Here is a 71,652-nt window from a genome sequence, read left to right as displayed (position 1 = left end):
AGGGAATTATAAGGGTGTTCCAGTATGCCAATGTGAATTGGTGAAATTGGTCACTAGCCTGTTAGTGACAATTTGGAAAGCAGAGAGAGCATAACCACTGAGGTTCTGGTTAGAAAAGCCTCAGTGAGACAGTTAGTCATCACACAGGGAACACATACAGGGGTGGCAGGGTCCCAGTGACACATACACCAAAACAACATATATACAGTGAAATATGGGGGTAACATGCCAGGCAAGATGGTACTTTCCTACAGTGTGGTCGAGCAGTAGGCTTATCAGAGGGTAGTGTTAAGCATTTGTTGTACACACACAGGCAATAAATGAGGAACACACACTCAAAGACAATTCCAGGCCAATAGGTTTTTATATAGAAACATTTAGGTGGTCATTCTGACCCTGGCGGTCTTTGACCGCCAGGGCGGAGGACCGCGGGAGCACCGCCGACAGGCCGGCGGTGCTCCAATGGGGATTCCGACCGCGGCGGTAAAGCCGCGGTCGGACCGGCACCACTGGCGGGCTCCCGCCAGTGTACCGCCGCCCCATTGAATCCTCCACGGCGGCGCAGCTTGCTGCACCGCCGCGGGGATTCCGACCCCCCCTACCGCCATCCAGATCCTGGCGGTCGGACCGCCGGGATCCGGATGGCGGTAGGGGGGGTCGCGGGGCCCCTGGGGGCCCCTGCAGTGCCCATGCCACTGGCATGGGCATTGCAGGGGCCCCTGTAAGAGGGCCCCTACATGTATTTCACTGTCTGCTGCGCAGACAGTGAAATACGCGACGGGTGCAACTGCACCCGTCGCACAGCTTCCACTCCGCCGGCTCGATTCCGAGCCGGCTTCATCGTGGAAGCCTCTTTCCCGCTGGGCTGGCGGGCGGTCTGAAGGCGACCGCCCGCCAGCCCAGCGGGAAAGTCAGAATTACCGCCGCGGTCTTTCGACCGCGGAACGGTAATCTGACGGCGGGACTTTGGCGGGCGGCCTCCGCCGCCCGCTAAGGTCAGAATGAGGGCCTTATTTTCTTAGTTTATTTTAAGAACCACAGGTTTATGATTTACAAACAATACTTTAAATGAAAGGTATTTCACTTAGGAACTTTAGGAACTTTGAATTAGCAAAATAGCATATACAGTTTTCACACAAATGGCAATAAGCTATTTTAAAACTGGACACTGCAATTTTCAACAGTTCCTGGGGGAGGTAAGTGGTGGTTAGTTTTGCAGGTAAGTAAACCACCTACAGGGTTCAAAGTTGGGTCCAAGGTAGCCCACCGTTGGGGGTTCAGGGCAACCCCAAAGTTACCACACCAGCAGTTCAGGGCCGGTCAGGTGCAGAGGTCAAAGTGGTGCCCAAAACACATAGGCTTCAATGGAGAAAGGGGTGCCCCGGTTCCAGTCTGCCAGCAGGTAAGTACCCACGCCTTTGGAGGGTAGACCAGGGGGGTTTTGTAGGGCACCGGGGGGGACACAAGTCAGCACAAAAAGTACACCCTCAGCGGCACAGGGGAGGCCGGGTGCAGAGTGCAAACAGGTATCGGGTTTGCAATGGAGTTCAATGGGAGACCCAGGGATCTCTTCAGCGAAGCAGGCAGGCAAGGGGGGGGTTCCTCGGGGTAGCCACCGCCTGGGCAAGGGAGAGGGCAACCTGGGGGTCGCTTCTGCACTGGAGGTCGGATCCTTCAGGTCCTGGGGGCTGCGGGTGCAGGGTCTTTACCAGGCGTCTGGTTCTTAGAAGCAGGCAGTTGCGTTCAGGGGGAGCCTCTGGATTCCCTCTGCAGGCGTCGCTGGGGGGGCTCAGGGGGGTCAACTCTGGCTACTCACGGGCTCGCAGTCACCGGGGAGTCCTCCCTGTAGTGTTGTTTCTCCACAAGTCAAGCCGGGGGCGTCGGGTGCAGAGTGCAAAGTCTCACGCTTTCGGTGGGAAACGTGTTGTCTTTAAAAGTTGCTTCTTTTTTGCAAAGATGTTCCTTCTTTGGAGCAGAGCCGCTGTCCTCTGGAGTTCTTGGTCCTTTTAGATGCAGGGTAGCCCTCTGAGGCTTCAGAGGTCGCTGGACCCTGTGGAACGCATCACTGTTGCAGTTTTTCTTGAAGTGGGGAGACAGGCCTGTAGAGCTGGGGCCAAAGCAGTTGGTGTCTCCGTCTTCTCTGCAGGGCTTTCAGGTCAGCAGTCCTTCTTTGTCTTAGGTTGCAGGAATCTATTTTCCTAGGTTCTGGGGTCCCCTAAATACTCAATTTAGGGGGGTGTTTAGGTCTGGGGGTTAGTAGCCAATGGCTACTAGCCCTAAGGGTGGCTACACCCTCTTTGTGCCTCCTCCCTGAGGGTAGGGGGCACATGCCTAATCCTATTGGGGGAATCCTCCATCTGCAAACTTCCTACTCTCTTTGTCAGGCGGTGGAGCGTCTCCTGACGATTGAGAGTTTGCCCTCTTACTTGCTGCTCCTACAACCACTGAGTCTGGTGTAAGTTGCTGTGTTATAAACACAGGTTCCGTTGGGGGAGGCTTGTATTTTTTCTCCACCCTAGGCGTAATAGCCCTTCCTTTAACTGGTTCTTGGAATACATGTTTTGCGTGCTTGAGCATGCCCAGGAGCATTGGCAGACTCTGGTAGGCAGTGTGGGTGGATGCCAAGGTGTTGAACAGGAAATCATCCTCTATTGGCTCTGAGTGCATTGCTACATTGTGGAACGTAGCTGCCCTTGATAGTACCTGCATATATGCAGTACTATCCTCTGGAGGTGACGGCCTTGTTGGGTAACAATCTGGGCTGTTGTCTGAAACTGGAGCATCATATAAGTCCCACGCATCCGGATCATCCTGGGTCATCCCTGTATGCGTAGGTGACTGCATTGGAGGTGTTGTTACCGGGGGACAGCTGTGGTGAGTGTAATGGGGAAGGTTGTAGTGAAAACCTTGATGGTGGGGTTTTATCTCTGGCCACCTTCGCCTTCGGCTGCATTTCTGACCCATGAAATGCCAGCTTTTGTTTGGTTGTGATTGGAGGAAGAGTTTGTATTTTTCCAGTCTCTTTCTGGATATGCAACCTCCTTTGCGTATGGTCTGGTTCCCCCATACTTATTTCCTGCTCAAATCTGTGTTTTTCATGCATTTGGCTGGAAAGTCCTTGCTCTTCTGTGTAAGAGCTTCTTTTCGGCTCCAAAGCCGATTTTTTTCGGTACCGATGCTTCTGATAAAGTCTTTTTCGGTTCCGACATTACTTTTCTCACCTTGGGTGAGTCGAACTCTCAGTGTCGAGATCGTTCGGTGCCTGAATTTCGACCGGAGTCGGATGTCTTTGGCAATTCTTTGGCCTTTTTCGGTGCCGATGTTTGGTCACCTTCTTTTCGATGGGTTAAGCCATGGCCTGCTGGCGGTGGCATCCCCTTGGCCTTAACGATCTTTGTGTGAGTTTTTGACGGGGCAGTTTTACTCACTGTTTTCTGCATCGTCGTGGGTCGCTCACTTTCGGATTCGTCAGAGTCCGTCCCCTGGATGGAAATTCTTTCCTCCTCTTCGACGTCGAGTTGTTCTCTCGGTGTCGATGCCATTTGAAGTCTTCTCCTCTTCAATCACGTAGGGTCTTTTTTTATCGAAACGCCCGACAGGCCTCACAAGTATCCTCCCTGTGTTCTGGTGATAAACACAGATTACAGACCAAGTGTTGGTCTGTATAAGGATACTTCAAGTGGCACTTCGGACAGAAGCGGAAGGGGGTCCGGTCCATTAGTTTCGTCGATGGATGCGGTTGGGCCCACCAGGCCCTGCTGAAGAGCGGAAGCCCCGTAGGGCCGCCAGAGCACTTCTACTATCGGTGTCGATACGCTAACACTAAACCGGTACCGAGCGCGAACAATACCGGCAAATTTTCGATATTTAGCTAACTTTCCCAATTCGAAATACGGAGCGAAGAGGAACACGCCTGAACCCGATGGCGCAAAGAAAACAATCTAAGATGGAGTCGACGCCCATGCGCAATGGAGCCGAAAGGGAGGAGTCCCTCGGTCTCGTGACTCAAAAAGACTTCTTCGAAGAAAAACAACTTGTAACACTCCGAGCTCAACACTAGATGGCAGGATAATGCACAGCATGTGTATCTGCAGCTACACATGCCACCGAACATATGGAAAATGTCACTTACCCAGTGTACATCTGTTCGGGGCATGAGACGCTGCAGATCCACATGCTTTGCACATCCCGCCATCTAGTGTTGGGCTCGGAGTGTTACAAGTTGTTTTTCTTCAAAGAAGTCTTTTCGAGTCACGAGATCGAGGGACTCCTCCCCTTTCGGCTCCATTGCGCATGGGCGTCGACTCCATCTTAGATTGTTTTCCCCACAGAGGGTGAGGTAGGAGTTATGTATTATAGTAATAGTGCCCATGCAATGCAGTAAATATGTATGTACATAATGTGGTTTAAAGTGATATATTTACAAATTTACAAATGTTCAAGATCAACTTCGAAACGGCTACAGGCTCCCGGGGAGGCGGGTGGGCGCATGTGACTCTGCAGCATCTCATGCCACGAACAGATGTACACTGGGTAAGTGACATTTTCCGTTTGGTGGCATGTGTAGCTGCAGATACACATGCTTTGCATAGACTAGTAAGCAGTTATCTCCCCCAAAAGCGGTGGCTCAGCCTGTAGGAGTTGAAGTTGTTTGAAATAAAGTTTGTAGTACTGCTTGTCCTACTGTGGCTTGTTGTGTTGTTAACACATCCACGCAGTAATGTTTGGTGAATGTATGAGGCGTAGACCATGTGGCTGCCTTACATATTTCAGTCATTGGAATGTTTCCTAGAAAAGCCATAGTAGCACCTTTCTTCCTAGTTGAATGTGCCTTTGGTGTTATAGGCAGTTCTCTTTTTCCTTTGAGATAACAGGTTTGAATACATTTGACTATCCATCTGACAATGCCTTGTTTGGATATTGGATTCCCTGTATGAGGTTTTTGAAAAGCAACGAACAGTTGTTTTGTTTTCCGTATTTGTTTTGTTCTATCAATATAGTACATTAAAGCTCTTTTGATGTCTAATGTATGTAGTGCTCCTTCAGCTACAGAATCTGGTTCTGGAAAGAACACTGGTAGTTCTACTGTTTGATTTAAGTGAAACGGTGATATTACTTTTGGTAAGAACTTTGGGTTAGTTTGTATAACTACTTTATGCTTGTGTATCTGAATAAAGGGTTCTTGTATGGTAAATGCTTGTATTTTACTTACTCGTCTTAGAGATGTGATGGCAATGAGAAACGCTACTTTCCATGTTAAATATTGCATCTCACATGAGTGCATGGGTTCAAAAGGTGGACCCATGAGTCGTGTTAAGACAATGTTAAGGTTCCACGAAGGAACTGGTGGCGTTCTTGGTGGAATAATTCTTTTTAGGCCCTCCATAAATGCTTTTATGACTGGGATCCTAAATAATGAAGTTGAGTGCGTAATTTGCAGATAAGCTGAAATAGCGGTAAGATGTATTTTAATGGATGAAAAAGCTAGCTTTGACTTTTGTAAATGCAGTAAGTAGCTTACGATGTCTTTAGCAGATGCGTGTAATGGCTGAATTTAATTATTATGGAAATAATACACAAATCTTTTCCACTTATTTGCATAGCAATGTCTTGTGGTTGGCTTCCTTTCTTGTTTTATGACCTCCATACATTCCTGTGTAAGGTCTAGATGTCCGAATTCTAAGACTTCAGGAGCCAAATTGCTAGATTCAGTGATGCTGGATTTGGATGCCTGATCTGTTGTTTGTGTTGAGTTAACAGATCTGGTCTGTTTGGAAGCTTGATATGAGGCACTACTGAGAGGTCTAGTAGTGTTGTGTACCAAGGTTGTCTTGCCCAGGTTGGTGCTATTAGTATGAGTTTGAGTTTGATTTGACTCAATTTGTTTACTAGATACGGAAGGAGTGGGAGAGGGGGAAAAGCGTATGCAAATATCCCTGACCAGCTCATCCATAACGCATTGCCCTGAGATTGATCTTGTGGGTACCTGGATGCGAAGTTTTGGCATTTTGCGTTTTCTTTTGTTGCAAATAGGTCTATTTGTGGTGTTCCCCATCTTTGGAAGTAAGTGTTTAGTATTTGGGGGTGAATCTCCCATTCGTGGATCTGTTGGTGATCCCGAGAGAGATTGTCTGCTAACTGATTCTGAATCCCTGGAATAAACTGTGCTATTAGGCGAATGTGGTTGTGAATCGCCCAATGCCATATTCTCTGTGCCAGGAGACACAACTGTGTCGAGTGTGTTCCTCCCTGTTTGTTCAGATAATACATCGTTGTCATGTTTTGACAAGAATGTGTTTGTGGCTTATTATGGGTTGAAATGCCTTCCACACTAGAAATACTGCCAGTAGTTCTAAGTGATTTGTGTGAAACTGTCTCTGCTGAGTGTCCCATTGTCCTTGGATGCTGTGTTGATTGAGGTGTGCTCCCCACCCTATCATGGAGGCATCTGTCGTTACTACGTATTGAGGCACTGGGTCTTGAAAAGGCCACCCTTGGTTTAAATTTATATTGTTCCACCATTGAAGCGAGGTGTATGTTTGGCGGTCTATCAACACTAGATCTAGAAGTTGACCCTGTGCCTGACACCATTGTGATACTAGGCACTGTTGTAAGGGCCACATGTGCAATCTTGCGTTTGGGACAATAGCTATGCATGAGGACATCATGCCTAGTAGTTTCATCACCATCTTGACTTGTATCTTTTGTTTTGGATACATGGCCTGTATTACATTGTGAAATGCATGTACCCTTTGTGGACTTGGAGTGGCAATCCCTTTTGTTGTGTTGATTGTCGCCCCTAAGTATTGCTGTGTTTGACACGGCTGAAGGTGTGACTTTGTGTAGTTGAGTGAGAAACCTAGTTTGTGGAGGGTTTCTATGACGTACTTTGTGTGTTGTGAACACCGTTCTTGCGTGTTGGTTTTGATTAACCAATCGTCTAGGTACGGGAACACATGTATCTGCTGCCTCCTGATATGTGCAGCCACTACTGCCAGGCATTTTGTAAAAACTCTTGGCGCAGTTGTTATCCCGAATGGCAACACTTTGAATTGGTAATGTACCCCTTGGAATACAAACCTTAAGTACTTTCTGTGTGAAGGATGTATCGGTATATGGAAGTATGCATCCTTTAGGTCTAGTGTTGTCATGTAGTCTTGTTGTTTGAGCAATGCGATTACGTCCTGTAATGTCACCATGTGAAAGTGATCTGATTTGATGTAGGTATTTAATGTTCTGAGATCTAATATAGGTCTTAGAGTTTTGTCCTTTTTGGGTATGAGAAAATACAGCGAGTAAACTCCTCTTCCTCTCTGATGAATTGGTACCAGTTCTATTGCATCTTTTTATAACAACGCTTGGACCTCTAGTTCTAGAAGATCCCTGTGTTGTTTTGACATATTGTGTGTTTTCGGTGGGACATTTGGAGGGAATTTGAGAAATTCTATGCAATAACCATGCTGGATAATTGCTAGGACCCAAGTGTCTGTTGTTATTTCCTCCCAATGTTTGTAGAACTTGGTTAGTCTCCCCCCCACAGGTGTTATGTGTTGGGGATTTGTGACGTCGAAGTCACTGCTTGTTTTGAGGAGTTTTGGGACTTTGGAACTTCCCTCTACTCTTTTGGAATTGGCCCCCTCTATATTGTACCCGAAAACTTCCCCGCTGATATTGGCTCTGATAAGTGGGCCTTGTTTGTGAGGTTGTGGGTTTTGTGCTTTGTCCTCAAAACCCCCCTCGAAACTGTGTTTTACGAAATGTGCCTCTGCTCTGTGGGGAGTAGAGTGCGCCCATGGCTTTGGCCGTATCAGTGTCCTTTTTAAGTTTTTCGATAGCAGTGTCCACCTCCGGCCCAAACAACTGCTGTTCGTTAAATGGCATATTCAGCACGGCTTGTTGTATTTCCTGCTTGAATCCTGATGTACGGAGCCATGCGTGTCTCCTTATGGTCACTGCTGTATTTACTGTCCTAGCAGCTGTATCTGATTGTTCGAGATACTCTGTCCTTCCTCCACCAACTGTTGTGCCCTTTTTTTGGAACTCTTTGGGCAAGTGTTCAATGAAATGTTGCATTTCGTCCCAATGAGCCCTATCATATCTCGCCAGCAATGCCTGTGAGTTGGCAATGCGCCATTGGTTGGCCGCTTGTGCTGCAACCCTTTTCCCCGCAGCATCGAACTTGCGACTCTCTTTGTCTGGAGGTGGTGCGTCTCCTGAGGTGTGTGAGTTCGCTCTCTTGCAAGCTGCCCCTACTACCACAGAGTCTGGTGTTAATTGCTGCATGATGTATACAGGGTCTGTTGGCGGTGGCTTGTATTTCTTCTCCACCCTTGGAGTTATGGCCCTGCCCTTCACAGGCTCCTGAAACACCTGTTTGGAGTGTTTTAGCATTCCAGGTAGCATAGGGAGACTTTGGTATTGGCTATGTGTGGAGGATAGTGTGTTAAATAAAAAGTCATCCTCAATAGGCTCTGCATGCAGGGTGACATTATGAAACGCCGCTGCTCTTGACACCACCTGTGTGTAGTGTCCTCAGGTGGCGATGGTCTCGCTGGATAACAGTCTGGGCTGTTATCTGTTATTGGCGCATCATAAAGATCCCATGCGTCGGGATCATCCTGACTCATTCCAGTATGAGTTGGGGACTGCATCAGTGGTGGAGTGACTAACGGTGATGTGTGCGTTGAGCGTGGTGGAGATGGTGGCGGTGTTACTTGTCTTGCCACCTTTGCCTGTGGCTGCTTGTCTTTTTCTTGAAAGGCAAGTCTTCTTTTCATCCTAATTGGGGGAAGAGTACTTATCTTCCGTGTCCTTTTGGATGTGGAGCCTTCTCTGAGTGTAGTCTGGCTCCATTGACTCTAGTTCTTGTCCGAACCTATGTCCTTGCATTTGTGATGACAGTCCCTGTTCCTCTGTGTGGGAACTTGTGTTCGGTTCAGAGGCCGGATGTTTCGGAATGGAAACTTTTTCTGCAGTCTTTTTCGGCTCCGACAACACTTTTTTAATTTTCGGCGTTCCGGTCTCTCGGTGCCGACTCGTTTCGGTGCCACCCTCTCTGTGCCGAACTTGCTCTGACCTGCTGTCTCGGGGTCGAGTCTGCTCTGTGCCTGTATCTCGACCGGAGTCGGATGTCTTTGACACATGCGTGCCCTTTTTCGGTGCCAATGATCGGTCACCTATTTTTCGGGTTAAGCCATGGCTTGCTGGCGTCCCCTGGGCTTTAGCGGTCTTTCCGTGAGTTTTGGGTGTCGACGTCTTACTCACGGTTTTCGGCGTCTGTTCGGGATCGACCTCGTCCGACTCCTCGATGGAGAAGGTTTCTTCTTCCTCCTCCAAGTGTTTTTGTCCTGTCGGCGCCGACGCCATCTGTAGTCTTCTCGCTCTTCGGTCTCTTAATGTCTTCCTCGTCCGAAACGCTCGACAGGCTTCACAAGTATCTTCTTTGTGTTCTGGAGACAAACACAAGTTGCAGACCAGATGCTGATCTGTATAAGGATACTTTGTTGTGACATTTGGGGCAGAAGCGGAATGGGGTCCGTTCCATTAGCCTTGAAGAGACACGTGGTCGGGCCAACCAGGCCCCAACGGGGGATCGGAAACCCCGGAGGGCCATCGGAGCTCTTCAAAATTCGGTGTCGACCTGTTGTAACTAACCCGATACCGAACGCAAACAATACCGTCGAATTTTCCGAGATTCTAACTATCTTTCCGAACCGAAACGCAGAGCGAAAAGGAACAGGTCCGAAACCGATGGCGGAAAGAAAACAATCTAAGATGGAATCGATGCCTATGCACAATGGAGCCGAAAGGGGAGGAGTCCCTCGATCTCGTGACTCGAAAAGACTTCTTTGAAGAAAAACAACTTGTAACACTCCGAGCCCAACACTAGATGGCAGGATGTGCAAAGCATGTGTATCTGCAGCTACATATGCCATCGAACATATATATATATATATTTATTTTAACACATAGATAGGCTAGAACAGTGACTGTCCATTGCCATTAAGGCCTAAGGTAGTTCATCTACTGCTATGTTAAAACATACCATGGGACTCCAACTTCAACCAGGGGGATGATTCAAGCATGTGAAACTATGAAAGATCCAATACTAGAGAACAGTCAAATATCCTTACTCACCCTGCTTATTGTCCCATTGCTCAAAGACTGCCAGAGGCAGCATGGTTGGGACCCCAACTTAATTCCACCCTCTAGTTTTTATTTTGTCCTTTGGATTCTCAGCACTGGTCTAGTATCCTTTCTTATTACAGCCCTCTCGAGATAAGTGAAACATCCAGCTGTATGCCTCTTAAGGGCCCATGTAAATTTGGCACACAGCCCACCAAGCTGAATGGCGGATTCCCAAATATTAAGGGCCATGCCTGAGCACCTATGTAGGAAAGTACCCTCTTTTTAGCATGGCATTTCACAATTTTTGCCTGCTGTCAATGTGTTTGGACTGTTCACTGGGATCCTGCTAACCAGGACCCCAGTGATTGTGCGCTCTCTTCCTCTAATTTGGTTACTTAGGACTTTGCACACCCCACAATTAGCATACTGGTGCCCCCATATAAGTCCCTTGTCTATGGTACCAAAGTACCCAAGGCATTGGGGCACCAGAAGTTCCCCATGGGCTGCAGTATGTATTGTACCACCCATGGGAGCCCATGCAAAATGTTCCCGCAGGCCTGTCATTGCAGCTTGCGTGAAAAGGAGCATGCACCCTTTCACTACAGGTCACTGTAAGTCACCCCTATCGTAGGCTCTCCTAGTCCAGAGTGCAGGGAAATGTATTTGAAGGTACTAACCCCCCCCTACCCCCGCATGAGCAGAGGTGCCCCTACAAACTCCAGCTCCTTTACACTGGACTTAAGTTCAGGGAAGCAATTTTACCTGTGTACTGGACACAGGTCATTCAGTGTGTCAAGCTACATGGTAACTTCGAACCTGGGCACGTTTGGTATCAAACTAGTCAGAATCATACCCCCAATACTGTTGTCAGTATTGGTTGTATGATTTCATGCACTCGAACTCTGGGGGCTCCTTAGAGGACCACCCCCCAGCATTGCTCCTAACTGTATTCTGGGGTGTTTTCGGACAGCCTGCACTGCTGCCACCCGTCAGACCAGTTTCTGCCCTCCTGCTGCTTGACCAGCTCAAGCAGAGTAAAGGAGTTTCTGTGGGAGAGGAAGGTAATACCCTTCTCCCTTGGAAATAGGCGTTACGTAGCTTGAGAGGGGTAGCCTCCCCAGGCCACCAGTATGCTTTGAAGGGCACATTTGGTGCCCTCCCTGCATAAATCGGTTTGCACCAGCCGGGGGACCCCATGTCCCTGCTCTGGTGCAAAACTAGACAAAGGAAAAGGGAGTGACCACGCCTCTCTCCATCACCCTAGGGGTGGCACCCAGAGCTCCTCAAGGTGGCCACTTGATTCTGCCATCTTGAATCCAAGGTGGGCAGTGGCGCTGCTTTCTGATGTGTTGGTATGTATCTGGGATTTTAACAACGCCCATCACTACCACTCGCTCGTAGGATTGTCCTTCAAAAATCCTCTGATGACATTGGTAAATGGTTTACGTTTGTCCCTCCTTGGGGAGGTTTTGTTACCACCTTGGCCATCGCCCGCTATATGGCTAATTGCACTTTTGCCAATAAGTTTGACAGCAAGAAAAGAAAATTAGTTACTTACCTGTAACTGCAGTTCTCCAGTATTGGTATCTTTCATAGATTCACATGCTTGAATCATCCCCGTCGTCGAGGTGGGAGCCTCACGGTAAATTTAAATACATAAAGCAGTAAGTCAGTAAAAGTAAAACCAGTAGGCCTCATAGGGTATTTTACAGTCTATCCACTTTGTTTTGTGAAAAGACCCAAACTTCCGTATCAACCAATCAGGATTCAGCCCCTCCCAAACACTCCCAACAGAGGCTGAATTCCCTCAGATTTTCTAGTAGGAGTGTGAAGTTTAATATCTGTATAATAGGGGAGCCTCTGAGGGGAGGTGGGTGGGTCGCATGTGAATCTATGAAAGATACCAATAGTGGAGAACTGCAGTTACAGGTAAGTAACTAATTTTCTTCTCCAGTATTGGATCTTTCATAGATTCACATGCTTGAATCAGAATAACGAGCAGTAATGTCTTCTTAATTAGTAAATTACATTGACTGTAATTTTATAAGTGATGTGACTCACATTAGTTCAGCTTTATACATCCACGTATATATCTATATATAAACATATATATATATACACATATCTATATATATCCATAGTTATCTGAATAGAAGAGCAATAAAAAGCTGTGTGGCAGAAAGTCCTGACACAATCTGTTTTGTTATTATTTTGAAGTCTTACGACATGTTAACACAATATAACAAAGCGAATAATCTGAAGCACATAATTAGAGTAAAACACACTGTGATATAAAATTAGATATTAACGAGACTAAGAAACCAATATCAAACATACCTCAAGTGTGATGGTGGGATGTGTAAGAGGCTCACCTTAACGAAATAGATGCCTCAGCACTGCCTGTCCCACTGCTGTATCGACATTGTTAGTTTCCTCGAGACAGTAATACCTCGTAAATGTATGCTGGCTGGACCATGTTGCTGCTCTACAGATGCTAAGTAGTGGTACACCTGCAAAGAGTGCAGCTGAAGTGGCTACCGATCTTGTAGAGTGGGCTCTCACCTTGGTGTGGAGCGGTTTTCCTGCTTTTGAATGGCAGAATTGAATTGCCGGGCCAATCCATCTTGCTATAGTCTGTTTGGACATCGCATGCCCCTTTCTTGTTCCGCCAAATGCTACAAATAATTGATCAGATTGGCGGATGGCTTGAGTTTTCTGTAGATAAAACTTTAAACATCTTTTAATATCAAGGAAATGTAATGTTTTTTCGGCTATTGTTTGTGGATTTGGAAAAAAGGTTTTTAAGATGACTGGTTCATTCAAGTGAAACGTTGAGGGAACTTTCGGGATGAATTTAGGATTTGTTCGCAGGATCACACCTGAGTTTGTGAATTGGAGGAAAGGCTGTTTGACAGTGAAAGCCTGAATGTCGCAGACTCTTTTGGCTGAAGTAAGAGCTAGCAGTAACGCTGTTTTCCATGAAATGAATTTTAGATCAGCTTTGTAGATCGGCTTAAAAGGAGCTTTCATGAGCTGCATCAACACAACATTCAGGGACCATAGTGGTGGAGGTTTTCTAACTGGCGGGAAGACCCAAAAAAGGCCCTTCATGAATTGCTTGACAATTCTTGTGGAACACAATGAGACTCTGTCTGGTGATCTGCGGTATCTGGAGATTGCTGCCAGATGTACCCGAATGGAGGAATATGCAAGTCCTGATTTTGCCAGGAGCAGGAGATATGGAAGTATCTGTTCTGGAGTAGAGGACAAAGGATGTATATCTTCTGCTGCACACCATATACAAAAAACTTTCCATTTAAGTTTATAGGTTTTGTTGGTAGTGTCAGCTCTAGCTTTTGCCAAGATGTCTCTACACTCCGGGGAAATGTTGAGATTCAAGTATTCATTGTATTCAGGAGCCAAGCCGACAAATGAAGAGACAACGGATCTGGGTGTCTGACTTGTCCCTGGTGCATCGTTAAAAGAGTCGGACTCTGAGTCGTAGATGTGGCCGTTCGGAGAGCATGAGGAGCTCCGTGTACCAGACTTGTCTGGGCCATCTGGGAGCTATGAGCAGAATGCGACACCCCTCCGACTTCAGTTTGTTGATGACTCTCGGAATGAGCGGGATCGGAGGAAAAGCGTAGGCATAAACTCCAGACCATCTCATCAAAAACGCATTCCCCCACAAATATTTTTGGGGAAGCCAACTTGCGTAGAACTGGCATTTCTTGTTCTCGAGAGTGGCAAATAGGTCTAGGTTCGGTTTGCCCCATAATAGAAAAAGGCTGTTGAAAGTTTTTTGGTCTAGCTCCCACTCGTGATAAGGAATCACTGTCCTGCTCAGGGTGTCTGCTAGAACATTGGTTTGTCCTGGCACATGCTCCGCTTTGAGTGAAATATTGTGCTTGATGGCCCATGTCCAAATTTGCTGTGCTAGCTGCGAGAGTTGTAGGGATCTCATGCCTCCTTGCTTGTTTAGATAAAACATGCTGGTTGTGTGGTCTGTCCTGATTAAGACGCTTGAATTTTGTATCTTTGGCAAGAAGGCTTTTAGAGCTAAGTGTATTGCCTTGAGTTCTAGATAATTGATGTGGATCTGACCCTCTTTCGCATTCCAGGTTCCGCTGATTTGCAGGTCCTGGCAGTGTGCACCCCATCCTTCGAGAGAGGCATCTGTTGTTACTATGTAACTTGGTGTTTGAAGAAGAAATGACAGTCCGTTTGACAAATTGGTTAGAGTCGCCCACCACCTCATGGTGTTCTTCATTAGAGGCGTTATGCGAATCTTGTCTTCGAAGGAACAGTTGACCTGGGTCCATTGTATGTCCAATTGCTCTTGCAGGGGTCGCATATGGAACCTGCAATCTGGGACTGCCGGAATGCATGATGATATCATCCCGAGCAATGATTTGTAGATGCGGAATGAAACAAACTTTTTTCTGGAGAGCCTGTCTGCCAAGGAGGTTAACTTTTGTTTCCTCTCGTGAGATGGGTACGCTTTGTTGCGGACTGTGTCTAGTATTGCTCCCAAGAAACTTAATACCTGTTTGGGGTGGAGCTGAGATTTCTGGTAGTGGACTACAAACCGCAGGCTGTGTAACAATTGAAGGCAATAGGAGATTTGACCTGTTACTTGCGACATTGAGGGTGCCTTTATAAGCCAGTCGTCCAGGTAAGGGAAGACCTGGATACCTGACTGGCGGAGATGTGCTGCCACCGGAGCCAACATTTTTGTGAAGATTCTGGGGGCTGATTTGAGACCGAATGGGAGAACCCGGAATTGGAGATGCATACTTCCCACTCTGAACCTTAGGAATTTGCAATGGTTGCGATATATGGGGATATGAAAATAAGGATCCTGGAGGTCTAGGGATGCCATCCGATCTCCGGTATTTAACAGACGCAGAACATCTTGCAGTGTTACCATCCTGAACGACTGTTTCTTTAGAAACTTGTTTAGTGCTCTCAAGTCCAGGATGGGGCGCCAGTCTCCTGAGGGTTTCTTTACAAGGAAAAAACAGGAGTAGAATCCTCTGTTCTTTTTGAGATAAAGGGACTGGTTCTACTGCTTCTTTTCTCAGCATCACTCTTACTTCCCTGAGGAGTTGGTTCAACCTCGGAGGCAGTGGGCCCGATGGAGGAACAATTGGTTGTGCTTGTGTGAATTCCAGAGTATGACCTCTGGCCACTACATCGAGTACCCATCTGTCTGATGTTATAGCCTTCCATTGGGGGAAATAGGAAGTGATGCGACCTCCGACCCTTGATGTTGGTTGGTGGGGAAGCGTTGAGATGATCGGCGGGTCATTGTTTTCTGCCTGTATCTCTTCCTCGGGCAGCTCCTCTTCCTCTAGCTGGATGTTTGTAAGCTGCGGCCGGTGGTAATCTATAATGCTGCTGTTGCTGGTGGTACTGATGTCGTGATCCTGTGGAGGAAGACTGATATTGGGATCTGTATTGTTGGTATCTACCTCGAAATGAGTAATTACCTCTACCCCTTGCACCACGAAAAGGTTGTTTTTTATATTGCAGGGTACCTAAGGATTTTGCCGTATCGGTATCCGTCTTGATAGCCTGCAACATGTCGTCAACATGTTTACCAAACAAACTTTCTCCATCAAAAGGCATGTCGAGAACACGACTCTGGACTTCTGGTCTGAATGAAGTAGCCTTAAGCCATCCTTGCCTGCGCAGGACTGCTGCACCAGCTAATTGTCTGAAGCCAGTGAGAGAAATGTCTATTGCGCTGTCTATAATCTCCGCGGAGACCCTTTCTCCCTCCTGCAAGACCTTTTTTGCTTCCACTTTGACGTCTTCTGGCAGTAGATCTAAAAAGGCAGACATGCCTGCCCACATCTGGCAATCGTACCTTCCCAGGATGGCGAGGGAGTTAGCCGCCTTAACTGTGACTGCTGCAACAGAGGAGAATTTCTTGCCGATATTGTCTAATCTCCTTCCTTCCTTGTCTGGGGGAGACGCTATAGGTGCAGAGGGGTTTTTGGAACGTCGCTGAGCCGCCTGTGATATAACAGTCAGGTTTCGGCTGTGAGACTAGACAGGCCAGAGAATCATCTGGGGCCTTGTACTTTTTCTCCAGTCTTGGCATTTGTGAAGGCACTGTTGCCGGATTTTTCTTTGCCTTCAAACCCTCCTGCCATAAGAAATCTACAATGGGTATGGCTCTTACAGATCTCTTTGATGGCTCTTTGAAGTCGTACAAAAAACATTCGGTTTCATGAGAAACAATTGCAAGGCCAAAACGTTTTGCCGCTCTCTCTATTAAATTATGGAAACCTCCTATGTCCTCTGGAGGAGAATCTACCGGACCTGCTGGCGGTGGAGATGGTGTGGGGACAAGATAATCATCCCATTCACTAGCCGCAGAATCTCTTAGCTCAACCTCTTCCCTTTCGTCGTCTGACGAGGGGTGAGCTTCCTGAGTTTGGCTAGTTACCGGTATGCTAGCCTGTGGTGTTTCCGAAAGATTAGTAGTCGGAGTTTGCCGAGGTGTCTGGTAGCTCTCAGGTCTAGGTGGCGTGGACGGAGTTGATGGTGGGAACCTTTTATAGTAGTCATTCAACATATATTGTAGACCTGCTACTAGTGTGCTAGGCATAGCAAGGGGCGATGGTTGTTTTGCCTGTGGATAAGATGTTGAGGCATAACTAGGCTGGTAATACTGATCCTCCTCCTCATCAAACTCTTGGCATTTGACATGGAGTTGGGACGGGCTACTAGCTGCCCCAAACATTCCGTCGTTTTGAGAGTATGCATCATCGTCATCATCATCTAAAAGATGTTGTGGTGGATATGGCAACACTTTACTTGGTGAGGTATGCATTGGCAGAATATTAGACGCCTTGTCCCCCATGTTAATAAGTGAAAGGGGTAAGAATCTGGTGGAGTCGTCCTGATGATATGAGGAATGGTGCGGCGAAGTATCCAGGTAGGTGGATGGCTTGTACACTGTTAGTGCTGTGGCCGATATGACCGTTGACGGTTCCCTCATCGACGGATCTCTCGTCGATGACTCCCTCGTCGACGGTTCCGTCATTGACGGCGTCTTCGCTAACGGGTCTTTCGTCGACGGGTCCTTCGTCAATGGTCCCTTCGTCGACGGGCCCTTTATAGACGACAGTCGTTTCGCCGACGTATGTTCTGTAGGTGCCGTCGTCGGCAGTGCCTTTTTAAACCTCATTGATGTGCTTCGAAGATGGGAGTGTCCTGGTTGATTGGTGAACCCAGGAGGCCTCCGCCGTCGACGAAGGGGATTGCCGATGAAGCTTTCTTAAAAATGTTTGCCATAATTATCGTCGTCGACGATAATGGCGACAACGTGATAATCATCGGTGAGACCGGTGTTGTGAACGTTGACGATACTGTAGTAGCTGTTACCGTCGACACCGTCGTCGATGGGGTGGTCGTCGACGGTTGTTTTTTCCCCAGAGACTTTTTCTGGCTCTTTTTGGGGTGACAGAGACAGGGATGCCTTTTTTGAGGTGCTTTTTCAATGCAAAGGGGTAGTAGGTTCTGAATGAACCTTTTTTGGCAAATGTTTCAATGTCTCGGAGTGGGAAACATCCTTTTTTGCCTCGGTAGAGACTTGTTTTGTCTTTTTGGGCACCTTCCTTGGTGGTTCATCAGACCCTCTACTTCTCTCACCTGTTCTTTTCTGAGGCCGAGAAGTCTGTGATGACGCTTCGCTGTCGTCTGAGGAAGGATGTTCTATGGCTTTCTGTTTTTGCAGCCATAAGAGAAGTCTACCCTCACGGTCTTTGAGGGTTTTTTGACTAAAGGTGCGACAGATTTTGCAGTCTCTCACTTTGTGGTCTGGATGGAGGCAGTAGATACACTTCTAGTAGGGGGTCATCAACATGGTCTCTTCTTCCCACAATTGTCACAGTCTCTGAACAGACCCTTCTTTGTCTTTTCAGACATGGTAAAGCTGTGGAGCTAGTTTCCTGAGAGAAAACAATCTTCAGTCAGAAATAAGGAAAAAAACTGAGCAGAGCTCAGGGAGACTCCCTTCACACGACGTGCGGTAGAAAATCTGAGGGAATTCAGCCTCTGTTGGGAGTGTTTGGGAGGGGCTGAATCCTGATTGGTTGATACGGAAGTTTGGGTCTTTTCACAAAACAAAGTGGATAGACTGTAAAATACCCTATGAGGCCTACTGGTTTTACTTTTACTGACTTACTGCTTTATGTATTTAAATTTACCAAGAGGCTCCCACCTCGACGACGGGGATGATTCAAGCATGTGAATCTATGGAAGATCCAATACTGGAGAACTTCTTTTAACTTTTGTGTGTCTCTTTACGCTGATCCCCATGGCGGCTGTGGCACTGTGAATCAACTCGCTTATGTGAAACTTTTACTTTTAATTTTCAGTTTATGTGGCAAGAAAAGTCTGGTTAGGAGTTTACAAACGCTAATAGCTCTAACTCAAGCAAATGCAAGACCCATTGCATTGTAAATGCTTGCTTAGTATATGGTTTGGCCCTCCCCTAGGTCCTTCATTAGTTGCTATTGCTTTTACCAATGCTTATTGCTTTCTATGCTATTTACTGATTGCTAATGTGTATGTAATAGTGTGTTTATTTACCTCCAGTTTGGGTGGTGGGGAACTGCCTATTCATTATTCATGGTATTAGAATAAAGTACCTTTATTTTTGTAACAATGTATGGTTGTTTCATGTGTGCAAGTGCTGTGTGACTATATTAGTATTACATAAGCTTTACATGCCTCCTACATAAGTCCTGGCTGTTCATCAACAGCTACCTCAAGAGAGCTTGGCTTCGTAGACACTGCCTACAATTCACTTAAGAGGAGATACCTGGTGTAGGGTCATAACACCATAGGTGCTCACCACACACCAAGCCAGCTCCCTACAATACGCACGTTCACTTACTACTTCTCCCTGCTGCCGCCACAAGCACATCCACGTCCCTTACCAAAGTCCTATTTGTGTAGTATATCAAATATGAGCAGTTTTAACACTTCCTGACCAGCCTCCTCAGGTCTCCTTGCTGACCTCTTGCTTTTACTGGTTTCCACCCCATCCTCCCTTAATGAGGTTGGCAGCCACAGGGGCACACAGGCCACAAAAACCAGCAAGGGTGCCTTATTATGCCGAGAGGTCCCTCCTTTTCCCCCCCACCACCCAGCATGTAGCAGAGGGGGAGGGGGGTGCAATTCTTTTCTCTACCATGTCCAATGTTTGAGTGGCTCTCCGACACTGCGCTCGACTGATGAAGTCTGGCCTGTAGGCAGGCACGAGCACTGCATCGCCCTGATCAGAGGGGCATCAGAAGAGAGCCAAAGTTTCAGGTAAGCCATGGGAGATGCATGGCTTACAGCCCGTCTGTTTCTCCCACTCAAGCTGGTAAGGCCACTGGGTATTCTTAGAAGGGAATTCATGACAACCTATCAATCCCTTCGGGCAGAGAAAACGAGTATTTGGCAGGTTTACTTTGTGCTCTTTTGGGGTTGGATTCATTTCTCTGCTCTTCTGTTTTGGACCACGATGTGCAACAAGTGTTACTGAGGAAAGATATTCAATATTTACATTTTGATCATATTTTCTGTCCTTTGATGTTGGGAAAATAGCTGGTGGCAAAAAAAGGCATCACAAACACATTTGCAATAAAAACACCCAATCAGCCTATTTTAAATCTGAAGCAAGCGACTAATAAGAACTCCAACATCACTAGTGAGCACATAACAGGCAGCTTCTTTGAGCCTAGGACTGCTCTCGCTACTATAGATTTACTTGGATTTTCACCACTTTTATTAAGATACAAAATATACAAACGAAAATGGAAGATACGTTGCAGTTTCAAACTGTGTCCCTGTCGAGACAGATAAAAAAAATAACAAGTTTTCACAGAAAACAACTTTACAACTTGCGCACTCCATATGTAATCCACAGGTGTTCACACAATACTGTCGGCCAGAGAGAATGAATACGTAAACTAGGTGGTATGTTGACAACATAAACAGCAGCTCCAGGCTCCGACCACCAATTTATGCTTTTCCATTACCTGAAAACACTGTTAATAGGCGCAGAGTGCAGCTAGTTATAAATACAACAGAGTGAAATCTGTTCAAAAATACCACTTCCCACCTGAGCCCTCAAGCAACTGCCGTACCCTAGGTCAATACCGAGGCAGTTCTTGTGACTCGAGCTGCAGCCACAAGGCATAATACTTGTGTGAATGAATACTTAGTGTTTAGGGGACCAGCCGCCAGCAAGGCCTCCTCTTGTTTCAGTCCAGTGGGAGGTTGCCAAGCCCTTACCTGGCTGACTCAGGTACCAGGCGTACACAGGATTCAAGGAGCAGTTACATTAGATCGCCAGCTGGCAGCAGTCATCTAGTACCTACACTGTGGGCTTCTATCCCCAAAACTCAAGATGGGACCAATTTAAGTCACCCACCCTCCTCCAATTATGTTGTGTCCACCTATTCCCTTTGTTTAATTGTTTGTTTGTTTTTTAGGATACGAGCATTGGATAGTTTGACAAAACACATGGCTCCTAAAGTGGGCCTGGGAATGTACACATGTGCAGCTGCTTCCCTCCAGTAGTGAGGGCACCGTGCTAGAGAAGAGAGCAGGCTTCCCAACCAGTAGAAAACACAGACAGTGCTGCTGGGAGGGCACCGAGGTGGAGGACGCAGCAGCTGAAGGAATGCAGGTCACTGTCTTTGGTTCCTCGAAAGACCCACAGGAAGGTAACAGGCTGTGACAACTGTTCTCTTCGAGCACATGTGTAGAAACTATACTTCTGCACCTCTTTCAGTTCTGAAATAATAATAATAAAAAACACAAAGATGCTTCAGTAGTCCTCAAGAAGACCTTTTCTTCCATTGGCCTTGTGCCCAAGTACAACATAAGCAGTCAGTAGTTCCCTCCCTGAAATACCCCACTAGGAGCAGCGCCTTCTATGCGCACAGGGAGCTCCAGAGGACAGATCTGAAACATGATTCCAAAGCAAAACACCCGTTCCAGGGCCCAAAACACAGTACATTCCTCCGGCTCCGGAGGATTTCTGTTTGTTCACCCGGCTATGAAGAGCAGTGCCTGAGATCACCCAGGCCAGGATGCGCTCCGAAGGTGGCCACGGATCCCCCACCAGTGACAGCTACGGGCAGTCAGTGCTCATCCAGAAGCAGCGCTCAGTTTTAGTTTCTTATTTAAAACAAACAAGGCCTCACAGAAGCCAGGACGCTGAGTCTCCCCCGGTGCACTGGACACCGTCCCCTCCAACAGCGCCTTCTTCGCGCTCTCCATCACTTGGCCACCCCTTGTGGGGCGAGATGCACCAGCGCCCCCGAGCAGAGGGCTGTGGGGGTCCACCCGCTAGGGGAGCGGGGGCCCGTTCACTCCAGGGTGGTAGAAGGCGCACTTGTGCTCGTAGCGGCAGTTCCCCTTCAACATGAAGTGGCGGCACACAGCCCGCCTGGACATATCTGTGGGGAGCAAGGAACATGGTCAGTGCGGGCGGGAGCAGAGCCGCCCACAGCCCAGCAGGGCGGGGTCCCTCAGCTTCTGCATGCAATAATCAAGTGCAAGCCCCCCCCCCCCCCCCCCCCTCAGAGCCAGGCTCTCAAGTGCAAGCCCCCCCCCCCCCCCCCCCTCAGAGCCAGGCTCTCAAGTGCACGCCCCCCCCCCCCTCAGAGCCAGGCTCTCAAGTGCACGCCCCCCCCCCCCCCCCCCCCTCAGAGCCAGGCTCTCAAGTGCACGCCCCCCCCCCCCCCCCCTCAGAGCCAGGCTCTCAAGTGCACGCCCCCCTCCCAAGGCTCTCAAGTGCACGTCCCACGCCCCCCTCCTCAGATCCCCACGCCCCCCCTCCCCAGAACCAGGCTCTCAAGTGCACGCCCCTCTCCCAGAGCCAGGCTCTCAAGTGCACGCCCCCCCCCCCCCCCCCCCCCCAAGCTCTCAAGTACACACCCCTCCCTAGAGCCAGGCTAACCTGGGATGACAGGTCAGGGGCTGTGACTAGACCCACCCAAGAGTCCACAAGCACCTCAACAACTAATGTGTCAATGAGGCCGAGCTCAGTGAATGGATCCTTACGGCACATGCACAAGCTTTAGAGGGAATGGAGTCAGACAGCCAAGGGTAGCGGCTCAGAGGAAACGCAGCCCCCTCAAGAATCCCACCAAGCAGTACAGTAGCATTTAAAATCAAGGTGCTCACCTCCATGGCCCTTTCCGTGGCCTCGGCCCCGCTCGTGGCCTCCATCGTAGCCTCGGTCATGGCCTCCATCGTAACCACCGTCAAAGCCTCGATCATGCCCACCGTCAAAGCCCCGATCGTGCCCACCGTCAAAGCCCCGATCGTGCCCACCGTCAAAGCCCCGATCGTGCCCACCGTCAAAGCCCCGATCGTGCCCACCCCGACCTCTATCATGGCCACCACGACCCCGCTCGTGGCCTCTGTCATGTCCCCGGTCATGGCCTCTGTTGTGTCCTCGCTCGTGGCCTCCTCTTCCTGAATTGTGCGGTCCACCATGTCCTCTACCACGGTAATTTGGCTCTCCACCCTGCCCTCTTCCTCTGTGGAAATGTGGTCCGCCCCTCATGCCTCCATGAGGCCCACCTCTCATATTCTCATTCGGCTGCTCCCAGAAGCCATCATGCGGCGGAGGAGGTGGCGGCGGCGGCATTGGAAGCGGAGGGCCCATCATACGAGGGCCTGGGGGACCACCTGGACCGAGGGGCCCAACAGGACCGCCTGGGCCCACAGGACCTCCAGGGCCAATAGGTCCACCAGGGCCAACGGGACCCCCAGGGACCACTGGGCCTCCGGGACCAACCATGGCTCCTGGGCCCATATGTGGGGGTCCTGAAACAAAACAAGGCAGAAAACTAGGATGAGCTATGTAGCACAGACTGCAAAAGGTTTGTTTTTTTATCCCCATTTTCTCTTTTTTTGGGAAGGAAGCAAACAAAACGTACCTTGAAACGGAGGCACTGGCCCACCTGGTGGAAAATGTGGCATGTTTTTGGGCCCTGGTCCCTGGTGGAAAGCCATTCACAAGCAGAGGAGGTCCCAGCAAACCTTGCCCACCTACAAAGGAAGCAAGTCCTCTTGTAAATGTAATAAAAGACTGACTCCGCAAACATTTTGTATGCAAGACCCAACATCTTTCCCCGTGTGGAGTCGGGCAGGCCTTCAGCTAGTAAGCAAACCCTCACATTAAATCCCAGGTGACTAAGAAGGGATGGCCTTCAAGAAATGCCCGAATCAAATTAGCTTCATATGGGAGGCCACCTCAATCTTCTGAAGCACCGCACAAAAGCGTGGCCGCCTTGTCAACTAGCTTCATGTGTTTGCCAGAAGCTCATAAGTATTTCAGTACAAACTAAAGCGTTATTGGTAGCTGCTGAGAAGAAATCATTACAGGAGAGCTTTACTTCTCAATAGAAGGATTGCTTCAGAAAACTACAGGACATTACACAGACTGAAGCACCTCCAGACCTGTGGGCCTGGAGTCAGTAAAGAGCGCGAGCATGCCAGGACACAGCAGTCTGCCACCCCAGCTCCCAGACCAAGCAGCATGGGAGCATGCCAGGACACAGCAATCTGCCACCCCAGACCAAGCAGCACGCCAGGACACAGCAATCTGCCACCCCAGCGCCCAGACCAAGCAGCAAGGGAGCATGCCAGGACACAGCAGTCTGCCACCCCAGCTCCCAGACCACGCGAGCATGCCAGACCAAGCAGCACAGGAGCATGCCAGGACACAGCAATCTGCCACCCCAGACCAAGCAGCATGGGAGCATGCCAGGACACAGCAATCTGCCACCCCAGCTCCCAGACCAAGCAGCACGCCCCGCTACCCACCTGCAGGAGGGGCAGGAGGCGCAGTCTGGAGGTTACCCAGGAGTTGCTTTATCTTATCGGAGAAGTCCGGCTGCTTCAGGAGGTCTTCCGGCTTCTGGTTACCCTGAGCCCCCTGTTAAAATGAGGGGAAAAACAGACGGATATTGAGTAAGACGTGAGTGTAAGAAAGGTCTATTGGCTGCACACTGCCACTAGATGCCATTCATGAGGCGAAAGCATCTCCAAGCGTACAGCATTCACTCTGAGCCTCTCTGCGCACTCGCCCTGGGGGTGCGGGACACCCTCCGTTTGTATCTCGCTGGCCTGTACCTGCCGGCTCACAGCGCCACTCACCATGATGGAGGTCAGGATCTCTTGCACATTGATGGCGTTGATGGCCGATGCAGCCCCGGGCGCTGGCTGGCCCTTGGCTGCCACCATGCTGCCCATGAGGTTGGCCAGGACGGGGGGCAGCTTGGCCCCTGCAGCGCCGTCGGGAGATGGCGATGTAGCCGAGTGATCCATGGGATCCTGGAAGACGGTGCTATCGACGGAGGACTCCTGGAGGAGGGAACACAGGAAGAGACTCAGCGCTCAGACACTCACTCCCAAAACAAGATGAACCTCTTAAAACAAGCAGAGCTATCCGGGGCAGGAGGAACTAACTTATCGGAAGAGTTCACTGGTCTAAGTGACTCCCACCCCGCCAGGAACGCAATCTTCTCCACAAGCAAGGAAGGTGCGAGACCCTGAGGGACACCCACGGCAAGGGAGTAGGACCCCGGGCGGCGCAGGTGCCCTCTCCTTGTGGACCACACCATGGCCATTAGTTACTGGGTCCGGTACCCCCCCACAGCGTGCTGCAGCTAGCTCTGAGGGTACCGGCATCACTGGTGGGGGGACCCCGGGGGTGAGAACAGGTGCTTACGTCATCGAGCGGGATGAGCTTCGGGGGGACGGGCTCGTAGGACTCCAGGTCCGGCTCGTGTGGACTGTCTGGAACTCTGCGAAGAAAAATGGAAAGATTAGCCCGGTCCAGCGGGACTACATCAGAAGCAGAGGACTGAAGCTCCGAGGCTGGGACATCCTTGCGCAACCCCCTCCCCAGGAGCACCACTGACACCGGCCCCCGCACCTTTCTTTGGTCAGGAAGATCTCCTGGAGGATCAGCTTCTCCCGCTCCGCCTGCGTGAACTTCTCCCGGCTGGCACTGCCCCAGTGCACAAGCGTGGGGATCATCTCGATGGCCTTGGGGTAGGTCCAGGGGATGGTCTCCTCCATGGCATCGTGGCTGAGGCGCCGCGCCGTCTCGAAGGCTTCCCGGTCCTTCATCTTCTCCCGCTTGGCAGCTTCTCCGAAGTCCTTGATCTTGTTGACGTTCACTGGAGGAGGGAAGGAAACAGAAGATCAGGGTCTAAATGTCTACAAGTGGCCCAGAGACACTGGAGAACCACTGCGCGAACCAGCAGCCACTGGACGAGCGGGTGAAAGGGACACCAAGAGAAAGCACTTCCCAACACTAACCGAGCGCCACCTGCTCATGCGGGGCATCAGGGCATCTTTGAGGACTGTCTGCAGGGGAGAGTGAGAGACGGGCGTATGTCCTAGAGCGTGAAACACAAACCGCATTCTCACTGCAGAAGTGCCAGCACGGAGTAAAATACCACAAGGACAAGACGCCTATTAAAAGGCCTCATCTTTTATAGTCAGCCTAGCAGACGTGTCCAAGTGGCACCAGATTGTGGACATCATCTCAGGCAGACCTTATTGAGCCAATTAAACTTGCAGACTTCTCCACGAAGGAAAGCTGCCAGGGAAACAGGACATGCTGCCCAGTAGAGCGCAGCGGACAGGTGAGTGCTGAGGATCAGTGGCTGGGAGAGTGCGGGAGACTGACAGCGCCACAGTGGAGGCGCCAGGGTCGGCAACCATCCGTCAGACCATCTGCCGAGCTCTGGCAAGCTCCACCTCAAACACCAGAGATGCAAGGACGAGCCAGGAGATCCGTCAGCAAAGCTCGTACAACTCCACTTCAAAGACATCAACTCACAACGTTGACGATTTTTCTACAACTATTTAGTAAACGAGCGTCAACGTGTTAAATTGTGTGCCATCACTTGTAAATGAGAGTGTGTGTGTGTGTGGGGGGGGGGGGGGGGGGGTGATACACCTGTGAGTGGGGGGGGGGGGGGGGTTTAGATACACCTGGGAGTTGGGGGGGGGTTTAGATACACCTGGGAGTGGGGGGGGGGGGGGGGCTAGATACATCTGTGAGTGGGGGGGGGGGGGGGGTTAGATACACCTGTGAGGGGGGGGGGGGGGGTGTTTAGATACACCTGTGAGTGGGGGGGGGGGGTTTAGATACACCTGTGAGTGGGGGGGGGGGGGGGTTAGATACACCTGGGAGTGTGGGGGGGGGGGGGGTTTAGATACACCTGGGAGTGGGGGGGGGAGGTTTAGATACACCTGGGAGTGGGGGGGGGGGGGGGTTAGATACATCTGTGAGTGGGGGGGGTTAGATACACCTGTGAGTGGGGGGGGGGGGGTTAGATACACCTGGGAGTGGGGGGGGGGGGGTTTAGATACACCTGGGAGTGGGGGGGGGGTTTAGATACACCTGGGAGTGGGGGGGGGGTTTAGATACATCTGGGAGTGGGGGGGGGGGGGGGGGGTTTAGATACACCTGTGAGTGGGGGGGGGGGGTGTTTAGATACATCTGTGAGTGGGGGGGGGGGTTTAGATACACCTGTGAGGGGGGGGGTTTAGATACACCTGGGAGTGTGGGGGGGGGGGGGGGTTTAGATACACCTGGGAGTGGGGGGGGGGGGGTTAGATACACCTGGGAGTGGGGGGGGGTTTAGATACACCTGTGAGTGGGGGGGGGGGGGGGGTTTAGATACACCTGGGAGTGTGGGGGGGGGGGTTTAGATACATCTGGGAGTGGGGGGGGGGTTAGATACACCTGTGAGTGGGGGGGGGGGGGTGTTTAGATACACCTGTGAGTGGGGGGGGGGGGGGTGTTTAGATACACCTGGGAGTGTGGGGGGCGGGTTAGATACACCTGTGAGTGGGGGGGGGGGGGGGGTTAGATACACCTGTGAGTGGGGGGGGGGGGGGTTTAGATACACCTGGGAGTGGGGGGGGGGGGGTTAGATACACCTGTGAGTGGGGGGGGGGGGTTAGATACACCTGTGAGTGGGGGGGGGGGGGGTGTTTAGATACACCTGTGAGTGGGGGGGGGGGGTTAGATACACCTGTGAGTGGGGGGGGGGGGGGTTTAGATACACCTGTGAGTGGGGGGGGGGGGGTTTAGATACACCTGGGAGTGGGGGGGGGGGGGGTTAGATACACCTGTGAGTGGGGGGGGGGGGTGTTTAGATACACCTGGGAGTGTGGGGGGGGGGGGGGTTTAGATACACCTGTGAGTGGGGGGGGGGGGGGTTTAGATACACCTGTGAGTGGGGGGGGGGGGGTTTAGATACACCTGTGAGTGGGGGGGGGGGGGTTTAGATACACCTGTGAGTGGGGGGGGGGTTTAGATACACCTGTGAGGGGGGGGGGGGGTTTAGATACATCTGTGAGGGGGGGGGTTAGATACATCTGTGAGGGGGGGGGTTAGATACATCTGTGAGTTGGGGGGGTTAGATACATCTGTGAGTGGGGGGGGGGTTAGATACATCTGTGAGGGGGGGGGGGTTAGATACATCTGTGAGGGGGGGGGGGGGGGTTACCGCACCCTCACCCCACTGTACACCAGGGAGAGGACAGTCCGCCCAGACCTACCCCGCTCTGTCTCGTCCAGCTCGAAGTAGAAGTACTGGCGCAGTTTACTCTCCTCACACCAGGTCACCGTCTTCTTCCGCCGGCCCTTCTTGGTCAGCAGCTGGACCTCCATGGGGACCTCCGCGGGCTTGGCCTCTACAGGAACCGCAGGCACCGGAGCTACGATGCAAGTTGGAGAGATGTTAGCCTGGCCCAGGAGGGACCCACAGCCCACAGTGCTCCGAAGCCACAGACCCAGACACTCACCGATCTCCATGGGCTCGGGGACCTCCTCCGCTGGCACCGGTGTGCTCGGCCGCTCCACCTCCATGGCCTCGGCTGCTGGCACAGGCTCCGGGGAGGGGGGCTTTGGCTCACTCGCCTCAGGAGTGCCTTTCATCTCAAAGGGCCCGGGCTGCAGAAGACAAGAGATGGCGAGAGGCCAATTCAAACACCAGACGATTCCTGAAACTCATTGTACATCCAGGGCTGCGAGTACTAGAGCAACCATCTAATTAATGTTTAAACAGACCCCTCTTCAAAAGGGCAAGAAGCAAGAAAGAAAAAGAAAAAAAGTGTTTTATGTTAAAAATCTAGTACTGCTCAACAATCCTGCTGAGAGAAGACAAAATGCGAGACAAAAACCCTTCCTAAAACTAACTAAGCACCATAAGAAATATACAAGTGACTTCAAATCCAAGAAGTAGTATAGAAAGAGCGTAGACTGAGCAGGTTACAGCGAGAGAAAGGACAAACATAGCAAAGATGACACCCCCCCACAGGAAGCATCATGGCGAGGCTGCCAGGGAGAGGAGCATCCGTCGAGCCAGATGGACCTTAGTGGGGCTCACCTTGTTGGAAGTTGGCGATGTGGGTTTCTTCTTCTTCCGGATCTTCACTCCAGGGATCGGGGCAGAGTTCAGAGCGTCCAGGAAGCCCAAACTCTCCATCGCTGTAAGAGAGCGGATTACAGGTCAGTGGGGAGGGGGGGGCGGCAGAGCGGATTACAGGTCGAGGGGTTGGGGGGAGGGGCAGAGCAGTCAGCAGAGGAGGGGGGGGGGTTGCAGAGCAGCCAGCGGAGGAGGGGGGGGGGGGGGCAGAGCCCGGCAGGTCAGCAGGGGAACAGCAGCCAGCGGAGGAGGAGGAGGAGAGAGGCAGAGCCCAGCAGGTCAGCAGGGGAGCAGCAGTCAGCGGAGGAGGGGGGCAGAGCCCAGAAGGTCAGAAGGGGACCAGCAGCCAGTGGAGGAGGAGGATGGGGGCAGAGCCCAGAAGGTCAGCAGGGGAACAGCAGCCAGAGGAGGAGGAGGAGAGGGGCAGAGCCCAGCAGGGGAGCAGCAGCCAGCGGAGGAGGAGGGCAGAGCCCGGAAGGTCAGAAGGGGAACAGCAGCCAGAGGAGGAGGAGGATGGGGGCAGAGCCCAGAAGGTCAGCAGGGGAACAGCAGCCAGTGGAGGAGGAGGAGGATGGGGGCAGAGCCCAGAAGGTCAGCAGGGGAACAGCAGCCAGCGGAGGAGGAGGAGAGGGGCAGAGCCTGGCAGGTCAGCAGGGGAACAGCAGCCAGTGGAGGAGGAGGATGGGGGCAGAGCCCAGAAGGTCAGCAGGGGAACAGCAGCCAGTGGAGGAGGAGGAGGAGGAGGAGGAGGAGGAGGAAAGGGGGGGGGCTAGAGCCCGGCAGGTCAGCAGGGGAACAGCAGCCAGTGGAGGAGGAAGGAAAGGGGGGGGGGGGGGGGAGAGAGAGCCTGGCAGGTCAGCAGGGGAACAGCAGCCAGTGGAGGAGGAGGAGGAAGGAAGGGTTGGGGGGCAGAGCCCGGCAGGTCAGCAGGGGAACAGCAGCCAGCGGAGGAGGAGGAAGGAAGGGGGGAGCCCGGCAGGTCAGCAGGGGAGCAGCAGCCCGCGGAGGAGGAAGGAAAGGGGGGGGGGGGGGGGGGGGAAAGAGCCTGGCAGGTGGAAGGAAGGGGTTCAGAGTCCAGCAGGGGCAGAGCAGCCAGGAGGGGGGGGGGAAATGGGGCAGAGCCCGGCATGTCAGCAGGGGCAGATCAGCCAGCGGAGGAAAAAAAAAAAAAAGGGGGGGGGGGGGCAGAGCCCAGCAATGAGGCCAATGAAAGACCCACTTACGTTGTGCAGGAATGATCTTCACTTTGATCTCTTTGGCCGCATTGGGGGTGGTGTTCAGAGGTTTGTATTTTTTCTCAGCAGGTGGGGGCTCAGATGGGCTGGAAACAGAGCTGCAAACAGAACGAGGCTTGCAGTTTACAAAACGCTCAGGGAGAAAGACATGAAGGGACCACTCCATGCAGAGAGGGCCAGAACAGCTGAAGTGGACAGGAGCTTCCTTAAAATACTTGTGACTTCCCAGTGAAGATTGAACACCACCCCAACAACTCAGTTAATCAAATACTAACTGCCCACCCTTCACGACAGGAGCAAGGGTGACCATGTAATAAAGTAGCAACCACACAAACACACAATTGCTCAGGAACCAACCCGCTCTACCTCTAAAATGAAGTTCGTTTTTTCAATGCATCATTCCAAGTTTTTAACAAGCTTGTGTGATCAAAAACATTACTTTGGATCATAAAAGAACTACCTCTTCAACACTCAGCCTGCAATTCACAACAATGTGCGTACATTCAAAAGCCTTGCTTTATCCCACTTCATACATGGAATAGTGTAAAATACACTCGTACCCACTCTCCCCCACACACCCTCCCTCTGGCAGCCTCACCAATGCTGCTGAACTGTACTCACCTCTGCCTCTTCAGTGGTGCAACCTTGATGTTGTATTTCTCCGAAATAACAACGGCATTGATGTTCTTCTTCGCAGGCCCTTGGGCAGGGGCTGGAGGTTCCAGTTCAAGACCTAGGAGAGGTATAAGTGACACGTCACACCTGCACTGAGGCTTCTTTCAGAGCCCAGAGGTCAGCTCACGAGCAGCGACCCTCCGCGCAACAGAGCCACTAATGTACCAGGCTTCCTTCAGAGCCCACCTGCCACCAAGCAACCGTTGCAGCTTTACTCACCTGTAGACCTGAACTTGGCATGGCTGGGGGCCGTCGTCCTCTGGGTCTTAGGCTTCTCCTTTCTTTTCTCATCCTCCTCCTTCATCTCAACTTTCACCTCCGGTTTTGCAGCCTGCTGCTTCTCATGGACGGGGGAACGGCTTTTGCCATCTTCGCGTTTCTTCTTCTTCTCCTTTTCTGGAGGAGGAAGCAGCAGCACTATTAGGACAAATTGACATCTTAACTCTGGCAAAGGAGATTCTCCAGCCAAGTAAGGCTAGACACAAACCTTACCTGCAGGCTGAGCGCTGCTCTGAGATCGGATAATGCCCATCCATTCATCAACCAAAATGGCTGCCAGTCTGCGCACCTCTGAAAATAAAAACTTCGGTTAGATGTGCTGCATGTTAGAACTCCAGTCCTGCCACTAGGATAAAGCAACTTCTGCTCCTCAACCCATCCTCCTTCCACAACCCAAAGTCTCCAACTAACCCCCTGCCACCGCCCTCCCTCCAAATCCCCCTCTATGTTAAGCAGGAATTCCACAGACCATGGATAGTCTCCGAGACTAACCAGAAAACTTAACTGTGTCCTGGCCACAAACCTACCAAGAAGGGATGCCATTGTAGGCATACAGAGCCCCACTTAGAAGAGCTCACAGAGCTGACAATCTGCAACCAGCACTCCTGGCAGCTAAGGAAAGCCCAGCACATACAGCCCTGGCTTCCATAGCGGGGGCAGTCTGCACTCAAGAAGGCTCACTGAACATGGCAGAGCACATGAAGCGAGACAGCCTGCTCTAGGGAAACCCAACGCACAGGGCTTCAGCTCACCTTCATCCTCACTGGACTTGCTCAATTGCTTTACAAGCTTTGCGGTGTTGTTCTGAAAGCAGAAATAAAAACATGAAACGGTTAAGTGCTAATGTTACATAAAATCAGATTATGCACAAGGTTGATTGATGATTTTTTTATTTGTATAAAGCACTACTGTCACTCAAATGAGCATCCTGGTGCTATGCTGAGAACTACCTAAAACACTTCCTAAGAGGTTAGGGAAGTTATATTAAGAAGGGACATAAGGTGTCAGGAGACCGTGTATCTCTGCACCTCAAGTGTATGGAAAGGACAGCTCCAGAGGCCCTAATACAGGTCATGGGCAATACAAGGTCTCAAGCTACTGTCTGAAAATACAGCACCTTTTACTAAAAAAATAATAATAATTGCTTCCTATCCGCAGCTGATAAACGAAAGCAGCATAATAAGCGTGGCCAAACTAATGAGCAGAGCACAGCACACAACCATGAAAACTAACAGCAGCTGCAACATGACCACTAACAGAGGCATAAGAGCCATCAATACTGCAGGGACAAGTGCTGTCGCGCCCACACTTTCCTGACAGGTCTGAATCTTGGATCATCCGAGAGCTGGAAAGAAGGGATCTTTGGGTAGAGGAGTTCAGAGGACAAGCACCACATGGATTACAAGGAATGAGGGAACAGTGCACAAAGATACCCACCAAACTGAGCCCCGCCCTGCCACAACACAACTGCAGCACAGTCCTGATGTTCTCAAATCCTACTTCTAGGATTCCTGGTAAGTACCTTATTTTCGTCCCAGCAGGAATGAACCCATCACATGAGTCATCCGGTCTGCAGAAGGACTCACCTGTTTCAGATGGTCTACAGTTAGCGGCAGGCTCTGCAGCGTGATGAGAATCTGCTGCAACAACGGGGAATTGCTGGTGGACTTGGAGTAGGACAGCCAGGTGTTGAGAAGCTTATAACCTCCGACTTTAATGAACCTGCAGAAAAACATGATGCGTCAGTGAGCAACAGCTTCGAACATCACTGTAGGATTTAGTGACTAAAACTTCAGAAGAAACACTAAGAGAAAACACGAGTTCTGCAGCAGTGGGTCCGATTCACACACCTTTTAAATATCCCGACATTGAGGCCAATTTGATCACCAAGGCAATCAAACAGGCAGCCAAATCTGCAAGGATGAGGTTACAGTTCTGCACCAACTTAGACTTCATGGGTTTAAGAACCATCCATTAGGGCGATAATGCACGATCAATGGATAATCAAAAAAATAAATATTCATCTGAGAGAACGAGTAGACCCAAGAGCAAATAACTAGACTATGAGAAAGACTTACTTGGCGAGGATATCAGGAGAGCGCGTCTGCTGGACGATATTCAAGTAGATACATCGGCTTACCATCTTGCGAGACTCCTTCATAAGGCTGTGAAAACAAAGGCAAGTGAGACTTCAACACTCAACTGGAACAAGCGGGTCTTGCAGAGGCAACTTGCAGGTAAATTAGCAATTACTTCGCACCTCAGGCCTGAAAACATCAGCTAGTGTTTCACTGAACAAGCAGCAAAAGTAGACATTCTTGTGCCCACCCACATCTATTATCAATTATCATTCCTATGCAGGGCATGGACAGCCTACTGTGGTGATCCTGCACCACCTCATCTCCGGACTAGCTTAAAGCAGGCATATGTCCAACAAGGCATACAAGAGACATCCTAAGTGTAAACCAACACACTCAACTTTTAAAAAGAAAACAAGGCTTACCCAAAAATCTTGGTGATGCCGTCTGCAGCCTTAACTTCGCCATCCTTCCCAAGAAAGCAGTCCAGGGCCTTCAAGAGCTCTCGGGGGTCGATTGGACCAGAGCCCATCATCGAGTCTGCAAAGGGGGGGGGGGGGGACGACAAATGCAGCCATGGTTAGACATTAGTTGCCTGAATAAAAACTGTTGTACATGTCAAGTGAAGCCCAGCACACAGCACCACACACTGATCCCACCGCGCAAGCCTTGATTCACTGTGCCTGTTATCATTGAATTATCCATCATAGGAGCCCTGGGAACGCTGCTAAGGGCAAGTACCACCAGGCACAATTTGATGCTGCGAAAGTATAAATAGCAACATGAGCTTGTGTCGCTGTGTGTCATTGTTACTCCCTCTTGGGAGAAGTAACCTAGAGGTGAGCAAGGAAGGTGAAAGAGACCTAGAGAAATAAGGTTTAAAAAAAAAAAAAAAAAAACGGGTAGGTATCTATAGGCAGGCACCGTACGATGTGATGTGAGACTAATCATTCACGTAGAAGCTTGTACAAGTGCCGTACTTTAGGTTTCACAGCCAGCCAGGGTTACCCAAAGTTCCTGTGCACTCCATACAATTTAATCTAGTGCTCTAAGCACTTGTACCTCCACAACATGAACATGGACCAAGGCAAACGCATATGAAGGTGAAAGCATCTCAGGAGCGGAGGAGCTTATCAGAGTAGATGGTTCCATGGAAGTATAATAAGATCTACTTGGAACACTAAATCACCCGGACAGAAAGGACACTAGAACTGCAAGGGCTTGTATCATGAAGCACGATTAAGAAGGTGCTGTGGTTATGGGAGCTGCATTAATGGCCAGAAAGGTTTGACTGCATCTTCAAGCAATCACAAGAAAAAATACTCCTCAGCAAATGTGGCCAGCCTACACCAAGATTTTCGCCAGTATCTCCAGGCTGCAAATCCAAACACTTTTTACAACAGAAAACAGTTCTGGGGCCGCGTCTCAAAGACACCGTCAGTACTAGTAGGCATCCATTTTCAAACGTGTGCACCCTGGATGGGAGAACTACAGTGGAAGTGCTGGATGGTGCATTTTACAGGATATGCCACTGTAGCTTGTTCTCTTACACATGGGCTCCTAACGCCACAATCGGCGCCTTTCAAATAAACCAGGCCATTATAGGACATTGTGAACCCCGCTGCGTGGAAATCTTTAATAAAATGGAGCCGAGAGCATTAAACACTATAGGGAAACCCAAACCAGGCTCACCCATATGCATTTTGTAAATTGTTGCGTTTATACACTGCAAATTACACGTCCATCACTTGGGGACAAGCCAGTGCTTGAAATCTTACCCACAGTAAGGTTGGAGGCAAATGGAAGTAACGAAAATCATCATTCTAGGCAACAGGAGTTTAGTCCTTCCACCAGTCCTTTGATTGTGCCACAAGTCCATTAATCGTCATGGTACTAGCATTAAAACACCGCAACAGCCAGCCCACCATGGTTGAAACATGCAGAGAATGCAGCAGATATGGCAAGAACCAGCCCTGGCCCTTGGGCCTCTACTCGGGCTCCCAGATCAGGATGGGCCCAGACACAACCATGTCTACATCCCATTAGCGGGCTCTATCAGCATCAGCCTCCACTTCATATTTTTGCCAGGGCTTTTTGGTTTCCATCTGGCTCTGGTGGTGCTTTACTGCCCTCCATCTGACCAGTCTGGTATTTCCTTAGTGACACAGACGCACTGTGCTGTACACCAGCCGGACGTTTCCTTAGGGACGCAGGTCCACTGTGCTATACACCAGCCAGGTATTTCCTTAGGGACACAGGCCCACTGTGGTGTACACCAGCCTGGCAGTTCCTTAGGGACACAGGCCCACTGTGCTGTACACCAGCCTGGCGTTTCCTTAGGGACACAGGCCCACTGTGGGGTACACCAGCAGGGCAGGTCCTTAGGGACACAGGCCCACTGTGGGGTACACCAGCAGGGCAGGTCCTTAGGGACACAGGCCCACTGTGGGGTACACCAGCCTGGCGTTTCCTTAGGGACACAGGCCCACTGTGGTGTACACCAGCCTGGTGTTTCCTTAGGGACACAGGCCCACTGTGGTGTACACCAGCCTGGAGTTCTGAGGGCCCCAGGCCCACTGTGGTGTACACCAGCCTGGTGTTTCCTCTGGGACAAAGTACCAATTGTGCTGTACACTAGCATGCTCTTGTCTAGGACAGTTGCAACACCTGCTGATTTGGTGGGCTTTGACTCACACAAGCTTACTTACCTTGATTTTGTGTAGCCTAGTGTCTTTTACGTGCTTCGTTCTGATATTACCATCTACACTCAACACATGAAAAACAATCTCTGAAGCAGGGTGGGGGTGTTGTACGTCAAATGGTTTACAGTGCCACGCCCCATCACGCATGGAATCATGGGCGGCCAGAGGAGGGGCACGTGGCCCCGAGAGCCAGGCCGGCGGGGTGGCTCGGTGTCCGAGCCCCTCTTCACGTGAGGCCAGAGACAGCGGTGTCCCACCGACGTGCAATCACACAAGCCGGAGGGAGAGAAGGATTTTCATTCAAGTCTGCAAATCAGCACAGCCAACCTGAGCAAAGCGGTGGCCGAGCAGCACTAATGTGGCATCGGGGTTGGGTGGGGGGCAGATACAACTCTTAAAACCAGCTCAGAAATCAGAGCTCCAACCACCCGCACAAAAAAGGCAGAAGTCGGAAAAATAAAGGTCATGGAATACACGAGTCAGAGTGGTACACCTGGGGGCACTGTGCTCAAGAAAAAACGCGTTTCACAGAGGTAGCGTCTTCCTTCAGCTTTATAGGAGCACTGGAAGGTGAACCGAAAGCGCACACGGACAGTCCAGGACTACTGAACGCGAAAAACAACCTCGGAAAACAACGTACAAGATGGAGACTGGCCAGGTACCGGAGAGGGATAAATCCACAAAATAGTAGTCAATCACAATCCACACTAGACCTGGAACGGATCTTTCATACAAAACAGCAACGCTAGTCACCCAACCCCAACAAAGTCCAAGCAGGACTGCCCACCGACCAACCACCACTAATCACTGAACACAAACAGAGCAAACACCACTCACCCAATACCCAACGATGACTACCACCTACCAACCACCACTAATCACTGAACACAATCAGAGCAAACACCACTACCCAACCCCAACAAAGTCCAAGCAGGACTGCCCACCGACCAACCACCACTAATCACTGAACACAAACAGAGCAAACACCACTCACCCAATCCCAACAATACCCAAGGAGGACTGCCCACCTACCAACCACCACTAATCACTGAACACAGAGCAAACACCACTCACCCAATACCCAAGGAGGACTGCCCACCGACCAACCACCTCTAATCACTGAACAAAAACAGAGCATACACCACTCACCCAATCCCAACAATACCCAAGGAGGACTGCCCACCTACCAACCACCACAAATCACTGAACACAATCAGAGCAAACACCACTCGCCCAATCCCAACAACACCCAAGGAGGACTGCCCACCTACCAACCACCACTAATCACTGAACACAAACAGAGCAAACACCACTCACCCAATACCCAACGAGGACTACCAACCACCACTAATCACTGAACACAGAGCAAACACCACTCACCCAATACCCAAGGAGGACTGCCCACCTACCAACCACCACCAATCACTGAACACAGAGCAAACACCACTCACCCAATACCCAAGGAGGACTGCCCACCGACCAACCACCACTAATCACCGAACACAAACAGAGCAAACACCACTCACCCAATACCCAAGGACTGCCCACCTACCAACCACCACTAATCACTGAACACAAACAGAACAAACACCACTCACCCAATCCCATTACCCAAGGAGGACTGCCCACCTTCCAACCACCAATAACCAAAAACAGAAATCCAAGTGGCACTGCCTACCCATCAACCGCCACTGAACAGAAACGGAGCAAACACCACTACCCCAAAGCCAACAATGTCCCAGTCTGCCTACATACCAACAATCACTAATCACTGAACAAAAACACCACTCACCTAATCGTGTCCAAGCAGGACTGCTCGCCTACCAACCACAGCTAATCACTGAACACAAACCAAACAAACACTGAAAGTCAACAACCCAAATGGACTGTCCACCTACCTACCATTTATCACCAAACACAAACACACCAAACGATGACCTTTACTATAAAAGTGTTTCCAAACTTTTTAGAACCATGACCCACTTTTAAGAATGACAAACATTTGTGACCTACCTAACCTTTGATGGACATGAGGCGGAATTTTTTTTGTTCATTCTTAAAAAAATAAAAATAATAATAATAATAATAATATGGTAGCGCACTGCCATTTACAGACCGCACATTTTGCATTATGTACACTAAAGCTGCAGACATACGGTTTTACTGACAAAACTATACTGCCAACAAATTACAAGGTGTGGAAATCGGTTTTCAGGGAATATTTATCATTTGTACACGTCTTGATTTGTTTTGATCCTAATAAAATCTTTGTTTCTATCACACTTCAAAATTACAAAACAAGTGGGCCTCATGTTTGCTTTCCTAACTGCAGGATGTGTGCAGTTCATTGGCAGGTGTTTACATTTTGTGTCACAAAAAATGTCATGCTACAGCCTTTTCCTTTCCAGCACCTGCAGGACTGTCACCTAATTCACTTTCCTTTCACTGAATGCAAAGTGAGAGAAGTTAGTAACCATCAATTACCATGTTAAAACAAGCATTTGCAATGTAATAGGTCTCGCATTTTCTTGAGCTGGAGCTATTGGCATGGTCAATTTATAACTGGACTTCTTTTGCTACATTCATAGGTCAACTCTGCTGCATACTTTCATCCCCTTTTTTGTTTGCTTAAGTCCTGCTCCAACTACTCCCTCAAGGCCAAAGATTTTATTGCGGTATTGTCACATCCCACTTCGCTATTACTACAGGAAGCACTGGTAATTCCGCAGGAGTCACGAGGTACCCTGAGATGTTCCTTCTTAGTGCATGACAGAAAACTTTAGCACTCCCAGTCACGTCTCGAGGGCACTAGGATTGGGAATGCAAGCTGGACACCACTTCCTTTGTGGGACGGAGAAAGGCATGTATGAGCGGAAACCACAGAACACTCCAAGACAGGGCAACATACTGACCGCATGAGAGAAGACAATCCAGAAGGAGAGATTACAAAATTCTACAGATGTCTCCCTTAGCAGCGATAAGTGATCTATAGGTTTATTTGCAGTAGACCTTCCGCCCCAACACATATGAAAAAAAGAGCAAAGGGCAGCACCTTTAAGTCCCATCAAATCCAGCACGTTCAATAAGCAGTGGCGATGGAAGTACTTGTGCAAGACCAGGAGCAATAAATGCAAAGTGTTTTTATGAATTGTTGTAAACCCGCCACTGTTTTGTTGCTTCCGTTCTAGCTTTGGGAGACAAACATTTCACTGGAAAAAATGAACAGAATACGTTTGCTCACGTTCCCTCAGATGTAATGCAATCACTTGTTACACAGTAACTGTGATGGAAATCATTTGGTAACCAATCGCACTGGTGTCCCAGAGGCAAAACACCCAGCATCTTCTTATGAGGTTGAAAACAAAAGATGAGCAAAATTTAAAAACCCACTCCATCTAGGTTTAGGTTTATTATGAATGGAAAAAAGACAGATTGTAAGTGTCTCATTAAGTGTTCTAATTACAGATGCTTCTACTGCAGGCTTACTGCAAGCGCCGCGAGGCAGAGCAATAGCATATTACACAGGTTCCTATAGCAGCGGGTGTCATGGGAAACACATGGTGCTTCAACCTAGAAATGCCATCACAGAATCAAAACAAGCCAAAGTAGGTCTGCTCTCCCGCACCTTAGTGCGCGAAGGGGGGAGAGAAAAAACAATATGTAGTTAGTGGAAGTCATGCAAAGCGCTCAGATACTGCTGATGGAGTTCACACTGTATGAGACTTTAAAGCATGCCATGGAGCGCAAAGGGGAGAGAAAATAAAAAAGTAGTTCACCCACACTGAAGTATATCAGCAATCGTGCAATTATCCACGTAACAGGGTCTGTCTGCAAGGCGTAACAAAACAGCCTCAAGCCAGGACAAACCAAGCATATACCAATGACATCAAGATATTTTTGCAAGGCAAGCAGAGGGACTAATGAAATAGAAGGACATGAGGTGGGAGTGGTTAAAGCCCAGAATAGATTACATGTCGGAAAAGCAGTGTTTGCGCTGCTATGCTCGACCTAAAAATGCATCAATCTCTCAGAAGACATAGCCTGACAATTTATGACTGTTTTTGAAGCACAGCAAAAGGGACAGAATTTAGGAGGCACTTTTAATCATTGCTTGAACTTTAATGGCCCATAAATCGCTTAATTAAAACATGCAAAGGGAACAAGCTTTGCTTTAGGTGCACTGCAGTCTGCAGTGAAAGACTATTTTCTGAGGAAATCAATTATGCTTGGCTTCACCACACCCAAATACTGAAGATTTCTGTGTGTTGCTGGGCATCTCCAACTGTCCTATTACCATACCAGACCTTAACCAGTCCAAAGAGGCTTGACTCTTGGTACCCGAATGAGAACTTTCTTGCAAGAATGTCAGACTATACCCTGCTAGAGTTGTATACTGCTAACAGGGAAAGGGCCACAACAGAGCAAAACAAAGCAACCTCTGAGCATATCAAGTAGCAGTCACAAGTCAAACAAGCATTTGCAATGGAATAGGGTCTTGCATTTTGAGTTACAGCTATTAGCAGCTGTAAACTCCCAACTGGATTTTTACCACTTTAAATGTAAAAAAAAAAAAAAAAAAAAAAAGCACGATCGCGCTGCTACAGCTTACTCATAGTGAATCCTATCGGCAATTATCTACATAACCGGCAAAAGTGCAATTAACTATGAAACAAGGTCGATGTTATGCAAAGCGATCGACTTCTGCCAAGCGAGAACGCGCTGCGAACAAAAGATATAAAGTAGCCCACAAACCTGACGGGAAACAGCGAGCCGCGCATGTTTTCAGTACTTGGTCGCTGCGCTCGAGGGGGGCTAACCACCAGAAAAGGCATGATGTATGCGTACCTTCCACTAATGAAAGCAAGCAGATTTTAACAGGCAAGCCCACGAACCAATGAAAGACACATGGGCAGGGCTCCTAGCCCTTTTCTAACTCCTAAAGCGTCTCGCAAGCGTAACATGTCCGAGCGACGCAGGCTCGACCCTAAAAAGAGCAATATCAGATTAGACTCCTTCCGCCACCACCCCACCCAAAAAAAACAAAAAAAATAACACACACTTAACAGAGTTGGCTTTCCATGGCAAGGAACATCAAGTAAGAGATTTCATCTTAATCTTGTGGCAGGACAAAGAATGCAGTCTTCAGTATTTGAGGACTGCCCAAAATGTCCATCGCCAAAACCTGGACTATTAGAGCAGAGTTTTCAAGAGAAAGGCCAGCGCAGGAGGACCATGGTCAAGCAAAATAAGATCTTTGCCACCAATAGCAACCAAAAGCTAAGTAGTGGCAGCACCAAACTGACCGCGTTCGTAAAGCCTGGATGGGCCGCTGCAAACAACTAGCTCTTTCCCGCCCTCAGACAAAGCACTGAAGCAAACACTTCAGTATGACTTGATAAGAAAAATCAAACAACAATTACTAACCCAAGTTACAAGCACTTCTAAGATCACATGCATGCAGGTCTATTCCCATGTTGGAGAGGGGGAAAAAAATGGGCTACGGCTTAGTTCAACACACCTCACTCTGCATTAGAATTAAGACTAGTGAATTTACCGAGGTCTCACTGAGCAACTCTTACCGAGAATTACAGTAAAACCTGACGAAACACAGAATATACGGAGATCTCAAGCTCCCTTCAACAGCCACAATAAACCGTTATATCACCAGCCCCACCCAGAAAACTGGTTTCTTTGTTCTTTAGGACACTCCAGGAACCAGATGATGTGCATTGTTCCACTACATAAGTTTCTTCTATCGTATGGAAATGCAACTTGAAAGCCCCCACACCAACAACACGTACCATATGGAAAGTGTATCTGTTTGAGAAAATTAGACTGTCTTTGAAGCAGCAAAGAAGAGCACAAAAGTACCAAAGGGCATGACATTCTGAATACTGGGGCACAGGAGGCAGCTCTCATTGGCCTAACAAAAACAGAATGTGTAGACCAGGTAGGCCTCTACAGATGTAGACGAATGGTGCAGTGCGAGCAGACATGTTGAAATTAAATCCTGAAATGGTAGCATTAATACAATGACTCAGTGGCACATTTATCAAATGAAGTGGGGTTCAGACAGGAAGATGTAGATTTGGGTAGGAGTTTAATCAAGAGGTGTAATATGTTCTTTGAAATGAGATCAGCTTTTTAATAGGGTCGACAAAGAAACATACAACAAATTGCAAGAAAATTGAAGATCAAGAAATACTGCCCAGAAGGAAGGTTTGCCAATCCACCATACAACGGACTTCTTTTTAAGAATTTACACAACCAATCATTTTTATAAATATGCACACCACGCATTGCCTGAGGCTGTAACATGCCTTTATTATGGTGAAGGGACAAGTTTTGGTTAGGAGGTGCCACATTAAAAAAATGAATAAATAGGCTGAGGATCATTTGTAAAAAGGACAATGCTCTGCGAACACAAAATGGCTGTTCTGCAAAGGAGACTAAGATATCAGGTCACAATTTAACAGCCCTTTCAAAATAGTCCATATTTCTCCAGGGACTGTTCAAATGGTGTGAGAACTTGTTCAGATGAAGAACTCTATAAAGAAATGTGATTTGGTCATTAGTTCTGTTAAGCAAAACAGAAATGTCAGAGTGAAAAAGTAGTTAGTTACTTGAGGGCGCAGATTAGAAGAATTGTTAAGGAATCAAAAAGATACTGTTGAGTGCCAAATCGTCTAGGGAATGAATCAAGGGAGAGTGACCAGTGTAGACGGTCAGTACACATCCTTATTTAAGGCTGAAGAACATAATAATTAAGGTGTTATGGAAGGCCAAAACATCTTAGCATGTGGGGCTTTGCTTAACATGGATCCAGCCGACAGCAATGTATACCTCAACTAATACCCTTGCTATAGAGTAAGACGGAAAATAACAAAAACCTGCCTAAATGCTATAAGTTGCAAAAAACAAGTTCAGTTTCAAATGAAGAAATGCTACATTGCTCTATACCATGGCTAGGATTTTAATTTTATTAAGTGAAAACTTTTTTAAAGTGCATTTTTTGGTTACATTTGAAGAGTATATAGAAAAACTACAATCATGAAGAGTACAAATGTAAAAATCTTTGGTACTGAAAAATCATACAATATACAAATGCACAAAAAGGTCAGTTTGCCCTAGTTATATATTATCAATTGAAGACACCTATGGCAAAGTTCAGCGCACAACACAGAAGCCTGCATTAGGCATCCAATTATGTTAACCAGTAGAAAAGGTTTACTAAGAGGCTGAAGAAAAGGCATTTGCAATGTTCTGAAAATATCAAGTTCTGTGATTTGGTCTTCTTAAATTGAAGCATTCATCAGATGATTAAGAGACAGTGCACGTATCAAAATGTTTCACAGCAGTTCAGTTATCAGACTAAAACCAGGAAAAAAAGCTGAAGGAACACAAAGCAGTTGGATCAGTGTAAAATGTTAGGGCACGTAGGACCAAAACCACTAAACTTGAAAATGCTAAAAGCTAGAGTCTAAGATTGTCATGGTGTCCGGTGGATCTTGAGTTCTACTGAGACATCATTCACTGAATGGCCAAGGTGTCTGGTGGGTCTTAAGCTCTACTGGGGCAGTCACCTGATGGCCACGATGTCAGAGGGTCTTGAGCTCTACTGGGACATCTTTCACCGGATGGCCAGGATGTCAGATGGTCTTGAGCTCTACTGGGACTTCATTCACCGGATGGTCACGGCGTCAGGTGGTTCTTGAGATCTACTGGGACATTATTCACCTGATGGCCGCGATGAGAGGTGATCTTGAGGTCTATTGGGTCATCAAGCATTAACAAGTGCCTCAGTTACGTCTTGTGGCATCTATAGAAGGGACCAGAGTGGTCTAGCCAATTTTATTTCATGTTTGTTGGTGTAATAAAAAACACGACCAACTACAAGAGACCATTTCTTGATTGACAAGGCAACACCCAAACACAACGGACAACGTTAACATTAAGTAAACACTTTCAAGTCTGACATCACCACACACAAGTGAACCTCTTGGGAGCCTGAAGAGTGCAAATCAACAGGAAAATGAGAAGCTGGAACTACTGAAGAACAAAGGGGCTTCTAGAATGCGAGCCAGAGCCCAGGCCTGAGCTATACAAGGCATCTGCAGTGCAGAAAAAAAATCAACAGAACAGAGCACTGGGCTCCAAAAAGAGAAGGCAACTCGGACAATACTGATACAAGAGGCACAGGAACGGCTGAAGTTTTCCAAGTCAAGTGAGCACACGGAAGGAAGGGGGTGTGCAGTGTGCACTCAAGCCGGCCAGCTGCTCGAGATAGATTTATACATCTGAGCAAACCTCAGTCCTATACAAGATTAAAGTATCACTTTACTCACACCCCCCATCCCAGATACTGTTGGTGTAAAACATAACTCAATGGGCATATCAAATGACAAGACTAACGGGCAAATTTACCCATCTGATCAGACAGACCCTAAGGGCTTAACTTAGTACTCCAAAAAATGTTCTTACTGGCGCATAAAGAAATTATTTCAAACAATTCAAAGAACGCGCTTGTTTTGAACATCATACAATCCCAGCAACTCGTCAAAAATTTACCCAACACCATCTTCAAAACAAATAATTTAAATTAAAAAAGCAACAGGAACTTCATAGTAGCCAGTCTGAAGCTTTAAGCTTCTAGACCTGCGCAGCTCAGTAAACGTAACCTATTACTTAGCAAAGGCTTTGAAAATCTTTGAAAGTCTAATTGAAAGACAGATAGTCCAATCCTGAGTTTTTTTTCTGGAAGCACATCAAAAAGTGAACCTACTCGTCCGTGGAATTTTAAGCTCTTCTTTCTAGGGGTCTTGTCCAAGATTACTCTAAAGAGGCTACAGTACACTACTGCCTAAAAAAATCTTTAGTCCCCACAAATTCAAATTACTTATTTCCCTGCAGCCCCACAAGTGGTTAACTCAGTAGTAGAATGCAATCATGCGTCCTTTGCAAGCTTTAGACCAGAGGAGTACAGAACGTGTTGCTTCGGTCACAGACGACCTCCGGGTGGTACAAGAGTAGAGTCCCAATGCTCAATCTCTTCACCACCTTTAAACATGCCACCTCACTTCAACATCTAGAAGCTAAGACACTATGCGGTGGCATTGTAAACTCTTTCCTTCCTGTTGAGGCGATAACCAGCCGTTCAACTAGGGGGACCTTGTCTATACACCTAAACCTTTTATGGGTCCCACAAAAATGAACAACCTGACGTTTGTTACCCAATCTTCGGCCTCTTGCACTACTGTTAAGACAGTACAGGCATGTACATTTTAGAATTCTAATAGGTATTAGATCTAATAGTTGTGTGTAATCTAGGAACAATTCCAGATTCACAACTGACCCTTGAATCTCAAATGACCTCAAGATCTTGCTTCATCAACTCCGATGTGAATATTTATGATCCTATCCTCCCCCCATAAAATTGCATTTGCCAATGTCTACATCCCATCCACGCCTGACCAGCAACTCAATCTAACTGTCTCTCCTAAAAAAAAATTTAAAAAAAAAACAAAAAAAAAAAAATCTTGGTAAAATACCAACCCAAAGGATATCGTTGGGCTCCAATTCCATCTCAAATTTTGTATCACATTTCTGACTACATCAAACAGCTACAATGGGTTCCAGGCGGAAAAAACAATTAAATATAACTCTGAATGCCTGCGCCACAAAATATTTTTATGAAATAGACCTAAATTCTCCCCTCTCATCTGTTCCGTTACCAACTATAGATTTGTGGTATAAAAAAACAAAAACAAAAAAACACAAAGGGGGACTTCTTCACTGCACTATCAGACCATCTTAAATTTAGGAAACCGGTTAAGATCTACCCGTCTCTATAGAAGCTCATCTCCATTAGAATGCATATTTAGGGATCTTATGTTGAGAGCCTGAAGACTCTCGATAAGAACGGCAACAGGACACAAAGCTTCAATAAAAACATATTGGTTTTGCCAATGCCTTTTGACGATTGAAAAAGTTATTTTTTTCCCCCCTGACACTAAGGCATTGGCCAAAAACTGGGGAAAGAAACAGGCATTGGCAAAGCCAATAGGTCTCCCCTACGCAAGAGCTATTGACTTTACCGAGGTTTTAGCAATGCTGTTCACCACAGTGGCTGCTGTTCAGCATGGCTAAACTTAGTGGCATAGAGGAGAGTGGCGTGGACTGCTGCAGAGTAGAATGGCAAAGAGTGAAGTAGAGTGGCAGTGTGGAGGAGCGTAGAGTGGTACAGAGTGCAGAGGCACTGAACTTTAGCAGCAAACAATGCAGCAGCGTAGGTTAGAGTGGGGCAGAGTGGAATGGCACAAAGATGAGTGATGCAGACGGCAGTCAGAGTGCAGAGTAGAGTGGCTAAGGGCACTGATGTTGAGTGATGCCAACTAGTGTGTCAGAGTGGTGCAAAGTATAGTGCCACAGAGTGGAGAAGTGCTGAGTACAGTGGCATAGAGAGCACGCTGGGAGAGTAAAGTGTAATAGTGCAGTGATGCAGAATAGAGTGCAACAGAGTAGACTGCAGCAACAGTGCAGTTGTGTACAGGAGTAAAGTGGTGCAGGTTAGCGTGCAATGGTGTAAAGTGGCGTAGAAAGTAGTGACACAGAGTGAAGTGATAGAGTAGATTAGTGGTGCACAGAGGATTGGCATACAGGTGAGTGTTGCAGAGTACAGTGCTTTGATCTAGAGAGTACTGGCAGAGTGAAGTTGTGTAGACTAGACTGCTGTGGCCTAGGTGCTTTGATCTAGAGTACTGGCACAGAGTGAAGTTGTGTAGACTAGACTGCTGTGGCCTTGGTGCACTGATCTAGAGAGTACTGGCACAGAGTGAAGTTGTGTAGACTAGACTGCTGTGGCCTAGGTGCATTGAACTAGAGTACTGGCACAGAGTGAAGTTGCGAGACTAGACTGCTGTGGCCTAGGTGCATTGATCTAGAGAGTACTGGCACAGAGTGAAGTTGTGTAGACTAGACTACTGTGGCCTAGGTGCATTGATCTAGAGTACTGGCACAGAGTGAAGTTGCGAGACTAGACTGCTGTGGCCTAGGTGCATTGATCTAGAGTACTGGCACAGAGTGAAGTTGTGTAGACTAGACTGCTGTGGCCTAGGTGCATTGATCTAGAGTACTGGCACAGAGTGAAGTTGCGAGACTAGACTGCTGTGGCCTAGGTGCATTAATCTAGAGAGTACTGGCACAGAGTGAAGTTGTGTAGACTAGACTACTGTGGCCTAGGTGCATTGATCTAGAGTACTGGCACAGAGTGAAGTTGTGTAGACTAGACTGCTGTGGCCTTGGTGCACTGATCTAGAGTACTGGCACAGAGTGAAGTTGTGTAGACTAGACTGCTGTGGCCTTGGTGCACTGATCTAGAGAGTACTGGCACAGAGTGAAGTTGTGTAGACTAGACTGCTGTGGCCTAGGTGCATTGATCTAGAGTACTGGCACAGAGTGAAGTTGCGAGACTAGACTGCTGTGGCCTAGGTGCATTGATCTAGAGTACTGGCACAGAGTGAAGTTGTGTAGACTAGACTGCTGTGGCCTTGGTGCACTGATCTAGAGAGTACTGGCACAGAGTGAAGTTGTGTAGACTAGACTGCTGTGGCCTAGGTGCATTGATCTAGAGTACTGGCACAGAGTGAAGTTGTGTAGACTAGACTGCTGTGACCTAGGTGCATTGATCTAGAGTACTGGCACAGAGTGAAGTTGTGTAGACTAGACTGCTGTGGCCTAGGTGCATTGATCTAGAGAGTACTGGCACAGATCTAGAGTACTGGCACAGAGTGAAGTTGCGAGACTAGACTGCTGTGGCCTAGGTGCATTGATCTAGAGAGTACTGGCACAGAGTGAAATTATGTAGACTAGACTGCTGTGGCCTAGGTGCATTGATCTAGAGAGTACTGGCACAGAATGAAGTTGTGTAGACTAGACTGCTGTGGCCTAGACTAGAGTGGCAGAGCACATTGCTATAGAGTAGAGTGGTACCGTAGAGAGGAGTACCATGGAGAGGCGTGGAGTAGGATGCAGGGGTATGGAGTAGATAGGAGTAGTAAAAGAGTATACATTGTGCAGCAGCGCACCGCCATTACAGACAACACATTTTCTATTGAAATGACCATTACTTTTGCACAGATGTAGTTTTACTAATAAAACTAGAAAGTGCACAACCGAAAGTGTGTGGCAATTGCATCACCTAGTTTAATGGTTTGTTTAGATCACATTAAAGTATTTGTTTCCAGCAAACTTCAGAAATAACAAAAAATGTGTTCATTTTGTGGTTTCGTAGTTCTGATATTTACACGGTTCATTTAAGTGTAGTTGTGTGCTGGAACATTTCCTACCCCCAGTATCCAGCAAGATTGTCACAAATTCTCTCACTTCCAAGTTAGAGAGGAAAAAAAAGTAAACAAGCAACTTTGGTGGACAGCTTCTGACATCTGTCATGTGATGACGTAAGAACAAGATTTACCTGTTAACAGAAAGTGAGTTTGTGGAAGAATACCATAAACACAAGTTAGGCAACTGGAGGGACAAACTGAACCTGGAGAGCTTTAAGTACATAAAGCTAGCAAATGGAAAGCCAGAAAGTGTGAGATACCAGCCACAAAGTCAATGGTAATCAACAAGCAGAGTGCATTTATCAGTCAACTTTCTGAAAGTCTCCAAGATGTCTGTAACAAACCAGACAGATGTGCTATCAGGAACCTAAAAAGGTAGGATGTAATGGCCACTAGTCACAAGTGGAACCAAATCTTTGCCAACTAACTTGAGGTTGTTGTCTCAGAAGCACATATCTTAGAACTATCACTTCTGCATCTGCTCTAGCCCTGGAAAACTGACCTGAGGTCAGCCTCCTTCTCCAAGTCTATTTGTAAAAGACATTTGCCAACCAAGAAGCTGTGGAAGATGAAAGGTAAAGAGGACTACAGGCACTGTAACCTGTGACCACATGGTAAATACATCTTCAGCTGAGCTACAAAACCCCGGAGATCATGGGTGAGAGAATATGCACAGCATGTGTATCTGCAGCTACACATGCCATTGAACGTATATTTTAGAGATCAACAGAGGCCAAGGGCAGCAGACCTCAAGATCGGAACAGATGGTATTGTGGCAGGGAGACCAACAAATCAGGACAATACTTGAGGATACTGTGGACAAAAGACAAGCGGTATAAGGACATTACCCAGTGGACAGTCATAACCGAGACAAACCAATCAGGGGCTACAAAGGATTTCATGACATTCCAGGTTGTCAGGCTATTGAAACTTCTCAAATTACATACAGATATGAGGATGACCACTCAGGACAAACTGGAAAATAATGAGCAGACAGCCTGACCTAGACACTAGTGCAGAAGTTCCTGGGTAGAAACTGAACTGACCAGAGCCTAAACAAGAGATCAGACTGAGACTGGCAGAACTTCAACGTTGATGGGCCAACCGAGCAGGAAATAACTTCAACCAGATATAGCTTGGGAAATTTGAAAGGCAAAGAGTAGCTGATGAAGACATAAACCTAAGGGCTTAAGAATAAACAGATCTAGTCGTGGGGCACAGAAAAATAAAAATCGTCAGGGCTCGATATAAATCCTGCTCACTAAGTAGAGACCCAATCTAGACACCATAGGACATGCCCCTGACACAGGCAAGTTTTTCTGGGTTTCAGTAGAGACTAGTGCAAGGAGAAAGAACATTAACCATTGCCCAAGATGTAGAAAACAAATGACCAAGCTATCAGCTGATGATTTCAGACAAGAACCCCCTAAGATGGCACAAGTGGGAGATTCCTGGTCAAGTCATTGTCTGTGAAAGTGAAATAGAGGGCGATAATGATGAAGCCACTGAAATGGGCAGTAGGGCACAGCCTGGTCAAGCTACAAGACTCAAGTTGCTCAGCAATAGAAGGCAAGTATTAGTTTGCCAACAAGGAAATGCACGAGACATGACCGAGTCACTACAGCCTGCAATGCCTCGTGACATTAGTGCAAAAGAAACGCAATGCAACCTCAACCCTATTGACATCACAAGGAGGCAGTGATAAAGCCAGCAACTGGGCATCCAATAAAATGACTGGAATGCCCAGGTACTGGGCACAGGCTTCTGCTACGTCAACAGGATGTCATCTTTGCTAAAATCGCCTCCTTATGGAGAAGCGTGTAAGTCTTACCCAGAGTCCAGACGACTGGAATCCTAGGAAGGTAGCTGCTCCCTGGTGGGCACAGACCTTTTAGCTAATTACTTTAAGGGGAAGGAGACTCGAAAACGAGGACATGGTCTCAAGTCACCAGCCAGACACCCAATGGCTTAATAATGGTTGACGTCACTGGCTCACAAACAATTCAATGGAGAAGCCATAGTCAAACTGCATGGCAAACGCTGAAGCTTTCTCCTACTGTTATCGATCCAAGGGTGGCCCAGGCCGGCAATGTCTGTTCTCCCACACGGAGACCTTCGGGTAGCTACACACACGAGAACTCTAGACTACACCAGTGAGCAGGACGTTTCTAACGATACTGGATACCAAATGGATATGCAACGGCCTAATGACATGATGGAAAAGAAAAGCAAGGGCCATTGCCCAATTACATATAGAAAAGCAGACGACTAATGTCACAGGCCAGTGACATAGCCCAACAATGAGGGATGTGGCCAAGGACATCGTGAACAGATTCAAAGCTCATTCCACTGTTCGCTGACAAATGAGCTAGCGAGAAGAGCCCTAGTGATCACCTGTCCGTTTGTTTTGTGCAAGTTAGCTGGTGACCATCAAACAAGCATCAAGTGTTAGCAGGATGGGGGCAGACCCTATGGACGAAGTAATACTGAAAGTAGGAAGACCTAACAAAAGACTCTGGGAGCTTGCGTGGCTATAGACAAGCTGAGCGAACCGAGGGTTTCTGCAGGTATCCGGGGCCTGCACATCTAGAGAAACCCTCTGTCGCTCAATAGAAGGCTTCCCTCCTCGGTCCGGCTGAAAGGAGCAAGCCGACGCACGGACTCATCTGTGCAAGCCAAACTGTCGAGTGACGAGTATGGAAATTACATTCAAGGCCAGTTTTCTACTAGAACAGAAAATCTAGCGATACATTGTTATGAACCAAATTATCCAGGACCAAGAGACAGTAAGCCTAATATATATTTAATGCCATCTGTAAGACGGTCAGCATACACATTATTTGATGTTTAAAATGTGAATAGGGTTTATTGATACAAGTCAGGCTGTCCAATGTGTAAAAAAATGCACCCCATAGTCCCCTATGGAAAACAAGAAAAATAGCTTTCTATGCGTTTCTAGTTTCCATCATTCATGGCTGGCATAAAAGCCGAACAGTGGTTTATCTGCTGCGTGACGAGCACAACCAGAAATGCAACTTGCACTCGGCCCAGAGCAGCGAAGGTGCCAATCATTGGGTCCGCTTTAGCACCAGTGACAGGTCTGAAGGGGGCCTGGAATACATGGCAGTGCTTTTCTGCAGCACTTATCTGATGTCCACCGACTGGGCATGTGCAGCAGGTGGGCACTGCAAGTGGGCACCGCCAACAGCTAGAGGCCGAGAATGTCGTTTCTGTAGTTACCCATCTAGCCTCACAAAACTGGCAATGTAAGGGTTATTTTTATTAAAAATGGCTTGAATGCTTCCTAGACGGCTACTTGGAGCCTGCTCGGGGAGACCTCACCCCGGCAGGACATCCGCTGCAGGCCCCCAGCAGGCACCGGGGGGCGTGGATGTGGTCGACCAAGTGTTTAGTTACCCTGTGCCGACGTCACTGCAAACTACGGAAGCAATCTTACTCCAACGCGAAGATGACTGAAGGGGGGACCTGGATGAAAGCACAAGTCCGCTCGCTAAAGCTAAGGGACGCCGCCCAAGGTAGACACTGAAGTCTTCAGGCCTAGAGACAGGAGACAAAACCACTTCATGAATAGAGTTCACCAAGCAGAGCAGACCCGGCCCCAGAACCCCCTCCAGCTGCCTCCTTCATACCCAGGTACTTATTGGTATCAATATGTAGTATGTGAAGGGAGAATGCACGCGCTCCTTCATGGATTCTTAGGCATTTGGATAATTATTTTGCAATTAGTGCGCGAAGTCGGAGGCGGCCCTTGTAACAAGCGCTTGAGCAGTTTCACGCTGTTTGCAGGTCTAGGAAGGTCTTCCTGGCACCACTTAGCACTTGTGTGTTGGAAAACAATGCCATCTGAAAGGGCTGGGGAAAAGTCAGTCACATGTGCTGGCCTGGCACGTAGCTACTACCAGGGGACTATTCTGCCCCATGTGTGCCACTCTGGGTTAATAGTACCAGCATGCCAGTGCTATATTCTGTCCCATGTGTGCCACCGTGGGTTCATAGGATTAACATGCCAGGCAGAGTACCAGTGGAATATTGACCCATAAGCGCCACCACGGGTTAATAGTCCCATTGGAATATTCTGCCCCATGTGTGCCACTCTGGGTTAATAGCACCAGCATGCCAGGAGAATATTCTGTACTATATGCGCCACGGTGGGATAACAGGATTAGCATGCCAGGCAGAGTACCAGTGGCATATTCTGTCCTATATGTGCTACTGTGGGTTAATAGTACCATCGGAATATTCTGCCCCATATGTGCCACTCCGGGTTAATGGTTCCATGGAATATTCTGGCCCAGGTGCCACTCTCGGTTAATGGTTTTAATGAACATTCTGCCCCATGTGCGCTACAGTGGGTTAATAGCGCCAGGGGAATATTATTTAATGTATGTGCCACACTGGCAGTCTAGTACTACTAACACAGATATTCGGCCCCACATGTGCCACTCTTGGTTAATAGTACCAGGATGCAGAGTGCGATTGTAATATTGCCCCCCCCCCCCCCATGTGCCACCCTGGGTTTATAGAGCCAGGGGAATATTCTGTCCCACGTGTGCCACTCTGGGTTAATAGTACCAGCATGCCAGGAGAATATTCTGTACTATATGTGCCACTGTGAGATAACCTGATTAGCATGCCAGGCAGAGTACCAGTGCTATATTCTGTTCCATGTGTGCCACCGTGGGTTAATAGGATTAACATGCCAGGCAGAGTACCAGTGGAATATTGGGCCCCATAAGCGCCACCACGGGTTAATAGTTTCAGGGAAATATTCTTTAATGTATGTACCACACTGGCAGTCTAGTATTACCAACTCACATTGTGTCCCACATGTGCCACTCTTGGTTAATAGTACCAGCATGCAGAGTGCCAGGGTAATATTCGCCTAGTCCCCCCCTCATGTGCCACCCTGGGTTTATAGAACTAGGGGAATATTCTGCCCCACAAGTGGCACTCTACGTTAACAGCACCAGCATGCCAAAGGCATAGCTCTTATGTGTCAATCTTGATTAATAGGTCCAGCATGGCAGTGGAATAGTCTGCCCCACATGTGCCACTCTGCGTTAACAGCACGCCCAAGGCATAGGTCTCACGTGCCAATCAGGGTTAATAGTACCAGCATGCCAGTGGGATATTGCGTATCTCTGCCACTCTGGGTCATTAGCAACCTCCCGCAGCACCAGCACGCTCCATGCCCCACAGGCGTCCACCACAAGGCCCCAGTGACTGCTTCAGGGCACGAGGGTGCAGGTCACTTTCCTCCCTAAACGTTTGTGGGGTTTATTTACTGGGACACAATGTTATGTTCAAGCGACTTCTAAAGCACGATTAGCCATTGGTGTCTTGGCGCCAACTCTACTAAATAGGATTAGAAAAATACCAATTACAGAAGAGCCAAGTATTTAATGCTTTCCTGAAAGAGGCCGGGACGGGCATGGCTCCAGCGTGAAAGGGTGGGCACTACCATCCTTTGCTTGTACAAGTCACAACGCTTCCCCCAGAGCGCAGATTCCGGTCTGGCTCACAGTAACTGAAGTTGGGTTTCAAGTTATCAGGGCCATGGACCTAGGTCTCAGAAGGATCGACTCCTTCCTGCAGGGGGCGCCCTACGGGTGAGGTAAATATACAAACACTGATGGAAGCTGTATCTCGAGAAGTGTTTGATTCCATAAATACACAACCGAGAAGGGTAAGATCAGTGACTTTAAAGTGTACCAAAGAATACGAGGTAGCAAATGTCCCTCTGAGAACAGCGAACATACAAGGTGAGAGGGTGCCAGCGTCACGTGCCATGCACCCGACAACCCTGCCCATCATTCACCCCACAAGTGCCACATTCATGACCCCTCCCACGCCGATGAGGACTCTCTCTCGCCCAGTGCCAGCACCTCAGTCACATCCACGCCTACAAACCTTCCGTAGGCCCCAGACTGGCCTCCTCTTCGCACACACCAAGAGAAAGCCGGACCTGCCACCCAAGCCACCTCCTCTACGCTGCTCGTGAAGGGTGGAATGGGCACACAACACAGAGGAGCCCCCGAATCCGCAGGGGGCTGGATCCCACTGGGCACCGTCTCAGCCCCAGGGTGGTGAGATCCACAAACCCGAACAACTGGGCACCGCCTCAAACCCCGTGCACTTCTCGAGCAATGAACTGAGAATGCTACCAACTTGTGTGGGAACCATACCGAGCATTAAAGGGTAACACCCGTGCTGCTCAAGGACAAAGCAGGCGAGTTTGGACAATGCCAAACTGCTCGTGTTAAGTGGACACATTTGGAGGTATTTCAGGTTATAGCATTGAGAGCTAAGTGGGCGCTGTGCCTACTAGGACACGCCCACACGACGGGTCAGGCACTAAAGCTGATGGTGTGCCACCGTCCACAGCTGCATGGGACAGATCAAAGCATTAGGCAGTGATGGGGGCATACCAGGGTGTAACGATGGCACTCTTTAGTGAGGCACAAACTGTATTATCTGGGTGTACCCTAGTACTACAAAGGCACCCGTGTACTGATGGGGTTACACCCCATTAAGTTCGGCCCAAAAGGTCTCACTGTGGCCACTGATTTAAGTGCACATTGGCACAAGTGCCAGGTGTGCAGACTCATGGCTGACTCGGAGGCCACCAGACTGGGGTCACGTGTGATCCTCCCGTGTTCAGGACATCCGCTCTGGCAGGGTGACTGGCACACCATGGCCACGTGTCCTTGGGGGGCGAGGCTCTCAGCCCTAGTTCTAGTGATGACAGTATCTGTCCTGCCCGTGGACCCACACAAGACACTTCTCTGCAGCATGGATCAGTTTGAGGTAAAGGACAAGTACGGTTTATTTTTACATTGGGCCAGGTAGGCCCAACCCCCTGCAGCATAAACCCTTTGGCTGCCAGTTTTCTATAACACGTTATGGGGCAGGATAAGGGCTGACTGCACTAGAGGAAACGTGTGCCCTTATGTTCATAATGTTTGAGCTTGCATTTATGGTTCATTAATGCAGAGCCTTTATTATGAGGATGCGATCTCTAAATACGAGTTATATGCGAGTTTTTTCAGTTCCAAAAACAGTGCATATGGTTCAAAGGTTTAACAATAAGGCGACGTGCAATGCTCTTCGATTAGATGAGAATACTTGCACAAGTTGGAAAGGAGGGGGACGAATCTTTGCTTTCAAAATAAAACATTCACAAAAAAGGCATTTTGTCAAGTTACTATGAAATTTAGGGGCAATGAATAAAACTACTTTGTGTGCCAAAAGTGTGGAAGAGTAAACTGCCATTACTCAGTGGGGGCAGCCAAAAGATGGATAGAAATGTAATAGAAACAAACGGTCTAAGTTATCACCAGACCAGGCCCAATCGTGAAGATCACAGCAGAACGTGTTTTTGCATTAGTTCATGTTTACATATTTTATGAGTTCACGGGCATTTACAGAAATAGACAAAGAAATCAAGAATCTTTGAGAACTGTATTTAAGCACAAGCAAATATGCATTTGTTGATGTGCTCATGCAAAAGTAAGTGGAGTATTTAAAAGTTCACTTTCCCTCCACTCGTTTCCCTGTGGAATGGGATACAGTGCGCACCAGGATTCCTCAATTAGCTCGCGGGCTACTTGTAGCTCCCTACAAACAGCTCTATGCGCAACCCAGCCCACTAAATCTAAAATGTCTCCACAGTTAAGAAAATACCTTTGGCAAAATAAATCCCACCCCCAAAAAAAAGGTGTGCACTTTCAGAACTCCTAACAGATGTTTGTCTAAAACGTGAAACTTTTCAATCAAGCCATTGCAACCATCCTGTTAGTTAACAAATATGTTATTTAAATGCCAGGACGCCTTTACCGATATTATATTTAAGTGCTATTTCAATGCTAAATACCAGTATCGCGGAGACTTCTCTATGCAGTGTTATATGTATTCAAGTTAAGAAAACTTTTTTCAGATCAGGACTGCAAGACGCACCAATATGATCATTGCTCACATAATAGCTTGAAGTGGCCACATTACCTTGTTCGATGTCACTATTACAACACTAATATTAGCTCTGAAAGATATTTTATTGAACTTCAGTAGCTCTTATTACACAAAAGGCTGGAGACCCCTGCAATACTGCGCTAAGAGCAGAATGCAAGGTGGGATGGTGACGAGTCGCTCTGCTCACGATGGCTCATTCCCTGGCACCACTGAGCACGCTGCAGTACAACCAACGTCATGTTCTGCTGCTGGCACATTCCAGGGGCCACTAGTAAGATGGCATTTTTGGGGAAAGCGGGTTTCTAAAGTGTTAGAAGTGCCACTGGCTGCTTATGTCATGTTAAGCGGAGTCTCACTGGGTCTGACCATCATAACCCCTTCAAAGGTGTTTATTTTGTTGCAGTTTGAGCTTCGAGGATGCGTTATATCCTGGCAGTTACAAACAAGAAGTATACTTGCACTTATTTTGTACCATTTATTGGAACGGGTCGCTACAGAACGCTAGGAAGACGCTGCAATGCTACCACTGGACCAGCGGCAGGTCACTGGACGGTAAAGCACTAGACGAGGCACCAAGGAGGGCCGGAACGGAAGGTAGCAGCTGTAGTGGGATGAGACATGCAGGGCCTAATTTATTTAAATATTGATAGAGCGTTGCAATCAAGAGGTAAAATCAACGTAATACATCTGCAGCGGCAGGACCTCGGCCGAGGGCCCGCATGCATGGCATGACATGGAAAGGCGATGCAAGAAGACCAGAAAGGTGGTTTGCTTACCGGGTGACCTTGGCTGTGCCTTGGACGGCGGCTACAGGTGCCATCTTATGCCTATTGCATAGTGCAGGAGCTAAGCGGGCACAGCAGTGGGCACAGCGCACCCAGAGCAGGCCCCTCACCCCGGGCTTTACTTGTCAGAGCCCCTGAACGGAGGTCCAGTAGTAGCATTCACATCTACAACATACAAAGCAGGTTAGTTGAGCGCAGAGGCCAGCGCAGGGAGGGCCCAGAAGGGTCTGTGGACGGATCACAACACACTCCAGGCTCCGCTGTGGTGCTCTTCGTGGATTCCTACGAAGCAGAGGGGCGATCGTGCACTCCCCGAGCCAGGTAAGTACCACCACAGTGGAGAGTAACAGACAGCAAGACGGGGGGGCCTAGGCGAGGTAGACAGGCAGGGGCCACGGGGAACAAGACGGGGGGGCCTAGGCGAGGTAGACAGGCAGGGGCCACGGGGAACAAGACGGGGGGGCCTAGGCGAGGTAGACAGGCAGGGGCCACGGGGAACAAGACGGGGGGGGCCTAGGCGAGGTAGACAGGCAGGGGCCACGGGGAACAAGACGGGGGGGCCTAGGCGAGGTAGACAGGCAGGGGGCACAGGGAACAAGACAGGGGGGCCTAGGCGAGGTAGACAGGAAGGGGCCACAGGGAACAAGATAGGGGGGGGGGCTGAGGTAGGCAAGGGCCAAAGGGAACAAGACGGGGGGGCCTAGGCGAGGTAGACAGGCAGGGGGGCCTAGGCGAGGTAGACAGGAAGGGGCCACAGGGAACAAGATAGGGGGGGGGGGGGGGGGCTGAGGTAGGCAAGGGCCAAAGGGAACAAGACGGGGGGGCCTAGGCGAGGTAGACAGGCAGGGGCCACGGGGAACAAGACGGGGGGGCCTAGGCGAGGTAGACAGGCAGGGGCCAAAGGGAACAAGACGGGGGGGCTAGGCGAGGTAGACAGGCAGGGGCCACAGGGAACAAGACGGGGGCCTAGGCGAGGTAGAGAGGCAGGGGCCACGGGGAACAAGATAGGGGGGGGGCTGAGGTAGGCAAGGGCCAAAGGGAACAAGACGGGGGGGCTAGGCGAGGTAGACAGGCAGGGGCCACGGGGAACAAGACAGGGGGGCGAGGCAGAGAGGCTGGAGCCACCGAGAACAAGACAGGGGGGCCTAGGCGAGGTAGACAGGGGCCACAGGGAACACAACACAAAGTAGAGGTAGGCGTCACACGCCCTAAGCAAGGGCACCCAAACAATGCCACCGGGAGCCTTCCAGGGCTTGCCCCGTCCACTGACACACATGGGCACTCAGTAACCAAATGGGGCAACATGGGAGATAAAAAAAAAACAGTTCAGGCAGGGGAAGGCAACAAGAAAGGAGGACGAGACACCAACAAGGAGACACAAAACAGCAATGGGAGGGCACATGTTCGCCGAAAACAAAGCTGATGGAATAGAGAACAATGCGGCACAAGTAGGTAAAAAGGTAGTTATAGCATCACAGGGTAAGAGGCCATCGGGTGGCACATGATCAACGTGGCAATAATCCAGATGTAATCAAGGGCGAGCACAAGAGAAGGGAATGGGTGTATTTGGAGGGTACGAGGGGTGGGTATGGCCGAGGGTCAGGGCGTGAGCAGGAGGTGGGTAGGACCAAAACCCCGGGGTACAGGTGGGTATGCGAGACTCAGAGGAGGGAGAGTAGAGGCGGGTACAGTCCAGGCCTCGGGGCAGAGTGAGTACGAGAGGGGGTGAGGGTCCAGGTCCGACGGTGAGTACGAGGGGGGTGAGGGTCAGGGGCCCAGGACCGAGTGAGTACGAGGGGGGTGAGGGTCAGGGGCCCAGGACCGAGTGAGTACGAGAGGGGGTGAGGGTCAGGGGCCCAGGACCGAGTGAGTACGAGAGGGGGAGTGAGGGTCAGGGGCCCAGGACCGAGTGAGTACGAGAGGGGGGGGGTGAGGGTCCTGGTCCGACGGTGAGTACGAGAGGGGGGGTGAGGGTCAGGGGCCCAGGACCGAGTGAGTACGAGAGGGGGGGTGAGGGTCCTGGGCAGGCCACACCGGTGACTGCGGAAGTCGCTCTGCCCGGCTGGGTGGGTCACGTACCCCTCCCGCGGGACCCCGAGCGGCCCCGGAGGGGCGGGGCGTCCCCGCGGGCGCCATCTTAGGGTCTCGGCCGCCATTTTACAGCCGCCCCGACCGCGCGGATATACCGTATGAAGACTGATCTCAGACACAAGAATCAAGGCTCGCCCTCCCCTCGTGCATCCCTCAACAGGCAAGCCACACTCACCACAGCGCCCCTAAGGCTCGTGACACCGGCAGCCCTCATCTCCCTCCCCTGATGTGGCCCTCCAGAGCTCGCCGCCCGCCCTGCCCTCCCGCCGCAATCTTTATGCGCAGATTGCTCATGGCGGCGTCGCCGCGGGTCCCGCGCGCCACAAGATGGCGGCCGCCGCCTCCGGCGCCTCGCGCGCGCCCCGCCGCCGCCATCTTGTGCCGCGCGAGCTCATTCCCCCTCCGCCGGGGCGCCTCCTCCCGCGGGCACCAGACACCTCCAGCGCTCCACGGGCGTCGTCCGCGTACAAGGGGATCCAAGTGTGTTTTTTTGTTTTTTTTTTTTTAAAAAAAAGAAAAAAAAAAGTCGTGGCCGCTGCCCGATCCACTGCGACACTTACTATCCAGATTCTGTCCTTCGGCGCGTTGAGGGGGGGTTTGTGCTTAAAACACAAAGAGGGGCTCACACACAAGAGGCCATGGCGCCTCCGCGGCAAGGGCAAAGTCTATGGGGCTATTCGTTTCAGTCGCAACAACAAAGGGGTGATGGTCGCAGTGTCTGTCCTGGGGGCCTGCCTGCTTGTCGTGACCTGTCACTCTCTTACGGCGTCTTCCCTCAAAGGAACAATTCAACCTGCGAGAAATGAGACAAAAAGACTAGATTCAGAATGACTGGCGGTTTCTGCGACGCTCACCCGCCCCCGCTGGCCTCATGCTTCTAACGCGCTGTTACAGATGTCCGTACTTACCTCAAACCGACCCCCAGAATAATCGGGAGCGCGCGCGGACCAGTTTATATACGGCCGCTGACGTCACAAGAGGCGGTACCGCAGTGGCGCGCGCATGGGGGGGTTGGCAGCCCTCTGATTGGCTGATCAGGACCTGCTGACCAGACGTCCTTGACCCCCCCCCCCCCCCATTAAGATAGTTATTAGAAATGCCGTTTTCAAACACAAAAATCGCAAGGACAGTTAACATTTTTTCTAAATTTTCAACTCCCAGAGGGAAAAATAATTTTAAAAGCAACCTTACGTTGGACGCACCCTTTTCACTACCACGCATGCGTATTTTATCGCAGCCGTCACCTCTGTCAGATCGCGCGCGCGCATACGCACCCCGCCCTTCCGCGATCAGTATGAGACCTGAGCGAAAACAAGGTGGGCTTTGGCTGCGCGTGACCGCGGAGCTCGGCTAGGCGGCGGCACGTGCGGCACGTACGTCACGTACGCTGCAGCGGCGCGCGAGCAGCGCATGACCTCTCAGGAACATGTGCTGCGCGCGACTCCGCGCTCTGTACTTGTGCGCTTTGTTCTGGGGACGAGCTGGGAGGGGGGAGGTGGGGCTCATGACGTAACTGCCGCTCCATGGAGGCAGAACTTGGGGCTTATGACGTCACCGCCGCTCCAATGAGGCAGGAGGAGGGGACTTATGACGTTACCTTCCCTTGGAGGCTGAGTGAAGGCTGTGACGTTACCTTCCCTTGGAGGCTGAGTGAAGGCTGCCGCTGTGAGGAGGCGGCTTATGACCGCCTTCCCTTGTGGCTGCATGAAGGCTGTCACGTTACCTTCCCTTGGAGGCTGAGGGAAGGCTGTGACGTTACCTTCCCTTGGAGGCTGAGTGAAGGCTGCTGCTGTGAAGAGGCAGCAGGAGGGGGCTTATGACCACCTTCCCTTGGAGGCTGAGTGAAGGCTGTGACGTTACCTTCCCTTGGAGGCTAAGTGAAGGCTGCCGCTGTGAGGAGGCAGGAGGAGGGGACTTATGACCACCTTTCCTCAGAGGCTGAGTGAAGGCTGCCGCTGTGAGGAGGCGGCTTATGACCGCCTTCCCTTGGAGGCTGAGTGAAGGCTGTCACGTTACCTTCCCTTGGAGGCTGAGGGAAGGCTGCTGCTGTGAAGAGGCAGCAGGAGGGGGCTCATGACCATCTTCCCTTGGAGGCTGAGTGAAGGCTGTGACATTACTTTCCCTTGGAGGCTAAGTGAAGGCTGCCGCTGTGAGGAGGCAGGAGGAGGGGACTTATGACCACCTTTCTTCAGAGGCTGAGTGAAGGCTGTGACGTTACCTTCCCTTGGAGGCTGAGTGAAGGCTAACGCTGTGAGGAGGCAGGAAGAGGGGGCTTATGACCACCTTCCCATGGAGGCTGAGTGAAGGCTGTGACGTTACCTTGGAGGCTGAGTGAAGGCTGCCGCTGTGAGGAGGCAGGAGGAGGGGGCTTATGACCACCTTCCCTTGGAGGCTGAGTGAAGGCTGTGACGTTACCTTCCCTTGGAGGCTGAGTGAAGGCTACCGCTGTGAGGAGGCAGGAGGAGGGGGCTTATGACCACCTTCCTTTGGAGGCTGAGGGAAGGCTGTGACGTTACCTTCCCTTGGAGGCTGAGTGAAGGCTGCTGCTGTGAAGAGGCAGCAGGAGGGGGCTTATGACCACCTTCCCTTGGAGGCTGAGTGAAGGCTGTGACGTTACCTTCCCTTGGAGGCTAAGTGAAGGCTGCCGCTGTGAGGAGGCAGGAGGAGGGGACTTATGACCACCTTTCCTCAGAGGCTGAGTGAAGGCTGCCGCTGTGAGGAGGCGGCTTATGACCGCCTTCCCTTGGAGGCTGAGTGAAGGCTGTCACGTTACCTTCCCTTGGAGGCTGAGGGAAGGCTGCTGCTGTGAAGAGGCAGCAGGAGGGGGCTCATGACCATCTTCCCTTGGAGGCTGAGTGAAGGCTGTGACATTACTTTCCCTTGGAGGCTAAGTGAAGGCTGCCGCTGTGAGGAGGCAGGAGGAGGGGACTTATGACCACCTTTCTTCAGAGGCTGAGTGAAGGCTGTGACGTTACCTTCCCTTGGAGGCTGAGTGAAGGCTAACGCTGTGAGGAGGCAGGAAGAGGGGGCTTATGACCACCTTCCCATGGAGGCTGAGTGAAGGCTGTGACGTTACCTTGGAGGCTGAGTGAAGGCTGCCGCTGTGAGGAGGCAGGAGGAGGGGGCTTATGACCACCTTCCCTTGGAGGCTGAGTGAAGGCTGTGACGTTACCTTCCCTTGGAGGCTGAGTGAAGGCTGCCGCTGTGAGGAGGTAGGAGGAGGGGACTTATGACCACCTTTTCTCAGAGGCTGAGTGAAGGCTGTGACGTTACCTTCCCTTGGAGGCTGAGTGAAGGCTGCCGCTGTGAGGAGGCAGGAGGAGGGGGCTTATGACCACCTTCCCTTGGAGGCTGAGTGAAGGCTGTGACGTTACCTTCCCTTGGAGGCTGAGTGAAGGCTACCGCTGTGAGGAGGCAGGAGGAGGGGGCTTATGACCACCTTCCTTTGGAGGCTGAGTGAAGGCTGTGACGTTACCTTCCCTTGGAGGCTGAGGGAAGGCTGCTGCTGTGAAGAGGCAGCAGGAGGGGGCTCATGACCATCTTCCCTTGGAGGCTGAGTGAAGGCTGTGACATTACTTTCCCTTGGAGGCTAAGTGAAGGCTGCCGCTGTGAGGAGGCAGGAGGAGGGGACTTATGACCACCTTTCTTCAGAGGCTGAGTGAAGGCTGTGACGTTACCTTCCCTTGGAGGCTGAGTGAAGGCTAACGCTGTGAGGAGGCAGGAAGAGGGGGCTTATGACCACCTTCCCATGGAGGCTGAGTGAAGGCTGTGACGTTACCTTGGAGGCTGAGTGAAGGCTGCCGCTGTGAGGAGGCAGGAGGAGGGGGCTTATGACCACCTTCCCTTGGAGGCTGAGTGAAGGCTGTGACGTTACCTTCCCTTGGAGGCTGAGTGAAGGCTGCCGCTGTGAGGAGGCGGCTTATGACCGCCTTCCCTTGTGGCTGCATGAAGGCTGTCACGTTACCTTCCCTTGGAGGCTGAGGGAAGGCTGTGACGTTACCTTCCCTTGGAGGCTGAGTGAAGGCTGTCACGTTACCTTCCCTTGGAGGCTGAGGGAAGGCTGCTGCTGTGAAGAGGCAGCAGGAGGGGGCTTATGACCACCTTCCCTTGGAGGCTGAGTGAAGGCTGTGACGTTACCTTCCCTTGGAGGCTGAGTGAAGGCTGCCGCTGTGAGGAGGCAGGAGGAGGGGGCTTATGACCACCTTCCCTTAGAGGCTGAGTGAAGGCTGTGACGTTACCTTCCCTTGGAGGCTGAGTGAAGGCTGCCACTATGAGGAGGCAGGAGGAGGGGGCTTATGACTACCTTTTCTCAGAGGCTGAGTGAAGGCTGTGACGTTACCTTCCCTTGGAGGCTGAGTGAAGGCTGTGACGTTACCTTCCCTTGGAGGCTAAGTGAAGGCTGCCGCTGTGAGGAGGCAGGAGGAGGGGACTTATGACCACCTTTCCTCAGAGGCTGAGTGAAGGCTGCCGCTGTGAGGAGGCGGCTTATGACCGCCTTCCCTTGGAGGCCGAGTGAAGGCTGTCACGTTACCTTCCCTTGGAGGCTGAGGGAAGGCTGCTGCTGTGAAGAGGCAGCAGGAGGGGGCTCATGACCATCTTCCCTTGGAGGCTGAGTGAAGGCTGTGACATTACTTTCCCTTGGAGGCTAAGTGAAGGCTGCCGCTGTGAGGAGGCAGGAGGAGGGGACTTATGACCACCTTTCTTCAGAGGCTGAGTGAAGGCTGTGACGTTACCTTCCCTTGGAGGCTGAGTGAAGGCTAACGCTGTGAGGAGGCAGGAAGAGGGGGCTTATGACCACCTTCCCATGGAGGCTGAGTGAAGGCTGTGACGTTACCTTGGAGGCTGAGTGAAGGCTGCCGCTGTGAGGAGGCAGGAGGAGGGGGCTTATGACCACCTTCCCTTGGAGGCTGAGTGAAGGCTGTGACGTTACCTTCCCTTGGAGGCTGAGTGAAGGCTGCCGCTGTGAGGAGGTAGGAGGAGGGGACTTATGACCACCTTTTCTCAGAGGCTGAGTGAAGGCTGTGACGTTACCTTCCCTTGGAGGCTGAGTGAAGGCTGCCGCTGTGAGGAGGCAGGAGGAGGGGGCTTATGACCACCTTCCCTTGGAGGCTGAGTGAAGGCTGTGACGTTACCTTCCCTTGGAGGCTGAGTGAAGGCTACCGCTGTGAGGAGGCAGGAGGAGGGGGCTTATGACCACCTTCCTTTGGAGGCTGAGTGAAGGCTGTGACGTTACCTTCCCTTGGAGGCTGAGGGAAGGCTGCTGCTGTGAAGAGGCAGCAGGAGGGGGCTCATGACCATCTTCCCTTGGAGGCTGAGTGAAGGCTGTGACATTACTTTCCCTTGGAGGCTAAGTGAAGGCTGCCGCTGTGAGGAGGCAGGAGGAGGGGACTTATGACCACCTTTCTTCAGAGGCTGAGTGAAGGCTGTGACGTTACCTTCCCTTGGAGGCTGAGTGAAGGCTAACGCTGTGAGGAGGCAGGAAGAGGGGGCTTATGACCACCTTCCCATGGAGGCTGAGTGAAGGCTGTGACGTTACCTTGGAGGCTGAGTGAAGGCTGCCGCTGTGAGGAGGCAGGAGGAGGGGGCTTATGACCACCTTCCCTTGGAGGCTGAGTGAAGGCTGTGACGTTACCTTCCCTTGGAGGCTGAGTGAAGGCTGCCGCTGTGAGGAGGTAGGAGGAGGGGACTTATGACCACCTTTTCTCAGAGGCTGAGTGAAGGCTGTGACGTTACCTTCCCTTGGAGGCTGAGTGAAGGCTGCCGCTGTGAGGAGGCAGGAGGAGGGGGCTTATGACCACCTTCCCTTGGAGGCTGAGTGAAGGCTGTGACGTTACCTTCCCTTGGAGGCTGAGTGAAGGCTACCGCTGTGAGGAGGCAGGAGGAGGGGGCTTATGACCACCTTCCTTTGGAGGCTGAGTGAAGGCTGTGACGTTACCTTCCCTTGGAGGCTGAGGGAAGGCTGCTGCTGTGAAGAGGCAGCAGGAGGGGGCTCATGACCATCTTCCCTTGGAGGCTGAGTGAAGGCTGTGACATTACTTTCCCTTGGAGGCTAAGTGAAGGCTGCCGCTGTGAGGAGGCAGGAGGAGGGGACTTATGACCACCTTTCCTCAGAGGCTGAGTGAAGGCTGCCGCTGTGAGGAGGCGGCTTATGACCGCCTTCCCTTGGAGGCCGAGTGAAGGCTGTCACGTTACCTTCCCTTGGAGGCTGAGGGAAGGCTGCTGCTGTGAAGAGGCAGCAGGAGGGGGCTCATGACCATCTTCCCTTGGAGGCTGAGTGAAGGCTGTGACATTACTTTCCCTTGGAGGCTAAGTGAAGGCTGCCGCTGTGAGGAGGCAGGAGGAGGGGACTTATGACCACCTTTCTTCAGAGGCTGAGTGAAGGCTGTGACGTTACCTTCCCTTGGAGGCTGAGTGAAGGCTGTGACGTTACCTTCCCTTGGAGGCTGAGTGAAGGCTAACGCTGTGAGGAGGCAGGAAGAGGGGGCTTATGACCACCTTCCCATGGAGGCTGAGTGAAGGCTGTGACGTTACCTTGGAGGCTGAGTGAAGGCTGCCGCTGTGAGGAGGCAGGAGGAGGGGGCTTATGACCACCTTCCCTTGGAGGCTGAGTGAAGGCTGTGACGTTACCTTCCCTTGGAGGCTGAGTGAAGGCTGCCGCTGTGAGGAGGTAGGAGGAGGGGACTTATGACCACCTTTTCTCAGAGGCTGAGTGAAGGCTGTGACGTTACCTTCCCTTGGAGGCTGAGTGAAGGCTGCCGCTGTGAGGAGGCAGGAGGAGGGGGCTTATGACCACCTTCCCTTGGAGGCTGAGTGAAGGCTGTGACGTTACCTTCCCTTGGAGGCTGAGTGAAGGCTACCGCTGTGAGGAGGCAGGAGGAGGGGGCTTATGACCACCTTCCTTTGGAGGCTGAGTGAAGGCTGTGACGTTACCTTCCCTTGGAGGCTGAGGGAAGGCTGCTGCTGTGAAGAGGCAGCAGGAGGGGGCTCATGACCATCTTCCCTTGGAGGCTGAGTGAAGGCTGTGACATTACTTTCCCTTGGAGGCTAAGTGAAGGCTGCCGCTGTGAGGAGGCAGGAGGAGGGGACTTATGACCACCTTTCTTCAGAGGCTGAGTGAAGGCTGTGACGTTACCTTCCCTTGGAGGCTGAGTGAAGGCTAACGCTGTGAGGAGGCAGGAAGAGGGGGCTTATGACCACCTTCCCATGGAGGCTGAGTGAAGGCTGTGACGTTACCTTGGAGGCTGAGTGAAGGCTGCCGCTGTGAGGAGGCAGGAGGAGGGGGCTTATGACCACCTTCCCTTGGAGGCTGAGTGAAGGCTGTGACGTTACCTTCCCTTGGAGGCTGAGTGAAGGCTGCCGCTGTGAGGAGGTAGGAGGAGGGGACTTATGACCACCTTTTCTCAGAGGCTGAGTGAAGGCTGTGACGTTACCTTCCCTTGGAGGCTGAGTGAAGGCTGCCGCTGTGAGGAGGCAGGAGGAGGGGGCTTATGACCACCTTCCCTTGGAGGCTGAGTGAAGGCTGTGACGTTACCTTCCCTTGGAGGCTGAGTGAAGGCTACCGCTGTGAGGAGGCAGGAGGAGGGGGCTTATGACCACCTTCCTTTGGAGGCTGAGTGAAGGCTGTGACGTTACCTTCCCTTGGAGGCTGAGGGAAGGCTGCTGCTGTGAAGAGGCAGCAGGAGGGGGCTCATGACCATCTTCCCTTGGAGGCTGAGTGAAGGCTGTGACATTACTTTCCCTTGGAGGCTAAGTGAAGGCTGCCGCTGTGAGGAGGCAGGAGGAGGGGACTTATGACCACCTTTCCTCAGAGGCTGAGTGAAGGCTGCCGCTGTGAGGAGGCGGCTTATGACCGCCTTCCCTTGGAGGCCGAGTGAAGGCTGTCACGTTACCTTCCCTTGGAGGCTGAGGGAAGGCTGCTGCTGTGAAGAGGCAGCAGGAGGGGGCTCATGACCATCTTCCCTTGGAGGCTGAGTGAAGGCTGTGACATTACTTTCCCTTGGAGGCTAAGTGAAGGCTGCCGCTGTGAGGAGGCAGGAGGAGGGGACTTATGACCACCTTTCTTCAGAGGCTGAGTGAAGGCTGTGACGTTACCTTCCCTTGGAGGCTGAGTGAAGGCTGTGACGTTACCTTCCCTTGGAGGCTGAGTGAAGGCTAACGCTGTGAGGAGGCAGGAAGAGGGGGCTTATGACCACCTTCCCATGGAGGCTGAGTGAAGGCTGTGACGTTACCTTGGAGGCTGAGTGAAGGCTGCCGCTGTGAGGAGGCAGGAGGAGGGGGCTTATGACCACCTTCCCTTGGAGGCTGAGTGAAGGCTGTGACGTTACCTTCCCTTGGAGGCTGAGTGAAGGCTGCCGCTGTGAGGAGGTAGGAGGAGGGGACTTATGACCACCTTTTCTCAGAGGCTGAGTGAAGGCTGTGACGTTACCTTCCCTTGGAGGCTGAGTGAAGGCTGCCGCTGTGAGGAGGCAGGAGGAGGGGGCTTATGACCACCTTCCCTTGGAGGCTGAGTGAAGGCTGTGACGTTACCTTCCCTTGGAGGCTGAGTGAAGGCTACCGCTGTGAGGAGGCAGGAGGAGGGGGCTTATGACCACCTTCCTTTGGAGGCTGAGTGAAGGCTGTGACGTTACCTTCCCTTGGAGGCTGAGGGAAGGCTGCTGCTGTGAAGAGGCAGCAGGAGGGGGCTCATGACCATCTTCCCTTGGAGGCTGAGTGAAGGCTGTGACATTACTTTCCCTTGGAGGCTAAGTGAAGGCTGCCGCTGTGAGGAGGCAGGAGGAGGGGACTTATGACCACCTTTCTTCAGAGGCTGAGTGAAGGCTGTGACGTTACCTTCCCTTGGAGGCTGAGTGAAGGCTAACGCTGTGAGGAGGCAGGAAGAGGGGGCTTATGACCACCTTCCCATGGAGGCTGAGTGAAGGCTGTGACGTTACCTTGGAGGCTGAGTGAAGGCTGCCGCTGTGAGGAGGCAGGAGGAGGGGGCTTATGACCACCTTCCCTTGGAGGCTGAGTGAAGGCTGTGACGTTACCTTCCCTTGGAGGCTGAGTGAAGGCTGCCGCTGTGAGGAGGTAGGAGGAGGGGACTTATGACCACCTTTTCTCAGAGGCTGAGTGAAGGCTGTGACGTTACCTTCCCTTGGAGGCTGAGTGAAGGCTGCCGCTGTGAGGAGGCAGGAGGAGGGGGCTTATGACCACCTTCCCTTGGAGGCTGAGTGAAGGCTGTGACGTTACCTTCCCTTGGAGGCTGAGTGAAGGCTACCGCTGTGAGGAGGCAGGAGGAGGGGGCTTATGACCACCTTCCTTTGGAGGCTGAGTGAAGGCTGTGACGTTACCTTCCCTTGGAGGCTGAGGGAAGGCTGCTGCTGTGAAGAGGCAGCAGGAGGGGGCTCATGACCATCTTCCCTTGGAGGCTGAGTGAAGGCTGTGACATTACTTTCCCTTGGAGGCTAAGTGAAGGCTGCCGCTGTGAGGAGGCAGGAGGAGGGGACTTATGACCACCTTTCTTCAGAGGCTGAGTGAAGGCTGTGACGTTACCTTCCCTTGGAGGCTGAGTGAAGGCTAACGCTGTGAGGAGGCAGGAAGAGGGGGCTTATGACCACCTTCCCATGGAGGCTGAGTGAAGGCTGTGACGTTACCTTGGAGGCTGAGTGAAGGCTGCCGCTGTGAGGAGGCAGGAGGAGGGGGCTTATGACCACCTTCCCTTGGAGGCTGAGTGAAGGCTGTGACGTTACCTTCCCTTGGAGGCTGAGTCAAGGCTGCCGCTGTGAGGAGGTAGGAGGAGGGGACTTATGACCACCTTTTCTCAGAGGCTGAGTGAAGGCTGTGACGTTACCTTCCCTTGGAGGCTGAGTGAAGGCTGCCGCTGTGAGGAGGCAGGAGGAGGGGACTTATGACCACCTTTTCTCAGAGGCTGAGTGAAGGCTGTGACGTTACCTTCCCTTGGAGGCTGAGTGAAGGCTGCCGCTGTGAGGAGGCAGGAGGAGGGGACTTATGACCACCTTTCCTCAGAGGCTGAGTGAAGGCTGCCGCTGTGAGGAGGCAGGAGGAGGGGGCTTATGACCGCCTTCCCTTGGAGGCTGAGTGAAGGCTGTCACGTTACCTTCCCTTGGAGGCTGAGGGAAGGCTGCTGCTGTGAAGAGGCAGCAGGAGGGGGCTCATGACCATCTTCCCTTGGAGGCTGAGTGAAGGCTGTGACATTACTTTCCCTTGGAGGCTGCCGCTGTGAGGAGGCAGGAGGAGGGAACTTATGATGTCACCGCTGCTCAGAGGCTGAGTGAAGGCTGCCGCTGTGAGGAGGCAGGAGGAGGGGGCTTATGACCACCTTCCCTCGGAGGCTGAGTGAAGGCTGTAATGTTACCTTCCCTCAGAGGCTGAGTGAAGGCTGTGCCGTTACCTTCCCTTGGAGGCTGAGTGAAGGCTGCCGTAGTGAAGAGGCAGCAGGAGGGGGCTTATGACGTTACCTTTCCTCAGAGGCTGAGTGAAGGCTGCTGCTGTGAGGAGGCAGGAGGAGGGGACTTATGACCACCTTTCCTTAGAGGCTGAGTGAAGTCTGCCGCTGTGAGGAAGCAGGAGGACGGGACTTATGACGTTACCTTTCCTCAGAGGCTGAGTGAAGGCGCAAGCGCGCCTGGTCCCTAGTAAGTATACTTACAAGGGGACGTGTATACGTCGATTAGCCTTTTGAATCGCTTGGAGTATCCCAGTCATGTAGTGACTACTGAAATCAATAAGTAGCATAAACTACCATTAATAAAACATCTTCTCCTGAATAACCACAACTTGGTGAAGAGTTAAACAAGTTTTATTTCCCTATTAATTAAAATTCTAAATAATCTGTTAGATCAATCTTTATTCAATCAGTTCAATTATTAATTCGTTAATGAAAACATCATCTTATAACTTGAAGAAAACACATGCGTAAATGCATCTTCATACGCCAAAAGAATACCAGCATTAATAGCAGGTTTCAGCAAATAGCTCGTCAGTCATTTGTCACTGTCAACGTCACCCCTAACAGCCTACCTAGCCAAGATTAGCATCAGCATGTTGGCTTCATGCAAAACATTTTAGAGAAAAACATTAATTTGGAAAAAAGATCTATCTAAGTGAAAATTCTATAATCAGCGCAGTTGGTACCTAGAAGAAAAGGCTCAGTTAGTCAGTCACATTTTCATAGCTACCTATCCACAGAATGGATCAGCAATAAAATCTGTCTTTGTCTTCAGGTCATCAATCAGTCAGTCACGCATCAGGCTCTCAGAGTATGAGCCCAACAACAGAACCTCGGACAGCGTCTCCTGACGTCATCAATTCTCCCCTCGCATCTCTAGTTTTAGCCCCTTGTCATTGCGTTTTATTAGGGTCTCCCAGTCTATCCCCCTAATACCTAATTGGTCAGTTGGCAGGGGTGTGGAATTTATTAAAATATCTACTTGTCCAGGGGACAGGTTGCTTCTCAAATCTACTTGTCCTGTAAAAAGATCTACTTGTCCCTTTGGTGCCATGTAGTGTGGCGACAAATTATGGCAGCAATCTCATTATGTAAGAGCTCTGATAATAGCCTCTCTGATTATGCCAGGGCTACTACCATAGTAGGGCTTGAATACTTGTGTTTCAATCCCTACTGTAGCAATTTCCTTATTTTGCCACCTTTCTGCAGATCTGCATACTGGGGCTGGAGGAAGCAGTAGGCAATAGTTCCAGGGCTGGAATGCCTTTGAGTCTGCAAACCTACTAACCTGCATGTTTTAAAGATTTTCACCAGCTTCTCTCTAATATTTTCCCATAATAAGAAAGGTTGGACATTTACTCCTGACAATGGCAGAATTAGAACTTCTTCCAGGGTTGGGAAGAAAGTGGCTGGAGGGAAAATGAACTTGCAAATGCTCAATAGATTTTCACATGAGCAAATCTACACATGCGTATTTACCCATGCTAAAATACAGTTCACCAATATTTGATAGGGGTACGACATATACCATGGGTGCACTTTTGTGACTTTAAGAATTTGGGGCCACATGTAGGTAGGTTCAGATTTGCGACCCACAAATTGCGAGTCAGAGCGACTCGCAATTTGAGATTTGCAAATCCGAATGTAGGATGGTGTCCCTGACACCATCTGTGATTCGCAAGGGCTTCGCAAATGCCCACCTAATGAATAATCATGAGGTTGGGTCGCATTTTTCGACCCCCTTGTGAATGGCGGCCCTCAAAGGGATAGTGGCCTGCTGGAGACAGCAGACCACCATGTCTGTGACTGCTTTTCAATAAAGCAGTTTTTTGTTGTTGTTTTTTTTGTAATGCAGCCCGTTTTCCTTAAAGGAAAACGAGATGCATTACGAAAACGAAAAATGAAACGTTTTCGTTTCATTTGCCTACTCCGAAAAAATGTTTACAGTGACATTCACAATGGGGAAGGGGTCCCATTGGGACTCCTTCCCTTTTGCGAAAGTGTTAGCACCCATTTGAAATGGGTGCAAACTGCGATTGGTTTGCGCCCGCGTTCGCGGTCACAAAACAATCCTACATTGCACTGCGAGTCGCAATTAGGAAGGGAACACCCCTTCCAAATTGCGAGTCGCAAGCCCGTTTTGCGATTCGGTAACCAGGTTACCGAACCACAAAACTGGGTTTGTGCATCGCAATGTGCTTTTTGCACATCGCAAACAGCGAAAGTCGCTGTTTGCGACATGCAAAAAGCTACCTACATGTGGGTCTTGGTCCCTAATTAGGTCTGGTGTTAACTAAGACATTTTGTTTTTATTAAACTTCTATTTCTCTCTCTTTCGGCTGGCTTTACTATGAGTGATCGCATTCTGCTCTTCCACAAGGAGCATATTGGCACACAAAGTAGTTTTGTTCAGTGTC

General features: G+C 50.2%; 1 protein-coding gene across 1 annotated transcript; it reads right to left on the bottom strand.

The window, feature by feature from the left end:
* Nucleotides 1–20,602: 20,602 nt before the first annotated feature.
* PPP1R10 (protein phosphatase 1 regulatory subunit 10) lies at nucleotides 20,603–59,488 on the bottom strand. The gene is given in 20 exon segments (XM_069241964.1): nucleotides 20,603–21,602; nucleotides 22,333–22,884; nucleotides 23,118–23,152; nucleotides 23,154–23,205; nucleotides 23,983–24,094; nucleotides 24,316–24,522; nucleotides 24,890–24,965; nucleotides 25,097–25,343; nucleotides 27,745–27,903; nucleotides 27,991–28,138; nucleotides 28,575–28,675; nucleotides 29,837–29,946; nucleotides 30,470–30,581; nucleotides 30,743–30,919; nucleotides 31,016–31,093; nucleotides 31,555–31,606; nucleotides 32,389–32,524; nucleotides 32,881–32,967; nucleotides 33,306–33,420; nucleotides 59,349–59,488. Coding segments are annotated over 19 exon segments (2,661 nt in total). The 5' UTR covers nucleotides 33,416–33,420; nucleotides 59,349–59,488; the 3' UTR covers nucleotides 20,603–21,492.
* Nucleotides 59,489–71,652: the final 12,164 nt, after the last annotated feature.

This window comes from Pleurodeles waltl, chromosome 6 (genome assembly GCF_031143425.1).
Source record: "Pleurodeles waltl isolate 20211129_DDA chromosome 6, aPleWal1.hap1.20221129, whole genome shotgun sequence".
Lineage (NCBI taxonomy): Eukaryota > Metazoa > Chordata > Amphibia > Caudata > Salamandridae > Pleurodeles > Pleurodeles waltl.
The sequence above is the reverse complement of the archived record's forward strand: the minus strand, read 5'-3'. Positions and strand labels throughout refer to the sequence as shown.